The following is a 72089-nucleotide window of genomic DNA, read 5'->3' as shown; positions in this document are numbered from 1 at the left end:
AATTGGATCCATCCATTTTATGTGATGTATTTAATTTAAGTTGAAATTGATCAATCAGTTGAAAATATTTGGTTTGAAGGGTCCCACCTAGGATTCGTTTGCTTTGACTTTAGACTACTTAAAACTTTCTATCAATTAAATGAAATATAAGGAAAGAAATATAAATGTACTTCTCTGAAAATATTGCGATTGAGGCTTGAAAGATATTTGAAAATTTGAACATGATGACGTTAAATATTTAATTAATTCGTTGTTTCAATTTAAAATTTAGTGGTAAAAATTGTACATTGGTGTTCATTTTTATAAACAAAATAATGAATTGAATAAAATAAATAAAAATTTTTTGTAGCCATTGTGATGAATGTGTGGCGAAATTTTTTATTTAACTTTCTCAAATCTTAGTAAAAAATAAAATCGAAGATCAAATTCGATTTTATGTTTTATCTCTGCTTTATTATCAAAAAAGGGAAACCGATAAGATATCTGATATGCAAAAACGGCAAAATTTTAATGCTAAATTGGCGATGATGCTTTAATGATAATTCTCATATTTACTTAGAATTAGAAAACATGAACGCGCTCTACTGGGTCATTAGTTTCAATATAAAAAAATCAAGACCTTGGGCAATTTTTACCTTGTACTTTAGTGTAATTTCATATGTTTTGGTCTTGTAATGAAATAAGGCTCCGTGACTAAGCTTCAGACATGAATGTTGAAGTACCAACCTTCATTAACCCAAGGAAAAAATGTTCTATTGATTTGGTAAGATTGAAAAGGATTCTTTTTTACTATGAACTGCTTCTTTCATTGAATACACTTTCCAACTTGAATAACTGGCCAAAGCGGACTTGAAAGTTTATTGAAATGTGCTGGGAAATACCAATTACTCAAATGTAAAACTATCTAAATCAAGGGACTTCCGAGTTTTTTCTCTCTATCCATGAACTTTTTATTTCTTGTACTTTAGGCCAATAGATAAAAATAGACTTTTAATATGAAAGTAATTCTAATTTTCAGAGTCCGTTTATTAAGAGTAGAGGGCAAAGATCGCGGGATGTGGAGTGCCCTCAACATAAGTAGGTGGCGACCCGCCCAGCACGTCAAAACCAGCCACAGTAATACAAATATATGGGCTCACCACCCCCTCTTTCAAACCAGGCTAAACATCAAAGTGCCCCTACTCGTTCTGTCAAAATATAAAATTCCTTTGACTCAATTTTCCTCGGTCTATTGCAAATGGGAGAAAAAGGCTTCCTCTGTCTTGGACTTACGAACTTGTAAAACCAAAAACCAAGTTAGTAAGAACTGTAAAGCCTCGATTGGCTTTTTAATAGCTTTTTTCGATATGACTGTAAAGGGATATTTCATAGATTTAAATTTGTTTTTTCATTTGTTACAATTTAAGACTTCAGTTAGCCCAAGTACACCAAACTTTGATTTTTGGACCAAATCCCACAAATATTTAGTTACTTTTTTTACTATTTCTTGCCATCTTCTGAAATAATTTGTCTGTCAGGTACCTTTTACAATAATAAATTTTCATATGCCACAAGGTTATAATTCATTTAGTCAATGTACACCCATCTTTGTTTTTATGAAAATCTTTGAGGCAATAATAATAATAATAATAATAATAATTCGAACGCGGCCATTATATTCTCAGGATACAACTACTAAGATCCTCCTAACGCTAAAAATGCATTTAAAAGATTACAAGAAAGGCGGGCCAGATCGGCAGAGGAGCTCACAAGTATCAGGAAGTAGATAGGTCCTGACTCATAGAAGAAACGTCATTCTCATCGGATTAAGCATGGGTATGCCAGGTTGACGCATGAACGCTTACTTTAGTGCCAAAATCTATTACAATCTGTGCGTAGGAAAAGCTCGATGTGCCTCAGTTAATTGAAGCATGACATTCCTTGGTTCTATATAAAGAGCGCATAAGAATGTTACCCGATATGAGAATTGCACTTGAGCACGACAGAAATTAACCCTGTTCCGATTCTCGGATAAAACTGCGGTTGTTTTATTAGTATATAATAATGATAGTTTTGTGTCCAAGCGTGTGTTAAGATTGAATGTATTTATTGGCGTGAATGTGTATGTATACGAGTCGTATGATAATTAGGCGTTTTCCTGAATTAAATAAAACAACATACTTTTTCAAATTGCACAGTTAGGTCACTGACTGGATTTTCCAAGTCATTTAAGGCCAACCCACCTCTGCATCTTTTCCTATCCATGCTGATGTTCTGAGGGTAGCGTTCTGGCCACCAAACTATACCACGTTTGCATAGCTGGCATTCCATCACATCTTAAAATCATCAGGCTTAGATTTGCAGATGATATAATCCTATTTACTAACACCGATCTAGTCATTTTCACTCTAAACCTCGAACACATCAAACTCCTTGAATCTTGGTGTGAAAATAAAAAATAAAATGTACCACAGACAAATCCAACCACATTACCTTCCCTCTCCATAAAAATATCTCCCGCTCCAGTTTACTTAAACAATATACTCCTCCCAACTGCGGACAAGGTGCGCAAACTAGGACTATCGATAAATGCTAAGACTAAAACACCAAGAAGTTAAGACACGATACAGGGTTTTTGTCCGACTTCTTGACAAACGTTCTGTTTTACCTCGCAAAAAACAGGTGCTTTACAAAACCATGGTTAAGCCGATATGGACTTACGGACTGTAAGTGTGGGGTACATCCAAACTGCCTATGAAAAATCCTCGTTGCTCCATGTTATTTTTTGATCGAACACATACACTTAAATATTCCTTTGTCCAAGACGAAATCCGTTCGCGTTAACTAAATTTCACAAAAACATAGGCACAATTCAGCATTTTCTCATTCGGTTTTTCACAAGCAAATCACTAGCATATAAAAATTGATGTATTTTAGACAATTATTTGCAGTTTTTGTTTAAATCAGATCTTACGTCTAATTATCACATATTACCTTTAAATGATATAGTGTTGTAACAAGACCATGCCAGGTTCAATATTTCAATGTTTAATTTACCGCACCAAATCGATTGAATACGAAAATATATTTGTTGTGCTTTCTGTACTACAAGGTCTTTTTTAATATCATTAAAATCTAATAATAAAAAAAGTGGTAATGAAATGATATTTTGTAATATACAAAGATTATAATTTTGGAGTTTTGGTGGTACTAAACAAGATCGCCAGCTTTAATCCAACTTTAATATTTTATAAGCTTGCTCATTTAAGCTATAAAAGTACGAAATGGCAGCATTTATTAAATGTAAACTGTTCCATTTTTCGCCGTCCTTTCTTGAAACGGGGCGCAACTGTTGCTGGAAAGAGGAAAGGCGTTAAATTGAAAAGGGCTACCCCCTCGGGGCGTGGGACGCAAAAAATTAACAAAAATTGGAATAAAAGAGTGCCGGAGGATGCTGAGCCGTCATCATCTTTGTCCCCGGCTTTCGGTTTTCGGAACGTTACAGTTTCATAATCTTGGTTCTCTAGATAAGAGTATCGGGGGGGGGCTGGTAGATGGGGCCCTGGTTGCACAATGAGGATAGCAATCAGCGGCAGCATTGTCAACCGTTCTACATTCAGCACATCACCGACCACTCACCGTGGCATAAACCCATTACACACAGCAGACATTTCACAGGCCCCTTTATTATATCAATCAAACCGAGATGAAACACGGCTGTGGATAAATCAAATGGAAATCAAGTAGCCCACCCCGCAGATTTACGAAATTGGACTTACCATTAAAAATTATCCAAAATAATATAGATTCCGCAATACTATATAATTAAATCTAATTAGAACATATCTCATATACTAGATCTTTTTTAAAATTTGGTTCATATAAAAATAAAAAGTTAAACAGGGTGTTCGGCTACTCGTGTTACAAACTTTGCCTTTAGGTTCTACATTATAAAAGGAACCAAAATGTCCTAATTAACTATGCTTCGAATTTCAACAGTTTATACTTATTCTACTTTTTCGGACTTTTTACGATTTCACGACCCTGGTTCAAATAAACAATGATACCTCCAAAACTAAAATCCGTTGACACCATTGAAAACTACGTTAAATTTCCAGTAAGATTGATTACAACTAAATTTGTAAACTTTCGTGAAATAATCGTTTTAGTATGGAGAACATTGAAAAATATCTTTTTTTTAGTTAAAAATCATACGACTGTGATTTTAAACTACTAATTCTAAACGGAGGGACCAGAAAATTTCGTAAAAGTACTCCATTTAAAATCCTTTTTAGTGGTGTAATTGCTTTTTAATTACTTTATTCAAAGTTGAAGAAATTAATGAAGGAAAGGAAAAAACCGAGGTTGACGGATTGGTAAGGTAAAAGCATTAAAAAATAAATTAATTAAAATTAAAAAAACGTAAGGAAATCCTGAATAAATCCTAAAAACATTTCTTAATACTATTTCATTCCGGGGAAAAATAATACTATAATCTTTTTTTTTCATTTTTTTTTAACTTTCTACCTTACCAATCCATCAACCACGGTTTTTTCCTTTCCTTCATCAATTTCTTCATTTTAGAAAAAGTAATTGAAAAAGCAATTACAGCACTAAAAAGGATTTTAAATGGGGTATGTTTTTTGATATTTGCTGGTCTCTAGGTTTGGAACTACTACTTTAGAATCACCGTAGTAAGATTTAGTATTGATCACAACTTATTGAAATTTAACGTAGTTTTCAATGGTATCGACGGATTTTTTCGAAACTTGTTAGTATTGCAATTATCATTGTTTATTTGGAGCAAGGTCATGAAATCATAAAAAATCCGAAAAAGTGGAATAACAACTAAACTGTTGAGATTCAAAGCATAGTTAATAAGGACTTTTTGGTTCCTTTTAGAATGTAGAATCTACTGGCAAAGTTTGTAGCATGAGAAGCCGAACACCCTGTATAACATTGAATATAAAACTAAAGGATTCTTCTTTTAATTTGAGATTTTAATAAATATAAAATAATTCAACTTTTATTGTATATAAAATTCCACATGAAAAATTAATGATTGCTAATTGCAAAAATTAAATTAAATTTTATTTGCTAAAAAATTGCTAAAAATTTGACTGTTGTACAGATAATGTCAAACAAATTTTCACTTAAAACGCTTTCTCACGACTCTCATATGTTCAGCCAAATATATAGATTAAATACCACAACATTAAGATATGTATACTGGGTGCATAAAATTACCTTATACCTTCCGGTTTTCTGGACATAAATCTTTCAGACCATCTATCAAAAAGCCAAATAAACTCCCATATTATGATATAGATTTCCACGAAATTCAATACGTCCCCTTAAATGTAGACACCATACCGCCTATTAGATTAAGAAGAAAATTAAACTTCTTTGCGGCCAGAACGCAATATCCAGTGCATTATCATATGCAAGATCTCTACCAAGTAACATTAACATTATTACGGTAGTAACAGATAGTGAAAGTAGAACCGAATGCCTAGAAAACTTTCACTGAAAACCAACTAATGACCATCGTCTGTAAAACATGCAAAAAACAAAATGATTGATATATAATGGTAGAACAGAATTATTATATTATTGACACAAATATCAAAAAAAAATTAAAATCAACATTTTCCATCAATTTTTTTTTAAACCATATATATAAAGTTAAATATAAAGTTAAAATTGTGGAATGTTTTCAAAGTTAAAAATTAGAAAAATGAAACACATGTTGTATTAATTGGCAAGAAATGTATTCCAAAATGTGACGGCTAGAACAATGATTGTCATATGAAACTTAAATACGACGGTCGAATTCGTGTCCTTTTGTGTAACGTCTATGACAAACTTGAAATCCTCGTCCCAACTCAGAGTGACCCAGAAGATCTTATCGTTTTTGGCTGATGATACAACTCCCCATAACCTGGACTGACAAACGACCGGCGAACCCTTGGCCCTCTCCGGCATGGTATGTTCTTCTCGCTTGTACATAACGCACAAAAGGCGCAATCCCTTCACCATGGACGTCAGTTGACTGCAAGATTCTTCACCACGATCGCAGTATTCGGACAGACAAACGGAGATGTTGTTGAACATGGTTATACGCAGTACAATCGAGATTTCGTCGTTTTCTCTACTCGGTATGAAGACCGTGCAAGGCGTCGAGATCTGTGGGAAGTCGGATCTGCTTATGATATTTCCCACATGATTTGAAGTCGGTTTGTTGGTCCTCCAAACGCCGAGATTGTGGACGAATATCGAGGGGTCGAAATCGGTTGGCGAACACTTGGGGTGGACTACACCGTTTTCGATAGCGAAATGTTTGTAAGACGTGTCCACTACGTCGTACTGGTCCAAACTGTATATGGCCAGCCTTCCATTTACAAATGTTCCCACGCATGTACAGCTTGTCAATATGACTTTCCACGCCACGAATGTGCCGAGACAGTGAAAATCCGTTTTTGCCTCGTTTTTCCTGAAAATAACAGCTACACCGTCCAAGCCGGTATTTTCAATATACAAAGTACTGAGAACGACGCAAAAGTAAAAAAATCTAAGAACAGCGGTCATTTTTTTTTTTTTTAATTTTATGTTTTAACTACATTTCATTAAACAAATAACACATGATATATTTTAAAAAATGTTAAACATTCTTACCGTTTCACATGTTTTTCTTCTTTTTTATCTACAATTCGTTTTCTTCAATGTCAGCTTAAAGAGACTATTTTCTCAAAGCAACAATCAAATACCAGGAAAAAACAACAGATCGACATTTATTGATAAATAAGTGACGTTAAAAAAATTAATAACCAACAATTATTCAAAAATCGTGAGATGCGGTCTGGTATGATGTAGGTTTCAGAAAAACATTTTCTTTATCGTGCCAACGTTTCGATCTTTAGTGAGATCATCTTCAGGGCCTGGGATTTACAAACATTGTTTACATTTTGTGATGGTGGATCTTATACAATAAAAAACCTAAATATAACATAAGCTAAATAATATATTTAAAACAAAGGCCTCTTCTTGGCATGAAACAAACGAAAAATTAACAATGTTGGAGAAATACTTTTTCTAGCACAACAGTAATCTTTTAACAGGCAATGTTCAGAGATAAAAANATCAATGCTTATGATGTTTATGTTGTCTCACTTATCTCATTATTTGTAAAGTTGATAAATTCTTAGAAAGTAAGTTTTGTAAAATAAGTTATTAATTCCACAACTGTGAAAGGCAAACACATTGTGTCGTCTGGGACGCTCCCCACTAGTTAGGGAATCTAAATTAACCGCGGAGGAACAGTTTTTAGAAAAGACCATGGAATGCGCTCTATACTTTTTGCGGGGGCGGAAGGAATAAGAACCTCCAGTATGGTAGTAGTTTTTTTACAATAACATTTTGAAGCGTGCTAGTGGGGAGTGTATCCGTACCTTAATCTTTTTTTATTAAATAAAATTATAATGTGAACTAGTCGTGTTTGTTTATTATGCCCGACTTTGGGATCATTCCCCGACAGATGATTTCCCGATATATATATACATCTGTGTTTGTTGTGTATGTGAAATAATCGTTTTATTAGCGGGAACTTTGAAAAAAAAAAAATTTTTTTTCCAAGTTGAAAAACTTGCTATGGTGATTCTAAACTACTATTTCCAAACATAGAGACCAACAAATTTCAGAAAACGTAATCAATCCTTTTTAGTGGTACAATTGCTTTTTTGATTTCTTTGTTCAAATATGAAGAAAATTGATGAAGGAAAGGAAAAACAGTGGTTAACGAAGATTAAACAAAATAAAAAACCTACACACTTAACACTAAAAAAATCACTTAACTACACGCTTTGTGATAAGAAAGAAATTGTCTTACATTAAAGTGATCCCAAAGCCTCATAAAAATTTTACCTCCCCATCATCGTATCGACCTATTAGTTCCTTACCCGTTCCTTCCAAATTACTCAAAAAAATATTTCAATTGCTACTTCAAACATGTTAACAGAGCATCAATTTTGCTTTCGAACCCAACTACACATCAACTTCACAAACACAAGAATACATTACTTGATGTTTCCAGCAGGAACTGTACGCGGCTAGACTGTTTTTCATAATGTATGGCATGAAAGACATGTATTATACAAATTAATATATTATACAAATTAAAACTTTTTTTACCCCAGGCTTATTAGCTGATTATATAATCATACCTAAAGATGAGTTTTTTTGCTGTAAACTAGGGACCCGAGACTTTCGTGATGAAAGAAGTGGTTGTAGGTGTGCCACGAAGTCAATACTGGCTCTGATGTTGTACGCAATAATTGTATATATTATAATTTTTACTTCCGGGTTGCCCACAAATGACAATGCACTTACAGCCATACATGCAGATGACGCTGCCATATGATCAAGTCACCTCTATTCTAAACAAGCTTCTCTTATATTATTAAAACACGTCAACAATTGAAACATTTGAATAAAAATTTTGGAAAATAAAATATAAACCCACAGAGTCACAGTATACCGTCTTTACACTCCTAATAGCATATAGTTTTATAACGAACTTGTTCGGAAATCCGACAAGTTACTTATTTCGGACTTAGAATTGGTGGTGGAAGACTATCTTGGAATCTAAAATAAACAAATTTTTTTAAATGCTTTACTAGCTTAAGGTACTATAATAATAGACTATATAACACTGAAAGAAGACGGAAGAAAAACCCAAACCATGTAGATGACCGGACTTACCGAGCTAATTTCACCACATAGGGCGACTAATCTAAGTTCCAGTTTCATAAAAAAAATGCCTTACCCCCTACTCGGAGTTATAAAGGCGTCTTAATTTGAAGTAAACTTCCACTTTTTCCCAACACTAATCCTTCAATATTGACAGTAAAAATGACGAAATTGTGAACACCGTAAATGGAAGTTGTATTAAAAAACAGTCACAGAAGATATTTAGAAATAATTTAAAAAGATACTGCGATTTTTTAGATGAAATGGATTTATGATTACGTTTTGGGAAAGGAAGAGATGCATTGGAATGTTTAAAAATACCATATTAAAAAATAACCTGACACTGCCGCCAACACTGTCATTTACTTTTTGTAATGGCATGGGCCACTTGCTCGCTGATTATGGGCATTTTTGTAATATTTTTGTTTTGTACTACCAACACAATAGTGAATAAAATTTTTTTTAACGGATTAAAAACCCGTTTTGATGATTTACATTGTGAAGATTTTAAATCAAATTTATGAATTAACCGGTTTTCCCTCACTATCACAAAAACAAATACTTTCCGTCTAATTATAATTATTAAATTATTTTTAAAGTAGTAACACGAAAATACGGCCTAAACATTGTCAAATTAAAGAAGAAATTAAAATTTCAAAGTGCTTCACTTTTTTGTGGGTTGTGTGTGCGTGTGGGTTTTTGTTTAAAGATATATGACCATTCTGCATTTATAATTTAAGAATTTCCAATCATATTGATAATTATCCGAAATTACAAAAAAGATATGGAATTACTGACATCAATCAAGTCAATGGTATTCAAGTAGGAAGTAATATGCTGATGGTGTTACATGGTCATGATTTTAACAATGCAGAACAGGTTGCAGCCTATTTAGGATTAGTGTCTGTAGAACGCTGATCTGGTACATCTGTGAACGGTAGAGCGCATCTGTACACAATTCATTTATATACAATTTTGTATTATTTGTAAGAAATATTTAACAAAGGCTTACTTGCCGAGGAGCCGATTTTTTAAATGCGCAGATATGTTAAACGATTTTTTAATTTAGGAATCTAATTTTTTCTTTAATATACTTAATATAGATTTTTTTAATAATTTAAATTTAGTTTTGATTTTTATATTTTTTATTTTAAATTAAGGAACTTTTAGAAGTCTTTATATTATTGATTATTTGGGATCTTGAGATGCGGTCTGGTGTGGCGTAGGTTCAGAAAAACATTTTAATTTATCGTTCCAACGTTTCGATCTTTATTGAGATCATCTTCATGGCCTGGGATTTATAAACATTGTTTAAATTATACAAATACTAGTAGGATGTGAACAAAATTCATGTCATAAAATTTTTCACATCCTACATGTATTTGTATATTTTAAACATTGCTTATAAGTCCCAGCCCTACTTCACACCAGAGCGCATCTCAGGATCTCCAAATAATCATGAATTAATGGTCACTAAACACCACACACTTAATATTATTGTAAGAGTTTACTCCAAAATTTAAACTATTAGATTGCTTATATTTTTATTTATTTTATGATTTTACACGTCAATATTGCCTGTATTTGGCCCTTAAATCGCTCGATCATTTGCAAGGTCTCATTTGACATTCTCACTCATAAACCACTTTTGAGGCAATCATTTATTAACATGGTAAAACAAGAATTAGTACAAAGAGACTCAATCAGCTTTACGCTTCAAGAGTTTTATATTGGCCTAAAACGACGATTGTCGGGCATTCACTGGTACCAGATATACTCCAAGATCAGCGCTGAAGAGACCAGCTGACGACCGATTTATCAGATTTCACACTCTGAGACATCGCTTTTCCATTGCTTTTGAAACGTCTCAAACACTTCAATTGTGCAGGATGTTTCAATTAGCGCGGAAACAGTAAGAGTTACAGAAGTGAGTCTTTATCCCATAAGGACAGCTGGTACAGCTCTTACCAGAGACCATCGTCGGGACCGCTTAGAGTTTGCAACGGACACAACTCTGAATGTTGTTTTAAGACAAGGCCCAGTTTTCTCTGCATCCAACAGGTAGACATCTTTGGGTTTATCGGGCAGCTATAGAGCTCTACAGCCAATGCAACATGCTGAAAGAGGGTCGTTCGGAAGTGGTTCAAATATGATGTGGAGTGGAATTTCTTTGAAGGAAAAAACGGAGTACTCATTTTTAATAGGACTCAATGAACAATTGTACATGATATGCTTCCCATTGGGGTTCGCAATGCATTTAACAATGAGGTTCTTTAATGTGCGCACCAGGCACATAGGCTCGCGTTTTAGATTCTCAAGTTAGGAAAATCTGCTGCTTCTTAATTATGATATTCCCTGAATTTAGGACTCATAGGAACAAGTTATGTTTTCAAAAAAAAACAACCTCCCTAGTTATGTATCCATTTTTCTACATATCGCTGCTCAAATTTAACAAAATAAAGGTATTTAGAGAATTTGAAAATTATTTAAATCAATTCGACCACAAAGTTTAACATAATGAAAGGAAGAGATGGGGGCAGGGGTCGGCGCTCTTGCTCAATTCAGTAAACGGCTTAAACCTAACGGCAAATCATTTTAATATTGAAAACATCCATTGCGATAGAAAATAAATGGTCCTGATGCAGCGTTGTATAGGTATGCAAACCAAAGTAAATGTCTGTAGGGTAAATTTTGTAATATTTATGTTTTAATTAAACAATTTCCTGGAGTTTTTCGAGGAGGTAGCTGTTTGGTATGTCTGATGAAGTAAATGCTTTAATAGAAGGCATAAGTATTGATTTATATAATTTTTAAATTCAATTGAATAAATGATCAAATTTTACTTTTTTTACAGGGACAGCTGTTGGCCATCGAGACTCGTTCACACGTGGTGTAAAACGGCTTGAAAAAATTTGTTTTGTTCTGTAAGTTTCTAGCCATTTATGGCTTGGAACTTTGGAATTATTATAATTGAGAATTTTGCTTTTAAACTCTCGGGACATTCTTAGTTTCCCTGTACACTGAAATTCAAGAATGGACGAAAAACATACGAATACGATCTTATAGATGACTGGCATAAAGTTTTTGGGAGAAAGCGACCTGGTCCACAAATTTCTAACAGGGACCCAAGGAAAGTGCCGCGTATCCGAACTACTGTGAGTACTCCAATCCCTACATGCAATCGATATCAAATATTTTCCGACACTGAAACGTCTAATAAAAATAATACAGAAACAAAAGATAAACCTCCACCGATTTACATTAAAAACGTAGTGAATACTCATTACCAACAAAAATTTTAGAAAACAGGAGGCGTCAATTACTTCATCATAAAAAAACACTCATCACAAAAAAATCTTTAAAACTACTCGCAAACAAACCACATACATACAGAAATTTTATAACTATTTTGGAAAAAACTCAAACTGAATTACACACGTATCAACTATAACAAAAAAAATTACAGAATTGTATTAAAATTCTACACTTCTCCACACCCACAGGATTAACAGTTGAAGAATTAAGCAACAAACGATACAAAGTAGTTAATTGCATGAACGGTCTATCACAATTTAAACTACCACTGAACATGTTTTTTGTAGACCTAGAATGAAAAAATCTATGATATCACGACTCTATTGTTCACAAAAATAAAAATTGAAGAACTTTTTAAGCGGAGACAAATCGTGCAATGCACACGGTGTCAAGGCGTGGGACACACCAAATCCTATTGCAGATATCAGCATCGGTGCATTCGATGTGGACATCAACGCAAAAATGGATCTTGCGGAAAAAGCAGAGATACTAAAGCAAATGTGCAAACTGCGCAGGTGATCATCCTGCGAACTACAGAAGGTGCAATGCCTTCAAAGACTTACAAGCAAAACGCACAACAAGGAACAAGGACAACAAGGAAGGAAGAACAATAGTACAGCATCGAAACCACCCCACCTAGCCGATACTAATTTTCCGTCGCTTTTTAACAAGAAGAGCGAAGCCCTACCACTGCCACCATGGGTGAGGATTCAAATAAAACAAACGGATAATCAGCGGGCTGAAGAAGCCACTAGCACATCAATTGGTATGCCGCCTGTTCTCCAACATTTTCTAACACAAATGAACGCACTTATCCACACTTACTTCAGAGGCAAAGCCAGCTTATGAGTCCGGGATGCAGAGAAAGGTTGCTCGATGTGTCCCACTTATTTGAAGGGTGCGATTCTGGGCTCCATATAGAGAGTGCATTGGAACCACCCGGCAAGAGATTATGTTGTGCACGGCAGCGAGTATTTTTTTTTTTTTTTACTTTTTCCCTCTATCTTCTATACTACAAATAGCGTTATATTTGGTAGCGGTAAAATGGTAAAATGAGGCATTTCACTTGATTGGATATGGAAGAAAACGGGCCTTCAAATCTGCGTTGAGCAAAAAAAAACCTGATGATGTAATTTCATTTCTTGTCCAATGTATTCAGACTTTGTTTCCCCCGAAATTGAAGAACTTCACCTGTTTTGCGATAATTGTGAAGGACAAAACAAGAACCATGCACTGATAGGACGGTCATGGAGATAGTGGAGCTCCAACTTTTTAATAAAATAAAAGTGTATTTTTCAATACGACCTCACTCCTTTCTCCCTTGCGACCGAGATTGTGGGCTTTTTGAAAAGAAAACTGAATAAAATCGAACATATTTTCACTCCTGACAGGTTCATTAACACTATCGTTACTGCTTCCAACAATCCTAATAAGTTCAGAGTAATGTCAGTTGACTCAGCAATGGTAAAAAAAACTGCCAAAAGTGGTTTCCAAACTATTATGTTAAACAAACTACGTCCTTGGAAACACGACGATTACCTGCAAAAGATCAAAAGAAATTCGTGATTTCATCATGTAATTACTTTGAGGTATCATCCCATGCACCAGCACTATTAAAACGTGTGAGTTCAATGATGCCCTACTAGTTCCAGCTGAGGAAATACTTCATATTGCGCTACCAACTGCAGAGTTGTACTCGTCAAAGATTCCAGTCAATACTGAAAAAATTAAGGATTTGAGGATCCTAAATCTCACTTTTTGGTGGGTGCTCGGCCTACGGCTCCTTAAAAGAAACTATTGATTTAATATTGTTCTTTTGGGTCTCCTGTTTTTACTTTAATGGTGTTTGAAACTTCCTTTTACAATGTATGTTTAATTGTACTAAATATTTTCGAGGCGGTAACTTCATTTCTTGCAGAAAATGATCTTTTTTCAAAAACAAAAAAGTGTTGAGAGCAGAACAGAGACATGCCCAGACTACAAAAGTGGCTACTCTGTTCAGACGCATTGATGAAATGGAGGAAAACCTCAAACACATTTGTAGAACAGCCTAATTGTGGTCATGTAATTTATTCAAAATGTTAGAATAAATTACCTCATTAACACAGTTCTTTGCCTTTCCTGTAAAATTTATTTTTTGGGACATGTCCCCTTTCTGCAATCAGTGATTCATGATATATCATACGCGATAATACATTCGTTGCCAAAATTGTTATGATGACATTGAAACTCCATTTAATCAGATGACAAAAGTTATTATGTTTTCTTTGCGGTTCGCTGTTTCCGTGTATATAAACAGCGTGGCGCCCATTTTTAAAAAAATTTAATATTAAGTTCCATTATTCTTAATTCATTAAGTAACCCCGCCCGNAATAAAAAATAAATGGTTTTTACCTCATTAAAACAGTTTTTTGCCTCTCCTGTAAAATTTAGTTTTTGGGACATGTCCCCTTTCTGAAATCAGTGATTCATATGATATATCATACACGATAATACATTCGTTGCCAAAATTGTTATGATGACATTGAAACTCTATTTAATCAGATGACAAAAGTTATTATGTTATTGAAACAAATATCAAAAAAATTTCACATCTAATTTCCATCAATGTTTTTTTAAAACAAATATAAATTTAAAATTGTGGAATGTTTTCAAAGTGAAAAATTAAAAAATGAAACACATGTTGTATTAATTGGCAAGACATATATTCCAAAATATGACGGCTAGAACAATGATTGTCATATGAAACTTAAATACGACAGTCGAATTCGTGTCCTTTTGTGTAACGTTTATGATAAACTTGAAATCCTCGTCCCAACTCAGAGTGACCCAGAAGATCTTATCGTTTTTGGCTGAAGATACAACTCCCCATAACCTGGACTGACAAACGACCGGTGAACCCATGACACGCTCCGGCATACTTCTCTTTTCTCGCTTGTACATAACGCACAACAGGTGCAGTCCCCTCATCATCGACGTCAATTGACCGCAAGATTCTTCACCACGATCGCAGTATTCGGACAGACAAAAGGAGATGTTATTGTACTGGGTTTTACTCGGTACAATAAAGATTTTGTTCTTTTCACTCACCGGCATCGGGACCATGCAGGGCCTCGGGATCTGTGGGAAGTCGGATCTGCTTATGATATTCCCCATATGAATTGACGTCGGTTTGTTGGTCCTCCAAACGCCGAGGTTGTGGACGAATATCGAGGGGTCGAAATCGGTTGGCGAACACTTGGGGTGGACTTGACCGTTTTGGATAGCGTAATATTTATAAAACATGTCCACTACGTTGTACTGGTTCAAACTGTATACGACCAGCCTTCGATTTACAAATGTTCCCACGCACGTACAGCTAGTCAGTATGATTTTCCACGCCACGAATGTGCCGAGACAGTGAAATTTTGATGATGTACCGTTTTTCCTGAAAATAACAGCTACACCCTCCAAGTCGGTATTTTCGTCTTTGGCGTACAAAGTATTGAGAACGACACAAAAGTAAAAAAATCTAAGACCAGCGGCCATGATTTTTTGTAAATATTTTATGTTTTAACTACATTTCATTAACAAAAAATAACACATGATATATTTTAAAAAATGTTAAAAATTCTAAAATTAAAACAATTGGTATTCTTACCGTTTCACATGTTTTTCTTTTCCTTTATTCTGTTTTATCTACAATTTGTTTTCTTTAATGTCAGTTTAAAGAGATTATTTTCACAAAGCAACAATTTAATACCAGGGAAAAACAACAGATCGACATTTATTGATAAATAATTGACGTTAATAAAATTAATAACCAACGTTAATTATTTTGGAACGTGTGAAAAGCGTTTGATACTTCTATTTTCTTAATGTACCAATTTATATTAAATAATGCCAGGGAAAAGCAAAGATGTAACACCAATGTATTCAAATTTCTACGCAAAATAAAGAAAATCCTGGACACCCAGAACCAGGACAAAACCAAGTACATAGCATTAAGTATAATTAATATGTATTATATCATCATATGGTACATATTATATATTATATAATATATAGTATATAATACTATGTAAAATATGTATATGTAATTGGGTAACTTGCTATTTAATTATCATTTTTTAACTATTTTTAGAATTTTATATATCAATGCAAAACTCGGGTATTTATCGAAGACATTAATTGATACGCGTAAAATGGGTATATTCGCAAAACTGTTAAATTTACATAGGGTCAATTTAAACTAAAAATGCCCATTATATACACATAAGATATATAATATTACATTATTATATAGTATATATTATAATTAACAACTATATGTAAATGTGTAGATATGTAAATATTATAAATAATAACTATGTTTGTGCGTGAAATAAGTGTTTTAGTAGCGGGAACAAGGCTACACCATCATTTTGTGCCTGGAAACCTTGGGAAGGGTCTGTTGGAGTCTCGTAGGAGCACTCACTGCACACTCTCGGAAATCAGATTGAGAAAAAAGAACATGCCGAGGCCCAGGCTCATCTTTGCAGGATACACCCAAGCCTCTCACACGAATCCACCGCTAATTGTTACCGTGGTTATCGTTAAGGTACGGCTCCTCTGAGGGATAAATCTACATGACAGAAATTCCTGAGGATTATGGGGTCCTATAACTACAACCAATTTTTGTTTATGCAAAATAATGCAACGCCAACTGCCACAACCACTGTTATGTAGGACCGTTGAAATGTCATCTAACATCCTAAGACGCCCATTCCTTATTCCTGATTTGAACCCCATTGAGTACTTTTGGGAAGAGGTCGGATGTTGGGTAAAACGAATTAAGCCTTAGCTAAGCCAAGCTAAGCCTTAGCTGAGCTGACAGTTAGGTTAGTTGAGATTTGTGATGAAATTTCTCAAGAAGTGGTTAAATGCTTAATTATGAGAATGCTGAAAGGTTTAGAGTGTGTAATAAGAGCAAGAAGAAATATTACACACTACAACATTGTGTTCCCGAGTACTTATCGTCAACAAGACAAGAGGATCTTTAGCGTCCGCACCTAGCCTATTCGGCCTTATCGGACGTTTTGATTCTCAAGATGAGAGCTGACACACTTCCGCATACGACGGAATGGTGTTACCGCCGCAGCATTGGTGTAGAGGTTTCCCAGCCCCTAAGGGCCAGTACAGCCACGCTCTCCGCTTGTCCACTCCGAATGGTCGGGCCCGAATTTTGCATCGGGTCGTATGGCGCACGCGAGGGGCTAACAGGCAGAAATACATCGGCCCGTGCCCCTCCCCGCGTACTCCCTAGATAGAGAAGGCCACTCTATCTCTCTGAGTATAGAGGCTCCCCCAGCGTAGAAATTTCCGGGAACGCCCCGGCAGCGGTTTAGTTTAAAGCGGAATTGCTAACCACCCCCTATATGAGCACCGCCTACGGTAAAGTATCGAGCTCAGCCTACACCTCTTACGCGCATTCAAGGGACGCCATAGGCTCAGTCTAGGTGGACCGATCCTTCGCTTCCCCAAGGGTACCACGCCGGTCATACGCACAACAATTTAAAGCATACTCGAGTCTAAGACACCGACTCACTACCCGCTTCCATTCGCTTACTTACGCATTCGAGGGACTATAGCATGATCATTACATCCTCAACGCTTACATGCTGTCGACCGGTTGCAACGTCTCCCGTGAGGCCGGGGGGTTTTACGTTGGCCATACGCAAGCTTCATTGAGGTGACAGATAGAAGACAGACTCTGTCTAAGTTCCCGCCAGGGGCGTCACCACGCACCACCACGAATCCATTCCCAGTGTAACTAAGGCCCGATTTGAAAATTTTCAATTACCCCGTGGTACAGACGTAATCTTTGCAGACAGGATCTAGTGCACTGGCCCTCATGTGACTCTGCTTAGGCACCCGCCGCCCATGCCGACACTTAGGCCGACACAAATACAGCTTGTGCTTAAGAGAGGTTGCCACGCCCTCTGGGCTGCACCTTTATTTTGTGCCCGATACCCTCCTTGTAACCAAGGGTTAGGAGGGGTCACAGGATAGAATGAAGGAGCTCGGATTGAGAAAAAGGGACGTTCCTCATAAAATGGGCCACGACTCCCAGGGTGGGTGAGACAAGATGGCCGTTTAAGAGCCGAACTGCCCCAGCCAGTCGTCTCGGGGGGATGAATCCGAGTCTGCGGAAAATAAATCCCGCAGGTCGGATTGGGATCCTCAATCGTAAGCACTCACTCTTCACAATCGGTGCGCTCGTGGTGGGCGACCGGTTCCTCAGGCTTCCCAGTTTCCGTTTAGGCTCCCTGCTACTACCCGAAGGCCGAAAGTCGCTCACACCTGGGCTTGAGAGACTCTTCCTCAGCGATTCGAACCCTTGAATCGCACATGGAGGCAAGGGGGAGGTGTTCAAGTCCCCCAGCGTCAGAAACGGGAACAGCCGAACAGTCGAGCCCAGATAACGTGGGCTACGCCTTTCGCTGCCTCTCGTGAGACCCAGAGCAGTCAGATAGCCGAACCGAGCGCGGGGGCAACCGTCGATACTACCCGCCGTCATAGTCTCCCTTTCTTCGCATTAGCCCTTCAAGGGCTCGGAACCCAAACAGAGACCACCTCGTAGGCTCCCGTAGGTGCCTGTTACTACTCAAGGGTTATTCCTATACCCACTCGGAAGCTTGTAGAGTCTCTCCCACACGAGTTCGGTGACTTGAGGATTGTTAATTAGTGAACCACGGAATTAGTGAATTTAAAGAATTAATATGAAGTACACTTCACTAAAGCTCTCCATGGCCATTTCAATTGTCGTCGAGAATCCAAACCGATTACACGACGTTTGATAAATGGCAAAAAGGAGGGATAACTCATAAGGTGATAACTCAAGGAAGTTGAAGTCCGAGTGAATCGAGGTCCCGATAGCTCAAGTGGTAAAGCAGCGGCGTATCTAGCCGAAGATCGTGGGTTCGAATCCCGCTCGTGCCATTAACTTTTTTTCATCTCAACTAAAAACCTTATTTAATTGTAATATCGTTCAACGTTGGAAAAATTGACATAAAAAAATTACTTTTGTGATGAACGTAAAACAGTATAAAACAAAAAATCTTTAATTATGGGGGCGTTGGTGGCCACAACGGTTTAAGAGCTACAAGGAGCGCACCACCACAAGAACCCGGGACCGAACACAGACCACAGAAGCAAAAAGCTTAAACCGTTGTGGCCACCAACGCCCCCATAATTAAAGATTTTTTGTTTTATACTGTTTTACGTTCATCACAAAAGTAATTTTTTTATGTCAATTTTTCCAACGTTGAACGATATTTTTATTTGCCCACTAACCAAATCTTTTAATAAATACCTTAATTATAAAATATATCGGTGTTAATGTTACTTAAAAGGGAATACATAAAAAATATACTTTTTTTGTGAAGCATTATATACATAATGAAATTTTTTTAAAATATAAGGTAAGCTTTATAATAAAATGTTGTAAAAAAACTAATGACTTAAAAATTTAGATGCTAATAATAGTTGTCAATTCCTGAAAATAAATGTTTAAATATGTAATGCATTTACTTAAAAAAAAAAAAAACATGGAATTGGTTTTTAACAAAAACCAAAAATTAAATTTTTTTCGACAATAGAATTGTTAAAAAGATAAAGATAACAATTAATAACAATGTGTGGTGATTAGTGACCGTTAATCGATAATTATTCAGAAATCGTGAGATGCGGTCTCGTGTGATGTAGGTTTCAGAAAAGCATTTTCTTTATCGTGCCAACGTTTCGATCTTTATTGAGATCATCTTCAGGGCCTGGGATTTACAAACATTGTTTNTGAAGATGATCTCAATAAAGATCGAAACGTTGGCACGATAAAGAAAATGTTTTTCTGAAACCTACATCACACCAGACCGCATCTCACGATTTCTGAATATATTAATAACAATAAATCTTAGATTTTAGATTTTCTAATATACTGTAAACCATGTAATTTTATTATTTGACTAATTAATTAATTACTTTTATTTTTATTAATCCTAATAATGCACAGGTTATCAATTTTTACCTTTTACAAACGGTTTTCGTTATTTTCTGAAATTCAGAAGTGAATAAGCGCATTAAACTCGTGCTTATCCATTAAGATTTTAAAATTTCACTTATATATATGCTCATTTTTATCACTAAATTATAATCACTTTCAGCAGGAATCAGTGACACAGAATAAAAGTTTTAATGCTGATTTACTATCATTTTATTGCTATAATGTTTTACTTAGGGGGTCGAATAGGGGACATCTATAAAAAAAAATTCCATCTTCGAATAATATAAGTGTGCTCTTTAAATAACAATATAGTCAGTCACCAATGATCATTTTCAACTGGGGATCGAGCCGTGTCGGGTATACTGCATTAAGGAAACTGCGTGAGGAAGAACTGTCGTAAATATGAGTTTCCCCTTCGCCCCGCGGGTGATATTTCAGTTTTCGGTTTAAGTTAGAGGCAAAAAGTATTGAGATATAGAGCTCCTAACGGCTCCCTAAATCATATTCCACCTCTGACCAGGTTCGCTTCTATAAGATGCAATGACTATATGCTATATGCCTCGGACGCGTTTCGTTTGTAATTGCTTTTCTACCGTTTTTGCCTGATTAAAGCATAACCGCGTGGGTAGGAATCACACTGATGGTAGTGTGAATTATTAAGACGGAGTTGTTAGAGCTCGCTCGGTTCGGGTCTCTACGGACCCATTTCCCAAACTCGAGTAATGAATGTTCTGCCGGAGCAGCTGATTGTGCTAGGTACTTAAACCACAAATGCATGGCTTTATAACAAAACTACATTTTAATATCAACTCGGATTGGATTATGAAAATGAAATTTGATTTGAATAAGGAATAATTTGCGTTTTTCAACTTCCCGCTCTCAAACCGTCAACTTGTACAACATTGATTTGATTTTAAAGTTTGGGCAGAAAAGCAAAATACCACATCTACAAAGAGAAAATGTAAAATTTGTTATTATTGTTAATCAATAGGTTTTTTTTAATAACCATTATAACATGAATAATCCAAATACTTTTTCAAAGATTTATACATACACTTGTACATGACTACAACAAACAAAAGTAATGTACCATCATAACAGAACAGAAATGTTTATTTACAAATATGTACGTTAAATATAATGGTTTGGTAGTGCTACTTTCTCAGGCGTAATAATCGAAACCTGTATAATATACATATAAAATGTTTTGAGTTTTATTATCGTGTTTAAATTTCATAATAAAATTGAAAGAACAATATTTTCAATTCCATTATATCTAGTGGTCTATTGACCAAATTGCTTCTTTCAATTAATAGATCTTTTTATGTAAGGTTTTGGTTGAAATGAGAAAGCTAGTGCCACGAGCGGGATACGAACTTTCGAAATTTCGGGATTTGTCATGATAGCTGAAGTGGTAGAGCAGCGGCGGATTTAGCCGAAGGTCGTGGGTTCGAATCCCGCTCGTGGCACTAGCTTTTTCATTTCAATCAATACCTTACATAAAGATTAATTAATTGAAAAAAGCATTTCATTTCAGCATTTTCAAGGCTTAAAAGCGTGGACCTAAAGGGTGAGAGATCCAACTGAATATACGGCATATGTTGAAATTATTAGGCCCAGTTAGATCGAGAAAAATGATGACGTAGACATGTAAGAATCGGCTAGTTAACATTGCTCGATCTAATTCTCTCCATGGCGAATATTAGATGTTAGTTCGAAAATGTAGTCACATTGCTATCCGTTGGGCGTAGATAACCAACATGGCAGCCATGAATTAACAGCTGTTTTTTGTTTACACGCATTTTTATTCTGAAGTACGCATTCATTAAATCAGACCAATACATTTCTTTTGTTAATTTCTGACCTGTCCCTGTACTCTCATTCTTAATAGATACATTCGCTATCCTATAGAGTTGAACGAAGTTAGACTTTACGATACAAGTTAGGTATGTCGGCACGAATTAAACTGTTTTATTTGTTAGTACTTTCGAGGGCATAGATAGCATTTTGAATGAAAGAGTTGATTAATTTTCCTTTTTTATTAACTTCTGGCATCTTACAATTTAACACAAAATAAAACCAAAACAACAACAAGCTTCAAGGACTTACAGCTTTATTTTTGGTTCTGCCAATCGCTACGCGAAGCATTGAGGAAAAATTAACGTTTGACATGCTAAGAAAAGAAGGGGGATGTTCTGGACATTTCTCTATTCGAGTTAACATCTTACAAACATCGTGAATACCCCTATTGTCAAAAAGTATATTATGGCTACACTATTTGGTCGATAGCATGAATATGATCGTAAAGACGAAGACAGGCCTGGTAGTGCCCTTTCCTAACATAGACGCGGCATAACTTGAGTAGTTGACGAGTACGTCAGTTGATTAATCTCAAAGATCAGCCGTTGGTCGGACATATTCTGCTACCGCTGCTGCATCAGCTGGGTTTGCAATCCTGCTTACTCTGTGGCTAACATTGTAGCGGTGGCACCCTTGGCTTACTGAGTCTCGTAAAGATTCATTATGTATTAAAATCAGTTCGGTACGGGCATGGACGTTGATTCGACCCCCATAACTGGCTGCCTTTGAAAAGGCGGCCACAAACTGTCCCGGTCATATGATGGCCGTTGGCCAAAGCATCTTCCCCGTCTAGTTCTTCTAGACTTAAAATTATCTCTTAAGAAAAAATTAATAATTAATTTTTTACTAAATTTGTTTCATGAAACATAACTATTTAAAAAGCCAATAACTTACTGGACAAGTTGACTCTGGAAAAGAAATTGAACTGATTTTCTTTACTTTTAATCTAAACGGTGCAAAATATTAGTAATACTACAAAGATAGACAAGTTATTAATGTTGTATTCTTGTAGTATTAACAGCCCAATGTCGATAACTCGCAACCGAGGCTTCAATTTGTATAAATGGAAAAATAAGTTATTTTTGACGAGTTTTTTTAGACTTTTGATATCTCCTTAGTTTCATATAATGTTTGCGGATATATTGACCAAATTTCATGAAGATTGATACAGGGAATCAATTTGAAGTATCAACAGCCCAATGTCGAAAAAAAAAAAAAAAAAAAAAAAAACGAGAAATAGAAGCCCAATTGAGGCATCAATCAATGGCAATACCACAAGGATGCTTGCAAGGGAGCATATTATCACCACTTTTTTTGTTTCTTGTTGACCTGATTGTACAGCTAAATAGGCTAGGATACCTTACAGTTATGCAGATGACCTAGTAATAATAATAAAAGGCCAATATAATGAAACTGTTTCATATCGTATGCAAAATGCCCTCAATTTAGTAGAATAGTGGTATAAGAAGGTCAGGGTGTCAACTCAAATAAACCACAGTAATATCTTTAACAAATAGAAGATAGCTTAACCTCATTTGTCAAAAAATTGTTTTAGTAGTAACGAAATTGAACAAAACTATATATCAATATTAAAAAATTGAGACAGAGAAGCACAATTTGGGCATTAATCAATGACACAAGGTTGGGAATGTCTATCACCACTTTTTTAGTGGTTGATGTTATTGTAGAACTAAAGAGGCTATAATATAAGCTGGATATTCACTAATGGTTTAGTAGTAATAATAAAATAAAATAAAGGTAAACGATGAAATGGTTTCATTTAATTGCAATTTAGTAGGAAAGTGGTGTGAGAATATACCAGTGAGCCGCTGTGGTATTTTCTTAATTACTTTTAAAATTCCTGTTCAGTCGATTCTCACTGAAATGCATTGGGCCAACATAATTTCTGTGCGTGTTCGCAGTATCAGTTCAATATTATTAATTTATTTTAATATTTTTACACATTAACTTATTATGTCCTTCTAATCTCGTGGGTCAATTGGTTATCATGTGTTTATTGACATGCAGGATGTCAACCACCGCCAACTTTACATATTTTTAGGTACTAAAACTAGATTAAAAATCAGGAATTGGAAAAAGTACACATATATTTTTAAATTTTATTAATAACAATATTATATATAAACAGTCATACAAATCAATATACCAATAATATATTTCTTCATTCAACTTTTACTTATCAGTTTTAAAAGAAAACTACATCCAAACAATCAGCAGAAAAAATAATAAAACAAGATTATAATTTTTTAAAATATATATTATTGTATATCGTGATTGATAATTTACTATGTCGTACAAAAATCTTACTTTTAACTCCCTTTTAATAATTTCAAATTAAAATATTTTCACTATTTACATTTCATTTATTATACAATTTCATTTACTAAAATGAATTTTATATATGGATAAAGGCGATCAGTAAGTCTTTATTTTGCGTCTTTTTATGACCGTCCTCTTTAATCTTAAATGTTCTCCCCTGAATATATAATTATTTTAAAAGAGAGATTCAGCTTTAAAATGTGTTTAAAAGCGATATCGCATCTTTTTTTATTTTTGTTGTTTTCTCATGCCGATCAATCTCATTAACCAGCGATTTCCCACTCACATTTTTACAACCCTTGTTTTCCCAAACTCATACTGTAAAAGAAGCTAATTGACCATGAGTTGTTGGGCCGTTTGCAGCAGTATCTTCAGGCCAGTCATAAATGTTGCAATCTGTGAGAAATCTGGACCGGAGACCATTTGTGTTATTATCCCAAGGCCAGTCGTGTAGTCAACATTGTGGACAGCCTGGACCAGACGCTCCAAACTGCTCAATATATTAGACGACAACTGTAAAAAAAAGAAAACATTCAAAAACTGATTCTAAATATACTAATGAAAGTAATTACCATTCCATTTCTAAGTAGTTCATACAGTGTTTCTAGCTTCCTGGCAGCATCATCAAGTTTTCGTTTGATTAGCTGAAATAAATTTTTAACAAATTATTAATTTTTTAACAACAAAAGTTATATGAATCAACTAACAGCATTATTCTGAGATTTGATTAAACATTTATTCCTAAGTTCTTCGAAAGTTGTCTGGATGTGGAGGTAATGTTGAGGCATTGGTGGTTTCGGCTGAGATGATTCAGTCGCTGGTCTACTCATCGACATCGGTGGTTCTCCATAACTTCCAACCGACGCCGCCTAATGTCAGCCAAGTTTAATAAAAAGGTCCAAAATTATATATATTTTATAAATTAATACTTGATAGTGTTGCTGCATAGGTGGCATGCTTTGATGTGCTAACTGTTGCGAATGGTTTTGAGATGCCTGCATTTCAGGCTTCAATGGTGGTGGCTCACTTCCAAACAGAGGGTGGGTGATTGGGTTCTGAGGTGTAAATTCCTGTTTGGGCTAAAGGAAAAAATTTTGTTTTGCAAATTTAGTCAACAAATACATTCATATCAATTATAAAAATGAATATTATATAATTTTATTTATAATAAATTTTAAAAAATGGTAAATTAATTGTAAAATATGCATACACTGGACTCTTGTTATGGGGGATATGTTATATGGGGGATATGTACCAAGCATCACCGCAGACAATAAGAAACTCCTTGAATTTCAGGCTTTGAAGCATTTTCTTCCATCTGCATACCAATCACACTTTTTGTATCATTTGTGTTTAATTTTTTTTTGGTCAATATTATGTACGAACTTATGTACACATATTTCAAAATAAATAAAAACAGTCTTTTTTTAAATAAGAATTCTATTAAGCTCAGTTGTTTTTCGGGGATTCACCACATTCTCACACTCATAGATAACGAGAGTCTACTGTAATCTCAATTTTTTAAGCCATGTAAAGCTATAAATTTTTTTCTCTAACAAAAGGAAATATTGCAGTTGTAAATATATATAAAAGAGGTTTCAGTCATATTATAATTTATAATATTTTTAATGGAAAACAAACTAATAGGAGAACAGTGGGACATTTTTATACTATTAATTGTAAAACTAAGATTGTATCTTGCACTTTAGCACCATCTCAACAATAGTGAGTATAAAAATGGATTGATTTCTGAGAGGTAGTGGCTTCTTTGAGGAAATTTTAGGCCAAGTAGTTCATTCAGGCTTGAACTGAAATATGATAGATGTAAGATATCATGTAGGAACTGGTAATGATTCTCAGGAAGTAGGACAACTGTTTCACAACTGTAATTCAACCACTTTAAGAAAGTCTTCATCTTTTTCTCCTTACTAATTTAACATATGTAAAACACGAATGGACAATTACGACTGCCAATCCAATAATCATAAAGTTGACGGGATAAGAGAGAGGGGCAGTCCAGCTTAATATTTTCCAGCCTCAAGTCAGCAATAGTGGTGCTGAGACAGTTGTAACAATGTGGATATCAAGGTGATATCATTTACAAGGTGGAAGTTGACATATGCGAGCATTTTTCTTCTAGGGTGAGCGTATGTGCAAATAATTTATCTCTAGAGACTGGCATTATCAGTAATCCTAAACTTTTAATAAAATTATTTATGAATTAATTGAACTCTCTTATAACCTCACCCTAAGCAAATCAGAAGACAGGAGGAACAAAGTAGCATACTATTAAATATTATCTCACATGAAACTAAGTTATAAAAAACAATTAAAAAGGTTCCAAAATTAGTAAAATAATGAGTTTAATAATTATTTAATTAATAAAACTAGAAAAATTAAAAATAAAAACCAATTAAACTACAATAAGGAAAATATCCCACTTAATTGTTTAACTTTTTAGCCAGTTATATAATTCTTTTTTCAACCATATTCTGGACGAATATTTTATCTTAATACCATTTAAACATTTGTTGCATAATGTATGTTAATTATTAACTTCAGAAAGGCTATGAAGTAGATTAGAGTAAATCTTAACAATTTAGGTAGTTTGGTCATTCCTGAATGTCCTGATCTGTTTATCACTGTATTTTTAGATCAGTTTTAGCTCCTAATTTCACAATTAAATAATGCCAAACATTGATTTAATTAACCTTAGTAATGATTATTAGATTCACAAAAAAATGTTTCGTAGTGCGAATATTTGAGTTGTTAGATTCCTTGTAAACAGTGGTGTTTTTATTCTTTCATGCGATCACAAACACAAACAGTATGCAGAGGACAACAAATTTATTTGTTAAGGATGATTTATACGGCCTTAATTGATTTGAGGCCGAGTCAATTTGTAATTCCAGTCCCTATACTCGCCACAAAATGACTGTTTATCAAACTTCCATAGGGGTTAAACATGAGAAAAATAAATACTGGATGCTCTTTGTGTTAAAGGATGTAGTGCTGATGAAGTTTTGCTTAAATAATTTTTTATTATACCCCAAAAGAAAGCGAGCAACAATATATCAAAAGAATCTCACACTTTTTGTGGAGTATATATTCTATTTGTTTTTAAAGTATATTTTTCAAAACAGACTACATGCGACTTTCACACTGTCTACAACTTAATTATTTAAAAGGAAAAAAATGTTATTTTCAAACCCAACACTAGTGAAACCGATGTTTTTCTTTTCTACCTGAGTCTTCTTAGCCTTGTAAATCTTCAAACCAGAATGTATTGCAGACATCTCGGTTTCAGATCTCTAGCAACCATTAATTACAGTTGTTTTAGTTTACATTATTTCCAAAAATATCATGCATTAAGGACTGACAAAAGAGTTGAGGGATGGGGAAGCGAATTTTGTCAGAAATTATATAAGTAACTGGTACTTACGCTATAGTGATAACTATTCAGCATTGAAAGCTTGGAAAAAATGTGATTGTTAAATGTGATCTAAGGTTAATTTTAATGTTGAAGGATTTAATTTTAAATTTAAATACATTTTTTCCTCAAAAATATAATATAATCTTTAAGAAAAGGGTTTAAGTGGAAATTAATGTACAATTTTAACTTACTTGATTGGATCTTGGTGTAAGTACAGGGGGATCGTTCCAACCAGATGCTGGGCCATGTTGAGCTGACGGAATTTCTTGATTTGCCATTCCTGGAATGAAAAATATATTTAACAATCAGTACATCATTCGCACGTACAAGTGAAACTACCTGGCTGGTTATAATTGAAGTTCTGAGCTGGTGTAAAATGCGAAGGTTCTTGCGCTGGTAAAGCAGCAGCCGGAGGAGCCGGTTTATAATGCTGCGCCGGGGGGAAATTTGGATTAAATCTTCCATCGCCAGCTCCTCCAACATTCGGCTGGAATTGCGAAGGCGTTGCTTGCTGATACGTTGAAACTGGTGGTGGTTGGAAACTAGAGAAAGACGGTGAGTGCATCGATACTGCTGTGTTGAATGAAGAAACAGGCGGAGATTGGAAGTTGGGTACTGAACTAGGAACTTGATTTCCACTGAACATAGGCATGTGCGACCCTTGATGGTTGTACATTTGAGAAGGCCCTCGGTTATACCCACCTCCACCTACTGAAGGATCCACTACATATTTTTTCATCGTGCTTCCTAAAAATAATATTACCATGTACATTTGTTGATGATTTATTTCTTGTACTGACTGTTGACTAGGAAAAAAAAGTTGGGATGGTCGGACTTATTTTCTTTAGGTAAGAACAGACCATTATTATGTCAACACCATTATTGTGTGTGTCTGTTCTTACCTACAGAAAATAAGAAATACAGAAGAGTTATGGCAAAACATGTTTCAACCTTCAAATATAACTGTAAACTCGACTGAAAATCTTAATTAGTACTTGTCTTGAATATGTTAATAAATTTGATGAAATGTCGGCATACTTAAAATGTAGTGTTTCTTTTATTTTCCACATCTACCTGCTGACTGATCATCCTAACATTTAAAAAACGAGTTTTTTTTCTCCTACTAACCTTGTATCTGAGGGCTCGGCGAGTTTCGAGTAAATGCATTTCCAGGAGGTGGAGGGGCCGGTGTATGAGCAGGCATGGCTTTAGGCACCTGTGGAGCTGGCATTCCGTAATTGGACATTGGTACAGGGCTAGGAGGTACTGGAGGTTGACCAACATTTGAAGGTTTCCCGAATGAATTTAAATGTTGATTTTGTTGTACTGTCTATAAAAATATATATATAAAAAACACACATATAAAATAACATTTTTTATGCTAATTATAAACAAATTACTTGGAAAGGTATAGACTGCTTTCTCATATTCTGAACAATCTGTTTGCTGGGTTGCTGAGCCATTTGGGAATTTCCCATGTGCACAGGATATTGGGACTGCATCGTCTCTCCCAAAGCACATCCTAGCCTTGTTCTCAATTCAACCACTTTCTCCTGGAAATTATCCATGCAAATAAATATAACAGGCACGTTCCACAAAAACCCAGTTAAAAAAAAAATCCTTACATCCTGCGAGTCATTCAGATATTTCAATGCTGATACAAGGTCACCTTGAGCTGCAAGGATTTCACCGTAGTTGACAATTAGATTTGCCACATCGCCGACAATCGGGAGGTTATGACCATGAGAAGCCATCGCTGCTTTTGCCACCAATACAAGTTCGACCAAATCCTAAAATACAACACATAAGCATATTTTTGTTTAGCTTTAAAAATGCGCCTTACCTGTATATTTGAAGGGGTTAATGTCACTTCTGAAGTCCGTTTGTGAATAAGGGGAGCAACATTACCCGATGCAATGTAACAAATATCAGCACAAGAGGAAAATTCACCGCCTGCTTGCTCCAGTCTCTCTCCAAGAGCTCCTTTATTTAAAAGAGACATATAATTTTAAATAAAATAGTTTTAAATATTATTACAAAAGATGATAAAAAATGAAACTTTACTGCATAGTTCTGGTAATGATTCTTCACAGCTGTACGTCAGAATGGCGGTCAGGGCCTCTTTCCAACTCGTCAGCTCACAATTTTGAATAACGAAGGACCAATCTTCACTCACAAGTGCACTAATTATATTAGTCAAATAACCTTCACGCTTCTGAAAATTAAAATTATATTATATTTGTCTCCAATCATCTTAGCTATAATAATTGTTACAGGGTTTTTATTACCTGGAAATACTTCAGTTGGGTTTTGGCGAGGGTGTCAGGACCAGCGGCCATCGCCAGAATGAGTGCATCGGCCATTTTATTCTCATTTAAACATATTTCTATTGCTTCTTCGACTCCACCGACAAGCAAAGCTTTACACACTCTGCCATCCACATCTAAAATAATTTATTAATTTTTTTGGTAAATTTATGAAATATAGTACCTGAAGAATCAAATATACTATAGTAAGAGTGGTTTTACCATTTTCTGTTTGAATTTTAAAAGCGGCATTCTTTTCAGGAGTCTGTTGGGCTGATAAATTCTCAAAAACGTCTCCTCCATTTACATGTTGACTATTTACAAAATTCTGCAGAATAAGGCAACAATGAAATTTTCTTTTAATAAAGAAAATCATTTAGAATAATTGTACTCACTGATTGACCGAGCCCTTCTGCATTATCTAGACCATCCTGAAAATTAAATATAACACAATAATAAGAAATTGACTTGGTTGAAGTTTATATATATTATACTGACCTGTCCTAAAGTTGAAAACTGCCCTGATAGATGGTCAACATCGTTTTTACTCTTTGGTAGACCTAACAATTGTAATACCTAAAGAATAATAATAAAAAAATTAACTTTTTTGGAAATCAAATTTAACAAAGATCTTTGTTAGTCGTGTTGAGGTCTGCTAAGCAAAATTGTTTTGGTTGATACTAGTATACCTATTTTCACTGGTTTTATCTGGTTGAAAAAAAAGAAAAAAACGCTAATATGTTGAGATACCAAACCTTATTTCAAAAACAAAACCTGCAAAACTAGGCAGTTTAGCTGATCAAATTTGACCAAACTACAAAAATAATTCTTATATGTATGTCACACTTAAATATTATTTCATAGTGACAACCTACCTTTTAGTGATTTAGACTTCATGGTTAGTACTACAGTGCTTGAATAAAGGGATCCCCAACTTTTAAGGTGTAGAGCTGGGATTTAACTTAGGAGAGAGCAATATATATGTGGGGTCATAAAAAATAGTGCGGAGGAAAAGTTAAAGTTCACAGCAGACTGCATTAAAGTAGAGCAGTGAGTACATTGTCAATCCTTTTGGTCGGGCAAATAATTTTTAAGAGATAAAATTCCGGTTTGTTTACATAGAAAAAATTTTGATTGTTCATAGAAAAGACAAGATGATTTGGGTGAATTAATTTTTTGTTGTTAATAAATTTGTTTTGAAATTTTGATTAATTTATATTATAAAAAGGCACAGGCAGGTTTGTATTTAGGTCTTATCAAGAACTCTGGGGCTCTGTTTTCTAATAATTAGGATTCAGGGTTCGGCCAGTATTGCTTGTATCAAAACACAAGTGTATTTCTTAATGTAGTAATTTTTTAAAAGATGTTTTATCAACTTACTGATTCTCTATTATATCCAAGAAGGTCTGCAATTGCGACTCTGGGATGTGGGCTAAAACTGGCTTCGAGGAATCGCCAAACCGGGTCCTGTTTCCCTTGGCATATCTCATGAAACCTCCCTTCCGCGATTTTCTGGTCCAACTGGCTTGCCCTTTCCAAGAAGCTGCTGTCTTCATGGACTTGAAGTAGGTTTACGCCGCTATTACCTACCGTGACTAATTTCCCACCGAACTAAAATGATAAATTGTAAAATTTAAAGTTATACATTTTAAGTCATGTTTTAAAGTTGTTCATACTCCAAAACGAGCACTCGACTGCTTCTTAAGCCACTTTGGTGCATTTTTCAAGTTTACTACCGGCTGCTGGGCATGAAGCTGCGTCTCCGAATAGTCGCCCATTCCTGGGAAGGATTCTGCAATCTGAATAATTAAATGTTTAAAAGATAAGGCCTAAAAATTTATCTGATAAGATTGGAAATCTTTTGAACCTTATTATTACTAATCTGCATTTGGCCTCCGCCTCCTCCAGATAAAGAGTAAATACTTGTGTGACCGTCACAGCTCGAGCTGACTATCAATGATGGATTCCTTGGACACCAACTCACATCAAATATCCACTGCTGAGAATTTGGTATTTCACAAACAATTTCTCCATCCTATAAATATTAATTTTAAATAGACATTTCCCCATTAAATAATGTTAGACGCATCAGTCATTTATTAAATATAACAAGAATAATTCTTTTTAATCATTTAAAAACTTACTGGAGCATTAGTGTTTGGATTCCAACAAAATATTTTATTATCTTTACCACTGCTGATAAGCAAGTCTGGATCCTGACTGCACCATGCCAATGAAAGTACACCTCTAAAAACAAAACATGTCTGGGGTTAGTTTCCTCATTAAAAAATCTGTTTCATTAAATAAAAAAATTATACATGTTTACCTAGTATGCCCATGGAAGGTTTTGACGGGTGCCGTGGCAAATCTGAGATCCCAGAGTTGTATGAGGGGACTTGTGTCTTCTTCTGATGCCAAACACAACTGTGTTGCCACTTCAGGATGCCAGGACACTACTTTCCACCTGACCTAGTAGAATAATTTTATAAAATTCAATTTCATATAAATACATTTAAAATTTTTTTAAAAATTACTCTGGTCGTAGTATCGGTGAGTTTAATTATCGGCTCGTTTTTCCTCAAATCCCAAACTATCGACCTAGTAGGGAAAGTGGATGCAAGAATATGTTGGACTGAAATTAAAAAAAAGATAAATTATTGTTAAATAAAATGGAAAATCACAATTTTTCAAACCTTGACGGTTCCATGCGAGCCAGGCGACATCTTCAAAAGGCTGGGATTTGCTACCGGGCGTCATTGGTGTTGCAGTGTTATTCATGTCCCATATAAAAATTTCACTGTTAGTTGCACCAGTAGCGAGGAGATTTTTCTAAATAGTCATAATTAATTTAAAAGCATGAATTTAAAAAGAAGAGAAAAATCTAGGCAATTATCACATACTTGAAAAGGATTGAAATCTAGTGCGCGAACAGGCCCAGAGTGTCTTTCTGGATTCGCGATCAGACTGTCTTCCTGTTCAAGTAGCTTTGAGACGTTGTACATCTGTAAAACACCATTGTCGCAACCTCCGACGATAATACCAGCCCCTGTTCCACCCCATGACACTTTGTGGAATCTATCAAACAAAAATTAAAAGTCTGGTACTAAAAGCTAATAATTCAATTAATATTAATTTTATATTACTTCACAAAAATGTACATACAATTATTATGCTAAATTATGTTCTTCATTATAAAATTAAAATTTGATACAAAAATAAAATTACGGAAAAATTTATTCTTAAAAATACAAGGGATATTTGTTAAGAAAAAATATGTTTTACACAATTGAAGAACAAAAGGACTTTTATGTTTAGAATATCTCTATTTTTTCTATATTTTGTCATATTTCTCTAAACATTTAATGAAATGCTTCGACTGTAAAGGTACCATTGTATAGGTTTTATTACTTTTCATAGCTAGCTCAATCATTTAATTAAAATTATTACGGATTTAATTTATTAAAACACCTTGACTATTTAGGCGCATTCTCCTTCTTAATAGGATGTCAACCTTAGTCACATCTATTTGTGGATCTACATCTTCCTACTATTAAGCCGATGACAAGTCAATAATTTTATTACAAGTCTGAAGCATTCGTTTAGGTACCAATGATACAATAAAATAAAAGATAGAATAATGCTAACAAATTTTCAGTTTGGCCACCTATAACTTTTAATTAAGTGTGATTTATTGTTTAATATAAATGCGTGTGAATGCTCAACAACGCATATAGAAGGCAAAATAAGACACGCAATATAACAATACTTTTTTTAATCATGAACAAGAGATGCAAAAATGCAGAGGAATGACAGCAAATTTGTTGCAAAATTTTACTGTAATCTATTTAACTATAAAAATATATTGAATCATTTTTAGAAAAAAGCTGGTTAGTCAGAAATTTGCTATCATTTGCAAAATGAGTAAATACGTTAAGATCTTATAAAAAATAAGCAAGTTGGAATTCAAAACTTGCATGCGCTATTGACATTCACTTTTAAATGTTGTCATTCCCTTAAAAACCCAAAGACCAAATCATACCCTTATTTTTGTGTTTGTGTCAAATCATTGGAATGAATGAAATTTATTAGCGTGAAAGGAGTACTCCGGTTTGGTGGTTCCTGTATTGATGTCCTGCTTAGTGTCATCTTGCTGTGGCTTGGGGGCAGGTTATCAGTATTTGGTTAAATAACATTCTAGTAGAGTTGAAAAATAACAATTGAATGTTCGAAAACGTAAGCTAAGGTAAATTTGCAGGGGGGGGGGGTAGAAACTGACTTTCTACTTCTTCTGACTGCATAACTGAATTTCTACCCCCGCCTTCAAATTTACCTTAGCTCACGTTTTCGAACATTCAATTGTTATTTTTCAACTCTACTAGAACGTTTTTTAAAACCTGGATATATCAACGTAAAGCATATTAGATGAAGTTTTTGTAAAATTTGACAAGTTGTAGGTATTTTTTTGTAACCTCAGTAGAACTGCAATCATGACCAAAATTTTAAATTTTGACATGTTCCAACTGATATTGGCTAACATTTTATGTCATTCAGATTATTGCACAGAAGTATCTTACAGCAAATTTAGCGTTCTTTCAAATGGTTTAATTGGATTTGTTATAGTCTCAACATTTTGGAAGTTGTAAGCATTTTTATGTGGTAAGGTAATGAAAAGTTGAAAAAACCTAAATTGACGAATATCTTCAAAATAGAGAACTCTCCGAAAAATTTTTTCCTGAGCATTTTTTGCTCCAAACAAAGAGAAGAATCGATTCCCTGAGTTTCGAAGGAATTGGGACACCCTGTATATTGTTTTGTATGTACATTACAAGAAACAGTTTTTTTTATTATTATTATTTTTTTTTACGAGGGTTCGCAACAGCAGAGGTCATATAAACCCTCAGGGTGCCGGTGTTTTTGAAAAAAAGCCCATTTGTAAGTATGTCGGGTTCGAATGCAGGGCCGCTGGATTCGAACCCGGGACCTTTACCTTACAGAGATGAGCACCATGTCAATGACTAAACCTTGCGGCCACTGACGCCCCTCAAGAAACATTAAGGACCAAATGAAACCAATTCACTAAACCATCACAATGGTGGCAATAGCATGGATAAACAAGTCAATCAAAACCAAGCAACAAATAAAGCACGAGGATCGCATTGTCACTAGTATGACAACACTCATGTCAGCATCAGAAACGATGAAGGTAGGGCGAGTATGTAGATTCCCTTCTTGTAAATGATGGTTCTACTCATAAATTTAAGTCCTTAGATAATTCTAGGATAAACCTCTCTCCAAAAATGTTAAAAGGAAACTATGCACAATATAGGCAATTTCGGAAATCAGTGACACTACTGACCTGTCCCTGGCAATGGTCTCGAAGAGGCAATGAAAAAGTTTACATGTTGGCCAAAGAGGAGGGCCAGCATGGGCTCTCTGGGTCCTGAACCCTGTGGCTTAGAGCATCCTGCCACCAAAGAGGATATCTTACAATGGATCCTTAATGAGTCCAAAACCTGGTGGAACAATACCACTGGTATGAAGCTCACGAAGAGATTCACATAAAGACCATCTGCAAAACTTTCAAAAGAATTACTGGAAGACAATTACAACCGAATAACCTGAAGCTGGCCAGTGAATTATAAAAAAAGGGGAGCACAACAGATCTATTCAGGACAAGGTGTAGAAGACCTTATGGCCGCCTCTTTTATCTCTATGTCTATCCCTACAGGCAAAGATGATTTTTCTAAGGATTTTTTTTTTGCACAGGGTAATCAAAAAAAGAGAGGTGATAAGCTTTCTTTGCATGCTTAATGCAGGAATATTTTATTTTAAAATAAAATCTTCAGAAACCTTAGGCATGTATGCTAATATCTGTCAAACATAAGACATTCACATGATTGCACCCAATTCGATTTGAATAGAAGACAAGCAGCATGAGTGCAATCATGTTGAACCGGCACAAAGCCACTTACTGGCTCTGTCTCCTCTCATGATTTTTTTTTTAATTATTCAAACTCATTGCATCATCTTCAGTTCCTCATCATTCACTGACTCGCAGACGAAAACCCATCATCAACTATGAGAGCGATGAATTTGAACATTCAGTTCCAATATGTTTCGGAATTACAAGACTGAATTTAACATATTGGTATTGAAAAACACTGTGAACACAAATTTAGATAAAGGATCAAACAATACTCTTGTATGAAGGCAATTAACTGCAAATCAGCTGTGGCAACTGCAGACACCCAAATTCTTCTGTGGGGTAGACAACTAACAGTTAAGAAGTTCTAAATGTCAAAACTTGATAAGAATAACATTTGAGAAAGAATGACATTTTAAAACACATAGGTGAAGGAGAATGGATAGGAAAAACTCTGAATTTTGTTGTGTGTTGAACTTGAAACTCAATTAATTCTGAAATATTGGTGTCAATGAACAAAGTCCAAAATTCAATGAGGCATTTACCATCTGAAGTACGAAATGTTTTTGTTGTTTAGTATGGAAACATTTCCCACCTGGACAAGTACTAAAATTCAAACCATCATACTGAACAGCAGTATGAATCTTATAATGTACTACAAAAATTAATAAGATAAGTGAACATGAATGAATTCGGACAAATAAATGAACACTAGTGCAATGAAGGTAGCTGCCAAATGCCAGGTAGAAGTACTAATAGTAAGAGTTGACATGAATATGATTAGGAAAAAGTAAGATTTTATAATGCATAAGAAGGAAAGAAACTCGGAATTTTTAGGTTTTTTTAATGAACACGGGGTGTATAGATTTTGCAAAGGAACAATTATACATTTACTATCAGGTGGTGGAGACACTCCTGTACAGGAGGACATGTTTTCTAGGTGAATTATGTGGATGAAGCCTTTCCAATTAGGGCAATTAAATTCAAACCAATGTACTGTACATAACAGGCGACACAATATCAATCTTGCACGGTGTAACGCTGACTGAATTGTACATTCTCTTATCGAGTAATTATACGTATTGTCTGTAACATCCTTACCGATGGGCACTCGGGACAGAAGTCTTAAGCTCTAAGTCAAGACTCGGCTCGGTAAGGTTGAGAGCGTAAATCTCAAGTGCCGCAGAGGTGTTGAAGGATGCATCGAGCTGCTGCGCTGCAGTTCCAGCTGCCAAGAGGATCGGATGGTAGTCCACGGGTGACCAGGAGGTGTTGACAGTCCGTTCTATTTCCTTGACTTTCATCTCTTACCTGGAAAAACAGAAAAGACCCACAGTCAAGCCAGGAATATGTCAAGTCCATAGGTCCAATTTATATTGGTCAAAACGAAGATAAAGAGCCTACCAGTTCATCAATTCACGTTTACCAATGAAGAAAAAACGCAAAACAGCCTTTCCGTTGATTGAAAACCGCCCGGCCGACTATGTTTTTATAAATAAATATATATCCCGGTTCCAACGTGGCGTATCTGCCAACACAAAATAGTGAGGAGTCGAACCTTCGCTCGGCTGTCATATGTCGCCCAATCGCGATGGTGAACCAAAGCCGCACGCGTTGGACGAAACGTCAAATTTATTCGCTCCTTATAATAAAAAATAAAAATAGAAATAACGATTGCAAAACGACAAAGGAGGGAGAGGGGAGAGATAGAATTTTGTTGTTAATTTATTAATTTTTTTTTTCTTTTTTTGATAGTAAAAACAATAAATTAGTTAAATTCGAATCGAGACATCGATTTATATCGACACCTCACATACGTTTTCTTCAGATAAAATCGAAAAATGTACACTTCGACCATTATATTTTCATACTTAAAAAAATTTCCTAAGATAAACATACGCAATATAGGTAAATTGTCTTAAGTTTCGTAGCTAATGCCTAATAAGCTTTACAAAACCTCAAATATGAACTAATAAGAAAAAAAACATGACACGCTTGTTTACTGTCATGCTTGCACGTTATAAGTGCCTCTTTCTTTTTCTGCATTACTATCAGTTTTTAATTTACGGAAATAATTTACACTTTAGAATTTTAAAAAATCGTACAAAAGATTAATTTAATCTCTATGGTCGATTTATTCATAGTTTCGATCATGATCGATTATCCACGGTTTTCTGCTTTGTACCTCTTCACGTTCAGTTCTTCGGAGCGTTGTGTTGTCGGTTTTTATTATCCTTAGCTTTAATTGAAAATAATTGGACATTGTTACAATCCAAAACAGTCCTTTTTTGTCAAGATTATGGTCGAGGAGACGATTTACTCGAGCAAGCCGAAGGTAGTGATTTATTATTTTGGTTTTATTGATAAAAGTTTTTTGACCGATCCGCTTTTTGCCGATTCCAACTTGAGTGTAACTTTTGCTAAATTTTCCTTTGAAAATAAACCTTACGTGTGATAAGAAAAATGCAAATGCAGACCTGTTAACCCCTCAGTAGAAATTACTTACCTTTTTTGTTTTATTTGTACAAATAAAATCTTCCTTACAAACATACCAGAATGGTACATACCTAGTCAATTTTAGCAATTTAATATCTAAGGATTTGTTTCCTAGTCTTAATTGAGAAGCTGGATTTCTGTACATTGTACCTTGTTACTTGGCTGTATTTTTAAATAACGGCAGGAATTGATCAAATATCGCGTAAAATTTTATTGAAGGCAGTAGCTATGTTGTTTATAGATGTTCTTCCATATTCACATATACTTTTATTACCTTTCTATTAATTTCTTTTCACTTAAATGGCTTAAGCCCTGATAAGGGTGGAATAAACCACCGAAAGCTCGGCAGAGCCCAAAAAGTTGTTTCTCCACATGACCTCTAAACAAGATCTTATCAACCCAAACTTAACTTGCTGCAGGCCGATAAACATCCAAAACAATTCTAGCTTTGTGGTTTCTAGTTGCAGTATGTGGGGCTGCAAACTCGTAGTTTCTTTTACGAGGGTGTTTCAACTATGAGGTTATATGCACCCTCTGGGTGTCGGTGTTAAAAAATTGTATGTTGAATGCAATTGCTAGATTCGAACCTGGGATGAGTGCTGTGTTAACACCTAAACCGTTACAGTCATCGACGCCCCTAAAATACATTGCCCAACGAGGGTAATGTTGTCCTTAATGCAAAGAACGCACCTGTCAATATAGGCAGACAAACAATGATGATTTTTCTGAACATTTCAGTTTATCTGTTCATTTTTTTTTAATTTTAATGCCAGCCCACTATTTAACCCTTTCTCACCTCTCATTGATATCGCACTCTTGCTTCGGCCAATAATAGTGTGCCGTCGTGCTCACCCTCTGAGTGTGGCTATTGACTAAGTAGTAATAACTAACATAAATGCTCAGATGTAATATTGTAAAAATTACAAAAAAGAAAGAGAATTCAGCGTTGTTTAATTTTTCCATGTTCAAATATTGATATACTTTAAACATTTATCTACTCATCAGTTAAAATGAATTTAGTGATGATTTTGCTTGCTAACACTTTTCAATTTGTAATGATGTTGTTTCATTAAAATTATCTTATTTTTTACCTTTTAAATTTTTTTTCTTGGTTTCTATTGGCTTACCATTCAACAAAATGAGCTTAAGATAGATAAGATTAACAATGGAATGATCTCTAATGTTTCACTGTAGGTTTGTTATATGTAATTAGAAATACAGTCAATCAATGAAAATATAGTTTTACTTCTGGATACTAAAGCAAATATGTAGGATTCTTTAAACAATTTCATATATACAAAAAGTTCCAATGTAGAAAATTACTTGTAATATTAATGGAGATAACGTAACCAAACTTTTAGAACCAATTTTTTAGTTTAAATTGTTTTTCCCCTACTTAATAATATTTTTACTCTACATTTAATGTGTGGTGATTAGTGACCGTTAATCGATAATTATTCAGAAATCGTGGTACCAGACCGTATCTCACAATTTCTGAATAATTATCTACATTTAATTACTTCTTTAAGTCATTGGTCATGGGGATAGAGATCTGATTGACAAACTTTTATTTGATGTGTTTTAATTTGATTTTTTCTTCTGATTTATGTGTTTAGATATTTTAAGGAAGAGCTGAAAAGTTGTTTAAAGCCAACATGGAGGGTGAACATGACGAAATGAAACCACCAGAATTTTTTAATTCTGAAAACGGGTCTGAAGGGCCCTCGATGGATCCACCTGGTTTTTTCAGTATGCAAGAAGAACATAGTGACCTTGGCGACGGGCCACCAGGTGTTGGTCCGTTACCACCTCATCCGACTGCGCCGCCAAATATGTTTCCGCCTCCTCCTCCTCCACCAGGAAGTATGCCCCCGATGATGTCTGGAATGTCACAGCCACCGCCGATGCCTAACATGATGGCTCCGCCTCCTCCAGGGATGGGCCCTATGCCTCCTGGTATGGCACCTCCTGGAATGGGACCGCCAATGAGCCAAGTGCCTCCTGGAATGGGACAACCACCACCGGGTATTAATCATCTACCACCTGGAATGAACCAACCACCGCCTGGGATGAACCAACCCCCTCAACCCCCTGGCACGATGGGTCCTCCCAATATGAATATGATGGGTCCCCCTCCAGGCATGGGTCAGCCTCCTCCACAAATGCAAAACATGCAGATGATTGACAATAATGGCCCACCAGGGGAGGAGGATCAACCGTTGCCTTCACTTATGAATATTCATATTGAACCTCCCATGGGGATGCAAGATAAAGATCAAAAGCTACCTCACGCTTTAGAAAAAGTACTTACTTTTAAGACACAGAGAGCTAATGAACTTGGGGTCATGCCAGAGCATGAAGATGTAGAAGAAACACAAGAAAACAACACACCTACCATTCTTCAGTCAGCTTTTGATGATATTGAAGATTATGAGGATGATGATGAAAAAACGTCAAGGAAAGATAAGAAGGATTCTAGGAGGAAATTGAAAAATAAGAGGAAGAAAAAAAGGAATAAATCATCTAAGATCAAACTAAAAGAAGAAAATGGAAAGGTGGACGAGGAAGAAAAGTCCAAAGAAGGTGAGGAAAATCCAGAAGTAGAAGTGGAATATATTCAAGAGAAGCTTAACATTTTTGAACTAGAACCTGTCTATCGTAGTTTTGCAAGAGTTTTTGACATATTTAGAATAGCCGAGCCATCACAAACTCCAGATATCAGTAAAGAAATTGCGGCTGCGACTGTTTTAGGGACTAAACGAACAGATTTAACGAAAGTACCAAAATTGCCAGAAGATGATGATATGGAAGAAAATGCTGAAGGCAAAGAAGAGAAACCCAAATTGTCTAAGAGAAAATTAAAGAAATTGACAAGGTTGAGTATTGCTGAATTGAAGCAACTTGTTAGTCGCCCTGATGTAGTAGAAATGCATGATGTAACAGCCAGAGATCCAAAGTTACTCGTTCAGCTGAAAGCTCATAGAAACACTGTACCTGTCCCACGTCATTGGTGTTTTAAAAGAAAATATTTACAAGGAAAACGTGGTATAGAAAAACCACCTTTCGACTTGCCTGATTTTATTAAAAGAACAGGTATCATGGAGATGAGGTCCTCTCTTCAAGATAAAGAAGAACAAAGGACATTAAAAGCAAAGATGAGGGAAAGGGCAAGACCAAAAATGGGAAAAATTGATATTGATTATCAGAAATTGCATGATGCATTTTTTAAATGGCAGACAAAACCTAGACTTACAATTCATGGAGATTTGTATTATGAGGGTAAGGAATATGAGACACGTTTAAAAGAGAAAAAACCTGGAGATTTATCAGCAGAACTTAGGAACGCTTTAGGTATGCCTGTAGGGCCAAGTGCCCATAAAGTCCCACCACCATGGCTTATTGCCATGCAGAGGTACGGACCACCTCCGTCTTACCCAAATTTAAAAATACCTGGTCTAAACTGTCCTATTCCTGAAGGATGCTCATTTGGATACCATGCAGGAGGTTGGGGGAAACCACCTGTTGACGAAACTGGTAAACCTTTATATGGTGATGTATTTGCTACGCAACACAATGCAAACGATATTAAATTAGATGATGATGAAGTAGAAAAAACTACCTGGGGAGAATTAGAATCAGACAGTGAAGAAGAGAGCGAGGAAGAGGAGGAAGAAGAGGAACAGCAAAAAGATGAAACAGGCCTTATTACACCTTCTGAGGGTCTCATTACACCTTCAGGCATTGCCTCGATTCCAACTGGAATGGAAACACCTGACATAATAGAACTCAGAAAGAAGAAAATTGAAGCTGAAATGGAAGGTGGAGACACTCCGGCTCTGTATCAAGTCTTGGCTGAAAAGAGGGTAGACAGGCTTGGAAATTCGATGATGGCTTCAACACACGTCTATGATATGACGCAAACGGGTGGCGCCCCACCAATAGCAAGCAATGTGCAGGCTTCTGCTCCGAGGAGAGACACCGTAGAACTTGCTCTTGACCCCTCAGAACTTGATCTCGACACAGATGCAATGGCTGCTCGCTACGAGCAACAAATGCGAGAACAACAATCACACCTTCAGAAAGAAGATCTTTCGGATATGTTGGCTGAGCACGTCCAAAGACAGAAAAACAAAAGAAAAAAACAACAGTCGCAGGAAGGAAAACCAACAAAAAAATACAAAGAATTCAAGTTTTAAATATCCACGTTTTCTCTTCCTGGTGTACAGAATTTTTTCTAGTTTTAATTTCTAAAGGAAATTTCCAATTTTTAATATAACTATTGTATATTTTTGATTTTTTTTTTGCATTCACCGTAATAAATAATAAAGGATATAATGTTTTAAAAACTTTTTCCAGAATTTCATTCTTATTATTGCATTTCCCTTCTGCACTGTTTTAAAATGAACTAATATTTATGTACTTTATGTTTTTCAGCTCGCAAAATATATTTCGGAACATATAATTTACATTTGAGACTACCTGAAAATAATCCCAAAACATTTTTTGTTTCATCAATGTATCAATTGCAAAAACTCATTTCTTTTTCAAATATGAATTGGAAAATTTACAGTTGTAGTTGGTGTAAGAAGAACTACTTATCTTTTATTTTAGCCAACACTAAAAGAAGATTTTTTTACATACAACAATATTATTTATGAATGTAATTCATAAATAAATAAAAAATTCATATCCAGCTCTATTCATTTGTGCTTTTAACTTGGGGAAAAATATCTGAACTTTAATTTACCTGATATCTCGCATATGAAATTTATAGAATTAATAAATTACAGCTTAGAAGTTGTATTGAATAATGCGTCTGGTTGGGGGTTCTACAAGCTTATATTACATTAAATTTAAACAATGTTTATGTTGATATTACCTATCATAAAAACAAAGAAAAATTATTATTATACAGACAAGGGCGGCAAGGCCAAAAGAAATCTATCTATGGACAGTTCAGGATGTGCAGAAATGGCTGAGGCGTCATTGCAGTGAATATTATCCTCTTTATGCTGAGAAATTTCTTTCTGTAAGTACCTTGGTGAAAGGGGAAAGACGTGATATCTGGAATATTGGCTCTCCTAGAAGTAAGGAAAGTTGTTTTTTCAGCATGAGATCACCGGGAGAACGTTAATAAGGATCAGCGAGGGCACCCTTCTTAGACTTGGAATCGACAATGCTGAGCACAGGCAAGAAGTTTGGAGAGAAATAACAAAACTACGTCTCAAAAGTGATATACTTGAGATACGAGACTTAGAAAGAAAGGAATCAAGGCTTGTTTAATTCAAACAAAAGCCTTCAATTTTATTTTTATTATTTAAATCTATCTTGTGTGCTGGAATTGGTTCAGGCTTCCTTGTAATTCTAACTTCTAATTGCACTGCTGATGAGATTTTCCACCCCTTAAAAATACTTTCAAATGTTTAATATATCTGGCATTTTAAAATTCATATTTAAAATGGCTGTGTTATGATAAAAACCAAAACACATTGTTATTGCAAAAACAAATTATATTACTACAATAAAGAATTAAAACATTTAACCATTTAAATCAATAACATTCCTTGTCAAGTGTCAAAAATTTGTAATTAATTTGGGCACAGTTCATCACAGTATTTTTATTTATATGTATTTAAAAAAAATTGACAATTGAAACTTTTGTCACAAAAGTTTTGAAGTTGACTGTTTCATTTGCATATGATTTATGGTTTGGTGCTTAAATTGCTCCATAACCAGTTGAAAAAAACATTCAACTAAAAGGTATTGATGTTAGTAATTTGAACAAAAATGTAGATGAAATGGACTAGGCAAATGAAGATTAAATTGCCAAGGTAATGGATTTTTTAAAAAATATTTAATTTGTTTATAAACCTAAATAAGCTATTTTCAGAATATCATTGGACTGATAATGTTTGAAGTTTTTGATTAAATTTAGAAATAAGTTGAGAAAATTTGGCCTTAACCAGGCTGCATTGGGTGCCTACAATTCTCTTTAAATCCAGGAATGTTTTTTGTTTAAATCTTTTGTTTTGTTTGGGAACTAACCTGTTCTAAGTAACTGTATTGCTTTATATTTGTTTTCCATACATTTTTCTTTTTTGTTTTTGTTTGATTTCTACTGAAGGCTTCCTCTATCTTTTATACAATGATTGAACCATTGGTTTCTTTCTCCATTCTACAGAATGCGCCAGCCTAGTGGTATCCTATAATTTAGCAGTTTATTGGTGAGTTTTTAATGAGTTCGACATCCTTTTTAATTACATTGAACAATAAAACTCAGTTGTGGATAGATAAATTGATTTTAATTCCAACGTTTCCTCAACGTGGTCCATGTTATTCATGTTTAAGCCTGAATTTCAATTAATTATTCTAACATTTCAATAATTTTATTTTTCACATTATAAAATCATGAAAGGCTGAATGATGTTGTCTCAAAGCTTTAATTTACTTTGATGATAAAGAATCATTCAAGCATTGGTTTTAGTCCTTGCCCTTTTCCCTGCCCCTTTGTCCGGGTAAGATAAAAGTGTCAATTGATTGTCATCATTTCCTTTAGAATGGGTAAAAGACGGTTGATTCTTTTTTGTTAGGGGAAAAGAAAGAGTTGCTTTGATAACTTTAATTATTTATTTCCTCAATAAGTTTAGTATTAACAAATTTTCAATCAACCAAGTTCCTTCTGGTTTTCTTTTCACAAATTGTGATGACAGTAATGATCATTTTGAACTAATTACTGTCAATGGAACTTGTTTTTTTTTTTGGGGGGGGGGGGTAAAAATTGACAATGAGCAGTGCCATTTATGCTTTCTTTGTTCGAAGAACAACTCTGAATGTATTGCCTATCACCTATCATTTTTCTTGTAGGCGATTTTTCATGCCAATAAAAAAAAAGTAGAATTAAAAAAAAAAAATTTGGTATTGGTAAAGGTAACTTTCACCTACAACACATCGTATTCAAAAGTGAAATATCACTAATAACCACAAGAAGATAAATAAATAAATCCACTAAAACCGAAAATGGAATATTGGCCACACACATCAGTAATAAGGCCTAAGATGTTCTGTAAATGGTGGACTATAAAGCTCACCTAAACGAAGCTACCCAAAAACTAGGCAGTGAGCGAAAATTGGCAAATCTATACATCACATGGACAATGCAACTGCCTTAGAAACACCAGTAAACATCGTCCATTGGAAACATATACAATGAGAAGCTAGGAAAACCTGTATACACCGGCCAGAGAAGGATTTGCAAGGCCCTGCGCTCAGAACCTATACTTGGGATAACAAAATAAAACCTAGGCTCTTGCATCTTAGAATGGGGGTCCACAAAATACAAAAGGAGAAGTAGAAGAACGTCATAGGTGCCAGACAGAGGAAACTCATGATTTAAAAACTCTCACCAAAACTTGGCAAAAAACTTGCGTCTAAAAAAAAGAAGGAAAAAACACGATCAACAAGGGTGCCACGATAACATTTTGACGGTGTACGGTACGGATCGACTAGTTGCCCAAACAGTTTGTACAAATAGGTCATGACCGAAATTTGTCGTGTAAACACTCAGGACAACATCCGGTTTGGACGTCTTTGACAATTGACAGTGTTTGACGGAAGAAAGGCTCGTCAATGAAAGGCGTGACCATTTCTAACAGTTCGCCAAATTCCTTCGGAGAATCAGATAGTTTTTGTAGCCTACTGCTGAACTTATTTTGCGCCTGCTCCACGAGGAGTTCGTTAAAGTTACTCCTCATCCTCAACAGACCCTCTGCTTTCTCTTCCGTTTTGACTGTTTATGTCAAACAAGCGATAACTCTCACACAACTTCTCGAGAATTTTTTAAAATATATAGGTTTATATACAAAATTGCGATTTTTTTGTAGAAACAAAGTCGTTGCGGTTTTTAAATGAGCGTTTTTTCACATTTTAACTGTTTTGGGTGAAGTTTAACCATATTACATTAAAACGTAATTGAACGAATCATTAATACGTTATTAGAAAATATAACGAAAAGAGAGACGTTTCCAAAACGATGAAAATGTCCCAAAACTTTAGTTTCGAAGGTTTATGTGTGGGATTTGGTAATGAAGGAATGACTAGATTAAGCGGTTAGCTTTATGTAAGAACTTTTCCATCCCTGTTTGTATCTATAGAACGCCGCTATGGTCTTTTTTTCAGCAAGGCATGTAATTATTTGACTTAATTGAAATGAACCGGCATTGGGTCACTTGTTGGGTCCGTCTTCACTCGCGGGTTTTAGGAACTGTTCCTCACTGAAGATGGCGCAATGTCGAACCTTGAATGAGTTCACCGCCGCGCAGATCCACCTCTTGTTGAAGTGGTTGTGTTCCTTTCAAGGGTGTTTTGAAAGTGAGAAATTAGCACTACGATAATAGAGGTGTTATGATTTCCTCTGCCTCTGCAAAATCTACACGGCATTGATTGACGCCAATATTTATTAGATGCCATCAAGAGGTCTGTTAGGATAGCGTCTTACTTTTTTTGATGCATTTTCAAGTTCTTTTGTTTTCAAATCTCTCAAAGAGGTTTTATTGGAGTGAATCCCAGTGTTTCTTCGCTGTCACGTTTTATTCTTTTCTAAGATATCCTTTGATAGTAAAGATGCCATATATAAAAAAAAAGGTTTGGGTCATACCAGCGGTGTGGTAACCTATTTGCTTCTCCATTTCTTCTATTCCTGAATGTCCAGGAAGGAAGCCAATAGAGAGTGAATGTGTTTTAATCTACCTAACCAATTTAATTTGATATTGAAATTCAGCATCACGAGCTGATATAGGATTTGGTAAAAAAGTAGCACCCTGGATCGGGTTTTTCTTTGTTACAATCGTTTCCATTTAAATAAAAAATAATTTGTTCATCACCTGTTCATGACCCTTTTGCATTTCCGTCAAGTCGCCAAAAACGATCGTCCGGCCTCCGTACATTCTTTATTGTAGGGGACGGAAAGACTGGGCATTACGACCTCTTCTCGATTACAGCTTTTCCAGTTATTGACCAGAACCAAATTTTCTATTGACCACACCGACTTGGCTGACAATGAGGTTCGAGCATGAGCGCCTGTTCTCGCCGAGCCAACTTTCTGGGGAGAAAATAGAACCGTATCGGTATTATACTAAATATAGTGCAGTCTTCAACACTCGGCACCCCTGGTAGGTGAGTACACGCTTATCTACGTGAAACAATATCGATCTTTTGTATGTACAAAAAACACATTATTATTATTATTTTTTTTTTAAATTTAAAAAATCTTAAAACTCCTTTCAAAGTCATTCGTCAAAAAATTGTTAAAAATTTGTTCAATCAGCAGTCATTTGTAGTCTTGCATTAGTATTAATTATTTGTGTCGTTATTTAAATTTGATTTTATTAACTTCAATAGTCAATTAATTTGAATATCATTGTTTTAGTTATCTCATTTTTAAATATTTAGGGATAGTAGTTTTTAAATCTGATTTAAGACAAGAGAGAAAAAAAAACTGGTTTCATTTTTCCCTAATTGATAATTATTTATTAAGTTACATATTATAAGAGTTTTAGAACTTTCTATGCTAGATATGACAAGAGTTATTCATTTTGAGGATATTGCGTTAAAACACGAAGATCCGGCCCGGAGGACCAAAAGACATGGCAAAGTAAATAAGTAAATACTCAAAATATTTTTAAACATGTGAAAAATTTGCGAAGTAAAATTACTTCTGTATCCTTGGACAATCGAGTCTTTATTAATTTAATTGTTGAATGACATGCTTAAGTTCTGATATAGGCTTAAGTTCACAAATCTATAGCAACTCTCGTGATCAGAAATCATTCGAACATTTCTTTTTCTTCTTTTAAAGTGAATAAATAAGTTAAGTTCTGTCACAGGCTTACGTTCACAAAGTGAATAAGTAAAGACTTTAAAAATATTTATAAACATATGAAAAATTTGCGAATTAAAGTTACTTCTGTATCCTTGGACAATCGAGTCTTTATTAATTTAATTGTTGCATGACATGCTTAAGTTCACAAATATGTAGCAATTCTCGTGACATCAGAAATCATTCTTTTAAAGTGAATAAATAAAATGTGACAAGAACCAACTTTCTACGTCAGATAGCACCAGAGTTCATAATTTTGAAGTTTTGAGGCACATTGGGCGAAAAAACAGGCCCGGAGGGCCAAATAGTCATGTCAAAGGGAATAAGTAAAGACTTTCAAGATATTTGTAAACATATGATAATTTTGCGAATTAAAATTACTTCTGTATCGTTGGATAATCGAATCTTTATTAACTAAGATCCGGCCCGGAGGACGAAAACGTCGTGACAAAGTTAACAAGTAAAAACATAAAAAATATTTTGTGAACATATGAAATTGCGCGAGTTAAAATAGAGATCACATACTAATTATATATCTTCCCTAATATTGTCTGTATATGTATGGTGATAGATGATGAATTATTTTTTATTATTGCCATTTTCTAATTCAAAATTAAAATAAATGAAAATCTTGGGTCAGTTGGGAATAATTAAATACTATTGAAGAATTTTTTTATGAAAATCAGACAAATACTTGGGAAGATTAGTCTGATGATTTAAAAAAAACAAAAGAATAAAATTATTGATAAATAAAAATAAACAGAATATAAAAAACAATAAACGTACTGTATAGATAATTTCATTAAAAAACAAAACCGTTAATTAGTGTTTTCGTTAGAAAATAAAATAACAATCAATGCTTATTTAACTTACAGTTCGAGTATTTTCTTAAAGCTTCCTATAGGATTTTTTTCCCCAAATTGAATTCCCAAAAAATAAAGAACAACAAAAACAAGCAATAAAAATACCAGCAGATTTTTTGTGGGATACCAGTGTTTGTTTATCCTCGTTGTTCTCGAAATAGAACAAAAACCTAGGGGGGATATCAACCTTTCCACTCAGTTCCTAATTTTAGTGTCGTTTCGTAATGGATACTTCTAACTTTCGTAAATTGTAAAAAAAGGTAAGAAGTTAAATTAATAAAAAATCGATTTATTAACTTAATTTATTGTAAATAATTATGTTTATTTGGAAGTTCGAGCAGAGAGAAGTGATGTTGGTACGATGATAGTATTTTTGTTGCAATATAATATTATTTTATATATTAAAGACATCTTTATATTATACGCTTATTATTTAGGAATTGTGTGTATTTTAAATTCAAAAACATCATTATTTCTAAAAATTCTTAAAGGAGCAAAGTTTCGCTTGTTGTATTGTTGAATTTTATCGTTTGATTTTGAAATAAAGACCCTTATGGAATATTTCAAGTCAGTTTTGAACAGATTACATGATAAATTCCACGTTAATAAGGCATGCCGTCACGCACTCGCACGCATCTACACACAAACACGCACAAGCCCCGTTCGGCACTTCATCATACCGGGTGAAGTAGCGTTTCAAGAACGCCTTACCTGTTTTTCCAGGTCCTTTTAATGACAGTGAATTCTTTAAGAGGGAAATAATTCTATGCTTACACGTTTTTCCACCAATTTCTACCCGATGAGAATTTTAAATAAAATTCTTAAGCGCAAAGTGAAAAAAAAATTAAAAACATTGAACGAAGAACGTTATAACTATGTTTGGAGCCTTAAACCGAGTTAAATTTCAATGTAGGTTTTGTTGCGACCGTTCCGTTGTTGGAACATAGCCACTTCGAAATAGTACTTCTGACTGACACAATTATCTAAAATATAATAATAGTTACTTTTCAAAACTTTTTTATATTAGCCAATCATTTCAACAACTACGACTGCCCACATCCAGAAAATCTGCGGCAATACTCAGTAGGTGTTATCATACTTGTAATTAAAATGTAAATTTTAATTAACATGGGAGCAAGTACAAAATAGACTCCTCAGCCATAGGGGTTGGGGGATGAAATCTTGTAGTTCTAATACTGCTCAATGAAATGCAGGTTAATCTGCACAATACATAAATAGGGCTCATAAAATTTAAAAAGTGGCAGCACCCGGACAACACAAGATCAGCCAGAGTATTGGGCGGTGTGAGCGATGTGCCTCTCCCAGCAGAGGCATACTGTCCGCGCTGTTCACTACTTGAGCAAAGTCTCTTTGGCGAAGTTTTTAAATTTTTGTGGAGGGCGAAATGCCTAAGCGCACCTGATGGACCAACCCTGCCATGATAGACCAAAATGATCAGTAACGACCAAATTTCAGGTTCATCATCCTGCAGATAACATGGAGAAATTTCCCAACTTAAAAATGAACTGTAAGATTACGCAGATTATCGAGTTGGCTGATACTCAAACGATGGACATTTGCTCTAGGTCTGTGACATCCTCTAGTCCGCCAGGCGTCGTTGCAGCAGGTGGTTACCCGGAATATTCATTTGCCTCCTGGCCCCTGCAAAGCCAACGATGCTCAAGATTACTCACAGTACAATTATAAAAGACATGCTGTTTAACAGTTAATTTTTCACTGTTAGCTCAGTGTAGACTTTTACCTTGGCCAAAATTCCAGAAGGCTACAATTAAAAAATATCAAATTTTATACTTTTATTAGCTGTTACATGTTTATCTTTTTATACATTTTTATTTTTACATTTCTCGGGAAAAGATAAGTAAAATGTCATATATATTTTTCGTTAACTTGTTAACAAAAAATTGGGCACCGGTCCAAATATTGCAAGAGGAAAGTCATATATCATCGCCCATATACGATCACACCTCTATATTTAGTTATTCATCAACCAGGATAACTCGAGTTGCCCAGTCAATCCTGCCGCCCATCAACTGAAATAACTATAATCACTTTAGCGTTTGAGGACGATTAATGAAATTCAAGAGGATCGATAGGGAAGACGGGGATGTTTTAAAAAGGAGCAATCTTATCTCCAAGGCGGTATATTAAGAATATATTTAAAAAAAATAAATATAATTTATGCTCCCCCCATTTACCTCGTTAAGCTGCATTTTTCCTCGCTTATAAAGGCGCTAATGTTTTTTTCCTGGTAAAAAGAGATGGAAACTGAATTTCTCTGCTAGGACATTAATCCTGCTTTTGGGCTAATTCCGCTCATTAAAATTTCATAAATAGAGATTCCAACTCAGAAGACATTTCTTGTTTAGAGTTTTTAATTTTTTTAAATTTTTATTTTATTTGTAACATTTATGTACTTTCGTACATTTTAAAAATTTGTACTATATTTGTGATTATGATTAGTTTTGAACAGAAGAGTTAGGAAAAAATGAAGCGTTAGAGTGTAACCTCAGAAAAACGGATCGGATCAAGTCCTGAACAAAAGGGTTAGGGTCAAACGAAGGGCTAGAGGGCTGCCTCAGGAAAAGAGAGCGGATCGAGTCTTGAACGGAAGGGTTAGGGTCAAACGAAGGGCTAGAGGGCTCCCTCAGGAAAAGGGAATGGATCAAGTCCTGAATGGAAGGGTTAGGATAAAACGAAGGGTTAAATGCTACCTCAGGAAAAGGGAACGGATCGAGTCTTGAATGAATGAGTCTCTCTATTGAGTACATTGTGGATGTGTAATTAGAGGACTAGTAATGAGCTTAGAGATTTCTTCTTAGCACTTGTAAAGGGAATGATTGGGTGTGTGGTACTCCACAGTTCTGCTCTCTATGCCCAAATGATAGGAGGTCTAATGATTCTTTTGTAGACCGTTTGTTTGTAGCGGTCATTCTGATTTTGGTTTAAGCAGACTTTTGTTGTCCAAGTCTTCTGTTCAGATGATGGCTTGCTAGAACTCCCTCGGTATATCTAAGTGTTCGACCAATCTGCTGTCTCAGTACAGTATTAAGTATTTCACTTATACGGATGCTTGTAATTTTTGTTGTTGGCGTATAGACTGGGGGAAGTCTGTTTTTTAATGTAAAAGTGAAGTAAGTGATCCGCAAAATAATGTCAGAGAATTTTTTTAGTAAATTTAGAATTTTAGAAATATTTACACTTACAATAAAAGAAAGGCGGCGGGTGATCATTCTCAATAATAATAAAGACGTACAAACCCGTTGGAAACAACCCACCATTTCTCCCTGGATGTTAATCAGCTTTGACAAATTTATTTTAACATAGAAAGAGAATTCGTAATTGAAACTTTTTTCTTTTCAGCTTATTTTTTTAATACCTCGCGTAAGAAAGTTTATTAAGTTTGGTGTAGTCAGCCTTTTTTCTTTATGCTCGTTTAGTTTCAATTTGTTTTTTATTAACTCTGCAGTCAATAAAAACTCTCGGAGGGGGGTCCCACCTCGTGAAAAAGTGAAAAGGGGTTTGAAATATTAATCTTTAATAATTTTATAAACTCTTCTCTTTCTCGAGTAAATTTTCCTCTTTTGAAGTTCAGTAACCCCTCTATATATTTTTTTAATCGAATTTTAACTAACCTCTTTGCTAATAATTATTATTCTTCGGGGGTTATGAGATTTTGTGAATCTCTCTAGAATTTTTGCGCAGCTTTTACCTTAACACTTGAAGGAGAAAGTGTTCACTGGGTGTCTTTCACTGAATGTCAAGTATCATGTATTTGTCACAGTTTCAAGCTCTATCCTCAGTTACGCCGTACAAATTTGGGGTTGTGATCGCTAAGACGAAGAAAAAATGTTTATTAAATAATTATTTCCTTTTCCTTTTTCAATACCGAACCACATCCTAAACATTGAAACCACAATAGATCCCTTGTACCTATGTCCCCTGGAACTGCTTTTCGGTTATTGTCTTAAAGTTATTGATTACTCGGAGCACCGTCTTCCCTATAATATACCAGCAGAAATGTTTAAAACATGGATTTCGTTATCTGAATGGTATATATATTATGCAGGGTGGGCGACCAAGACCCGAGGGGTTAAGGTTAAATGCCTGGGTAGACTCGTAGTCGTACCCCATCCCTAAAAGGTCCGGGACTTGTTCGGCTCACGTGTCCTGCATAACCTCTTGACTTGTTCACAAACCCCAAGATTTTGGACCATTTAATCTCGGGGAGTGATTTGGTGATGTCCTCTCCTTCAAAAGTCTGGAATCTAGACCTAGCGTACCTATCGCACTCTGCGAGGTAGTGCCGTGCCGTTTCTTCTTTTATTTCACAACACCGGCAAAAGGGTATTATCTGGTAGAATACCCATTACGAAGAGGTGTCTTCTCAGTGGGCAATGGCCCGTCAGGATACCTATTAACCTCCTAATTCCCTTCCTTGAGTTAGAGAATAGCCATTTCGATTCTACTGGTTTGATCGCCTTAACAAACTCTTTCGATTGCTTGTGTCCTGGGGACAAATTCCTTTCCCTAAGGAATTGTTTCATACCCCAGTTTTTGATACTCTCATTCGCTGTACTTATAGAGTGAGGTAATACCGGTTGGGGCCCGACAAACGCAGTATTTGAGCCTTCTTCTTTGGCCAGGCTATCCGCCTCTTCATTGCCATAGTGCCCTTTATGTGCTGGTATCCAAATAAGGGTTACCCTATTCTCATACCTGGAAGTGATTCTATTGATAAGATCAACAGTTTCCTCCACCAGTCTAGATGTTGATAAATCTTTTTGTAATGACCTAAGACTGGCCTGATTGTCGTAAAAAAATCTAATATCTTTTCCCTTGATTTTATTAGTGTTCTACAACACATTAATGGCCCAGATTTCTGCCTGAAAAATGGAGGTGTTATTGCCAAAAGGGGAGGAGATGCTGATACCTAATTTAGGTATATCGATTCCAGCACCGCTTCCTTTACCTTTGTAAGTGAACCATCTGTATAGCAGTCTATGTTACGATGGTCTTTATCCATTACCTGAAAGTACTTTTTCCCCGAAGGGGTTTTAACCTTTTTATCGCTAACGCTTAATAGTTAGCCGTTAACCTTACTCAATAATTGTATGATTTTCGAGTGACCTACGTTATTACCCTTATGGTTCCAGCTGCCTTCGCTAATTAATCTGTAGCAGCTGGTTAGTGCTCTGACCTTAGCCTCTATGTGTAAAGGCGTGGCATTGGTTATGATCTCAAGTGCTAGGGTGGGTGTAGTTAAAAATGCTCATGTCATCTTCAAACAGCCTAGTCTTTGAAATGACCTTAATTGTTAATGTTCTCTTTATTTTCTAGCCCTTTCCACCATACTAAAGCTGCGAACAATAATCTAGGTAGAATAATTGCGGTATATAGCCATTTAGCTACCCATGGTTTGAGACCCCATGTTTTACCAACAATCCTCCTACATTGTCCCAAAGATATTGTGCCTTTCCTGTATATATTATTAATATGACCTTTCCAATCAAGTTTCCTGTCAAGCGTCACCCCAAGGAATTTGATCGAATCCACCAATTTTATTTCTATGCCCTGAAATTATTTACCTTATTATTACCTATTACCTAATGTTCTTCTTCTACTAAACATTATCAGTTTAGCTGGATTATTGATAAACCTTTATCGCAACACCACTCAGAAAGCAATCCCATGGCATCCTTCATCAGTAGTGAAAGAGTCAGGGGATCCCTACCCGTGATCATTATGGTACCGTCATCTGAAAATAATTGACTGTAGAAACCTAAATTATTCAGAAGTTCTATTAAACTGTTTACTGTAATTAACCATAAAAGAGGTGACAAGCAACCTCCCTGTGGACAGCCTCCTTGGACGTTAATTCTGAGAGTACTACTACCTAAGCACATATTGACCATCCTTCCCTCCAAGTAGGTCTTCACCCATCTAGTAAGGTGATGGTCAACATTGTAATTATTTAGTGCTGATATAATGCAAGAAGTATCAGCATTATCAAACGCCCCTTGGATATCGAAGAAGCAGACTAGTGTATATTCATTATTAAGTAATGATTTCTCAATCCTGCCTATCAGTGAATGTAAAGCAGTTTCCACTGATTTTCCTGGTAAATAGGCATGCTGGTTGGGATGTATCATGGTATTAATTCCACAATCATGTCTAATGTATTTATCTAAAATTTTTATGAAAATAGAAGATATACTTATAGGTCTATACGATTTAGGTAGAGAGACCTTACCTGGTTTGGGTAAGAAAATTACCCTTATTTCCTTCCAGTATTTTGGTATATGTCCCAGTGCCAGACTACTCCTTAGGTAGTATACTGTACCATAGGCTAGGTGTATCCTGTTGAAGGAGGGCAGGGAATATTCCATCCACCCCGGCTGCCTTGCATTTCTTGAAGCCTTGTATCAACATGCTTCTGTTCATTGGCCTTAACCTAGTTTGGTGCTGGTAGTTCATCCTCTGTTAGAATGGCTGAGGAGTCTGACCTGGGGAAATGAGTCGTAGCCATCAGGTTCAGAGTCTCCTCACTGGATATGGTGTACTCCCCATTATCATCCTGTAATAAACCTAAAGGATTAATGTAATCTTTTTCCAGAAGTTTAAAAACACGAGCACTTTCCTTAATAGTCTCTGTTTTCAGACAATAGTCCCTCCAGGCTTTACGCTTAGTTTTCCTTACTCTTTTTTATAGTCTTTTTCAAGGAGAGATATTCCCTCCAATACTGTTCGGAGTTCCACTGCAAGGCTTTTTTGTGTGATGTTCTGACCCTTTTCCTTAAACTAGCCAGATCTTTATTCCACCATTGATGACGATTCTGACGTACTATTTTTTGAGGGCATGCTTCTACATATGTAGTGTTAATGACTTTATCTGAATGGTTCTCTTTGCAGTTTAATAAGGCCGTGGGGAGAATGCAGCTTAAAAACATCCTCAGCTCAATTAGACATTAGTTAAGGGAACATTTGATGCAGCGTAAGCGAACGCATCTGAACGATTCTTGTTATAAAAAGCAAGAATGATAGGAAAAATGAATTTGGGGCGTTCTTTGGGCAGAATTCTAGGGGTGAATTAGACCATGCTAGCCGATGCGAGTTACTAAGTTTGATAGGTATTCTATGAAAAAAAAATCTTTTTTGACAATTGTGTACACTTTTACTATAAACACGTATCCTTAGTGAATGTTTTTCTCTTCTTACTGGCAAACTGTGACAGACGGCATTATTCATACCTTTATACTTTATATATTATTCAGTTTGTATGTGTATATAATGAATCGTTCAAATAAAAACTAATTGCAATTACAATTATCATTAATGGAAATCCAACACGTGGTTTGAAGCGGTTATGACCGAGAGACCACTTGACAGATTCGTTGACCTAATGAGAGGGAGACACTGCTGAGTGACTAAACTTATCCTAGTTCGTTCGTTACATTTTCATAGTGTCAATAATCACATTTGCTTCTTGCGACTAAAAAACCGCAATTATACAATTAAAAAAAATTATCAAGGAAATATCCTGAAGTGCGTAAGGTCAACCTATCAATATCTATTTCTATCTTCTATCTACCTATCTATCTATGTACAGTATTCAAGCTTGATGAAATTATAGAAAATACAAGAATTATCTGATATTTTTTCTTAAAAAATATACGTTGTAAGATTCTTCATGAATTGTAAATAATTAACATCAACGGTGTTACCTAATAAGTACAATCAAGGTAGAGTTGAAAATGTTTTAAAAAACAATATAGTGTTGTTAAAAGTTAAAGTAAATAAATACATGCTATGTAAGATTAAAATGTTTAGAATGGGCGGGAATTGTTGGGACTGCAATGTATGTGGTGAGCCAGCTTCCAGTAGGTGTTCATCCTGCCTGTCTGTAGCGTACTGTAGCAGAGAACACCAAAAATGCGACTGGACGAACCATAAACCCAACTGCCTCTCTTATGAGGTACGATTATTGAAATTTCTATACATATATATTTTTTTAAACGAATTTGAGTTCTTTTAGATCAAGAATGATGCTGTTATCGGGAGATGCATAGTTGCCAAAAGGTTAATAAAAAAAGATGAGCTGGTTCTAAAAGAAAAACCTTTAGTAATCGGACCGTCCGGTACGACCGGGCCCGTTTGCCTGGGATGCCACAACAATCTCCAGCCGGAATCGTGCCACCCTTGCCAAAACTGTGGATGGCCTCTATGTTCTGAAAGATGCATGCACTCCCCTAACCACGAACCGGAATGTAAATGGGCGGAAGAAAAACGAAAAGAAAAGGTATCCTGTTATTTGGTTTTATTTGTTTTAGTTATTATTGTAATTAGTTTTGTCATTTAAGGTTAGAATAACGCAATTTATCTGTCCGCATCCGACCTACGCTTGTATAACTCCGTTGAGACTTCTCTATAAATGCAAGAAGAACCCATCGGTCGGTGACGAGGTGTCTGCTTTAGAGTCGCACTGTAAAGACAGAATGACCGACGGTAAATACGAAGAGGACAGATTCGCCGTGGCGAAACTTCTGAAAAGGTTTTACAAGCTTGAAGAATTCAGTGAAGAAGAGATTATACGCATCTGCGGCGTACTGCAGGTAAGCAGCTTTTCGTAATAACAACCTTTACCGGTTTACAGAGTTTATACGGTTTAGATCAACGGCCACGAGGTACCTTTGAGTGAGCCAGGTCATATAGCCCTGTTCCTCAAATGTTCTATGTTCGAACATAACTGTATACCGAACTGCAGCAAGAGTTTCACAGAAGACGGGGGCGTCGTTATCAGAGCGGTGATGGACATCCGGCCAGGGGAACATCTGAATATTTCCTACACAGATCCTGTCTGGAACACGCCCAGTCGGTTGAAGCATTTACGCTTGTCGAAATACTTTTCATGTAGCTGTCAGAGATGTTCAGATCCAAGTGAATTTGGGACCAATTTTTCCGGCATCTCTTGTTCTGCTCCGTAAATAAATTACTAATTTTTTATTTTTTAACTTTTATTAAAGCATGAAACGTGTGTTTAATTATAGAAATTGTAAAGGCGTCGTTCTTCCTGAAACTTTCTTGGAGGAATGCGATAACTGGAAGTGTTCCTCCTGTCTCAAACCCGTGCCTTCTTCGACTGTGCTTTCGGTCCAAATCCAAGTCGCCGACGGAATGGGGAAAGTCAACAAAAGCAGTATTATGTCCCATATTAACTTCATAGAAAAATTCAAATCAAAAGTTCCTCAGAATTTTTGCCATTTGGTCGAGGTGAAACTCACACTGGCTCAAATTATAGGCCAAACGTCAGAGAAAGGATTGAGAGCTGTCGATAAAAACAATCTCGACCTCAAAGAGCAACTTTGCAGAGAACTTCTGGATCTCTCTGGAAAGTTGTTCCGAGGTACATTATACATTTTTATTAATGGGGTTGTATTGTTACATATATCTGTTTCAGCGGAATGCAGGATTTTGGGGGTGCTTCATTTCGAACTTCACGCCGCCATCGCTGAGAAGACCCGAAGAGCTATCGATTCAAAATCGATCAACACCAACGAAATGCAAATGAAATTAATGGTAAATATTAATAATTACTTTATTCATTTATGAACAACTGGAAGATACTAAGATAATATAAAGGAATCAGTTTACAGACATGTAATAGTGCCAGCAATTTTCATATTCTTCAGTCAAAAACACTTTCTTTACACATTTTTCTGATATTGAATAAACAATTGGTTTTGGGTGACAATTTCAGGAATCAAAGGCCCAGTTGGAAAAGGTGATCTCCTATTTGAAATATGAGCCGGAAACTTTGCCAGAAGGGAAAATCTACAAACAAGCAATGTCCAATTTAAAAGAATTGAACAATCTGTATAAATCGATGAAGACAAAAATTTTGTAAAATTAAAATATTTCAAAGGATTTCGGCTCGAACAGGGGAGGGATTTTACAGCCCAATGATATACGAGGTCATAATTACACGGAATCACACGACGAAGGGATACGTAGGACAATGTCACCTGTCAATTCAGAACGGAGAGGCGGTTAACGGGCTGATGATGTATTGACCATCCTTTTTCAAAGCCCATGCCATTATCAATCTTGCGAACTGCACATCGTTTGTAAAAAGTAATTTTGCGGAGTTTTCATCGCAAAAATCACAGAAAATGCATGCTTTAGAAAAAATTCTCTGAGATTCAATAATATTGATTAATTATCCCAAGTAAGGATTATACCCTACTTATACTGTAAGGAAAAAACAAATATAATTCTATTTTCCCAATTTACTTTTGTTTACCTTAAATGGAATAATTTATAAAATGTCAATAAAAGACTCAACCATCAACAAATCGTTCGATTATTCAACCTATCTCTATGTCGATTGATTTATCATTAAGGTTTGAGCAAAGAAATTTCATATTAACACTCAAGTGTATATTATGTTATAGCTATTAGATTTCGTGGTCCGATTGATCAAATAACTTCTTTCAATTAAATAATCTTTATGTAAGATATTGGTTGAAATAAAAAAAATCAGTGTCACGGGCGGGATTCGAACCCACGACCTTCGGCTAAATACGCCGCTGCTCTACCACTTGAACTATCGTGATTTCGATCCTCGACACCAACTTCCCATCTCAACCTTTTGAATTTTCCCTCCTTTTTGCCATTTCTTAAATGTCGTGTAATCAGGATTCGATTCTCGGCGACAAATGAAATGATCACGGAGAGCTTTATTGGAGATATACTTCATTTTACTATTAAATCCATTTGAATTCGTGGTCCGATTGACCAAATAACTTCTTTCAATTAATTAATCTTTATGTAAGGTTTTGGTCGTAAGGAATTATGTTATTGCTGAAAATTCAAGTTCAAGAAAGTTCAAAATCATGTGCTTAATAATTATTACAAAAAAATCGTCCTATTTTATTTATGAATTGACACAGAAGAAAGGAGAAGTACAACTAGAATGCACCCGATAGGATAATAAAGATTTTAAATAAGAGAAAGATAAGAGAAAAGGGGGGTGTATTTTCTTGTCTGTAACTATTATATATGTGTATATTTATATTACTTTTTAAATAAATTATATTTTGTGTGTGATTACTGTACTCAAACATATAAATATGCAGTATGCAGTGCAAAGGGCTGATGGTGGAATATCGAGTAGCCATCGGTCATTACAGTGAGCGGGGGTGTATTGACTTCACTGTTGGTGTCCCAAAAATTTTTCACCGAATTCAAAAATAAAAATATACAATCGTAACATATTTACTGACAAGTGAGGTGGTTTTCGGTGGTGATTAAAAAAAAAGAGCATTTCCATGAAGGAGATTTATTGATCCAATTTGTAATTGCTTTAGGGTGCCCGTCTGTCTCCTGTCGGCGACGCCACCTATGTCTACAAAAGTGCCGGTTGAGTTCCTTTCCATTTATCCGTCATTCCTGATGAAGGTTCTCTTGCCGCAATGACTGTTCATTATTCAACGTTAAAATTATAAATTTTTATTGTTATAATGCTGTAGCTGTTAAATTCATTTTAATAAATAGTCAAGGTGAAACGGGGTGTCAAAATGAAAAAACTAGATTTGTTTTTCTACCCCGGAAAATTTATAACAGAAGGCTAGAAGTACGAACAATTTTAGAAGAACGTCTAATGTTGACGTTGTTCATTGGATTTACATGGTTCACATATATATGGTTTTATATGGTTAATTGGGTCACAATTGACTGAACCGCTGACAACGTTTAAATTTTTAAATAAAGTTCATCGTTCTTGTCGCATGTAAATAAACGTAAACATCTATGGTAAATATTTTATGACTTGCTAACGAAGAAGGTTCTTAGTCATGAAATTAACCGACGTGAGTAACGCCTACCCACTCCAACTTTCGCATGGCTCCGAACATGAAAACGTTAGTTTCAAACTTGTGGTCGTGTGAAGAACGCAGATGGAAAGCCGTCAGTGAAGCCGAGTTTATTTATTATTTCAGAAGGTAAGGATTTCTATTTATATATATTTTTAATTTATTCTGAAAATTATTTTGTAATACCTTATAGTTATAATAATCAATAAAAGACTAATATTTTATCAAGAACATCACAAAAGAGGTAATAACACAATGCTCAAAACTGGTTTTGTTTATATTTTTAATTTGAACACAAATGCAATTTTTTAGTGCGACTGAATAAATAAGGTTTAGAAATGATTTTTCCCATTACTAATCATTCTCCTGCAGTTCACATTTTTGAAAATTTTCTTTAATTTTATTTTCCTAACTTGTTTCCTTTAAAAAAATCTCTTTTAGAACAAACGTAAAATAATTTCAAAAAGTTGTTAAGAAAATAGTGAAGCATATATTTCTGTACGGAAAGCGTTTCGAACTTCTACCTTTCTTGTGTTTAGGAAATTCTACCATAATATTCATTATACCATTTTCATTTCAACCAATACCTTTAATAAAAAGATTAATTATTTGAAAGAAGTTATTTGGTCAATCAGACCATGAAATATAATGGATTTAATTCATTATACCTTTTATTCTGTTGTTTTTGAAATTTAGTAAAAGTAAAGATGAATTTATTTTGGAATTTATAAAAAGTTATCCATATATTATAAAGATCCACGTTTGTTTATTTGCCAGGTGACTTTAAATATTGTGATTTTTAACATTTTTTTTGTGGTTAGGGAGTCAGAGTTTCTTCTCGTAGACCTTATTTAGACGAAGGCCTCTTGTAGAAATATTATATATCAAAGGTCGGGAATAAGGCACTATCTGGCAGTATAACTATAGTCATATGGTCAAATACGTCTGGTTCGCAAATTAGTATTTGTGTTTTTTAAAGATTTAGGAGCTTTATTTTTGCCCCAATTTTCCCCTTTAGGAAGGACGAATCTATATAAAAGCTAATATAAATACTTTAAAATATATTTTATTTGAACTCGTTCAAAGTTATTTTTCCAGAGACCGATCCCATAAAGTCAAACATACCCGGAGTAACGTGTCACGCAAATTGGAAGTAAGTAAACTCTTGGAAGTTTAATTGTAATTTATTATCCCTTTTCATCTTCCCTGTGCCGAATAAGTGGATGAATAAACCCTGGGATAGACCTCCGCCCTGATTAAAAGCTCATTCCTTTCCCCAAGGTTTGAAACTTTCTTAACTCATCAAAAGCTTAGCTATTTCATTTACCCCTTTCATTCCCCTCTTTCAAAATGGTTTCCTTAATGTTTTCCGCTTCTTGTCGTGACTTAAATTGTATAAAAAGGCCAGAAACGGGCTTCCATTAATCGGTTTCGTTCCCCTCTTCCTCCTTCTCGCTATTCCTGCACTAATTTTTATGAATAATATATATTAAAATTTAATTACGTAAAGTGGGTTTAAACAAAAATTATCTACATAAAATATTTAACTTTTAATTATGACAATTTTCCTGTTTGTTTTAACTGAATTGTTGATTAAACATGTTCCCATTATCTATCTCTAGCACACTCTCTGTTCTTTCTTTATTTTCTAGATCTTCTCCAACTATCGCTGTCCACACCCTAGCTCTAACTGTTGATTTCTTCTCTAACTTACACTTTTTTTTTAAATTAGAATCTTGACAACTCACCCTCTCTCATTCTTATTTTCTCTCGATTTCTCTTCTCTCCCTGTCTTTCAGTCTCTTGCTCATTCTGATTTCTCTCTTTTTTTGGTTTTCTTCTCTTTTCTATCACTCACTATCTCTCATTTTCTCTCTCTATTTTTTATCTGGTTATATGATGCTTTTTTTCTTTCTCTCTTTCCCCCTTACTCTTATTCTTTCCCTCTCGAGCATTTTATCATTTCTCCTTTCCTTCCGATCTCCAGTCTCTTGCTCATTATGATTTCTCTCTTTTTTTGGTTTTCTTCTCTTTTCTATCACTCACTATCTCTCATTTTCTTTCTATATTTTTTTATCTGTATATATGTTGCTTTTTTCTCCCTCTCTTTCCCCCTTACTCTTATTCTTTTCCTCTCGCTCATTTTATCATTTCTCCTTTCTTTTTTCTTTATCTTTCTTGGTCTTTACTATGATTTCATTCTCTTTTCTTTACCTGGATATACATTGCTTTCTCATTTTCCCTCTCACCCAGTCTCTCACTTTAATATCTCGCTGATTAGTCTTTCTTTTCTTTTCTTTCTTCCCTCTCTGTCTACCTCTATTTTTATTTTTTTTTGATTCTTTACTCTTTCTTTTTTTCATCACTCACAATCCCACGTTCTCTTATTCTCTATTCTCCTTAATTGGTATAAAATGCATTCTTTCTTTCCCTCCTCACTCTTTCGTTTCTCTCTCTTTCTCTCTCTCTCACTTCAATTGTATTCCTTTTTTCTTTATTATTTTCACCTTTCTTCTCTCTCTCTCTCACCATCTCTATTTTTTATTTCATCCTCTATCACTTTTAAAGTCTTTATATCTCTTGCTCCTTTAGTTCTCCAATTGATGAGGATTTTGAATTTGTCATTAATAATTTTTCCAAAAGTCAGGTTAGAATAAAAAAACATTGTTTCTTTACCTTCCTTATTCTGATTTTCACTTTTTTTGGTTTTCTTCTCTTTTTTTATCACTCTCTATTCCTCATTCTCTCTATATAATTCTTTTATCTGGTTATACGAGTTTTTTCTCTCTCTTTCTCTCTTCCACTCTCACTCTTATTATTTTTCTCTCACTCATTTTATCCTTTCTATTTTCTTTTTTCCTTCTCTTTCTTGGTCTTTCTGTCCCTTGCTTACTATGATTTCACTCTCTTTTCTTTACCTGGATATACATTGCTTTCTCGTTTTCCCTCTTTTTTTCTCTCTCTCTCACCCTAATATCTGGCTCATTCTTCTTTCTTTTTCTTTTCTTTCTTCTCTCTTTCTCTCTCTCTCTCTCTTTATGTATATATTTATGTACCTTTAATTCTCTCTTGCTTACTCTATTTTGCTCTTTTTTGATTTTATATTCTTTCTTTTTCATCGCTCACTCTCCCTCGTTCTCTCTCTCTCTCTCTCCTTTAATTCTCTCTTGCTTACTCTATTTTGCTCTTTTTTGATTTTATATTCTTTCTTTTTCATCGCTCACTCTCCCTCGTTCTCTCTCTCTCTCTCTCTCTCTCTCTCTCCCTCTCCCCCTCCATCTCTCTCTCTCCTTTCTTTAATTGGTATCAAATGCATTTTTGCTTTTCCTCCTCACTCTTCCGTTTCACTCTTTCTCTGTCGCTCACTTCAATTTTTTTCCTCTTCTCTTTATTATTTTCTCCTTTCTTCTCTCTCTCTCCCTCTCTATTTTTTATTTAAACCTTTATCCTCTTCTTTCCTCTTTTATACGCTCTATTCCTTTTAAAGACTTTCTATCTTTTGCTCTCTTTGTTCTCCAGTTGATGAGGATATTTTGAAATTTTCATTAATAATTTTTCCAAAATTCAGGTAAGAATAAAACATTGTTTCTCTCCCTGTTGCCATTCAATAACAGATTCATTCAACAGGTACTATTAGAGATAAAACTGATAAACACACATTAACGTTTTGTAAAGAAAGTTAATCAAAAGTGCTTTATGTTTGTCCAAGACTTTCTGCTGTATTTTTTGTGGGTTAACTTTATTGATGTTTAACGTTTACCATAGATGTATTGAGTTTCTCTTATTTAGAATAAGTTGGAAACGTTGAGAGACGTTGCCAGACATTTGTATTCTCGCCAGTTCAATATCTCCCAGTCGTTTGTTTGTCCTGTCGATGCTTCAGGCCGAGAGGAAATAGCCATTGCCACCTTGGCGTTATAATATAGCCAACAGACAGTTGAATAATGTTTAATTTTTTCAGACAGCCATGAATAAATTCTCTTGCTCAAAATTTTAATTGGTTTAGAACAAAGTTATGATGGGGATTTATCCTGTCAAGAGTTTACAGACTAACTTATTAAACTTCTATTAGAGTTAAATATAAAATATGTATTTAAAACCATTATTTATTGGTTTATTTTATAATTTATATGACTGATATCGAGTCGTTTTTTTATCGTGTATTCTTGCATTTGTTTCAGCTGAGGATGATCGAACATGTTGATTACCCTGTTTCTTTGGGGATTCCTGCACTCTTGTATTTGTTTCGAACTTCCTGGAAGTCAACCGGCTAAGCCTTTCCTAGGAGAATTCCAAATGCTATCTAAGGATATGACCACTGGGTGTAAGGTGATCTTCTTTCCGCCGAGCAGATACCATTACTACGGGGAATCGTGCATCGATGTACCGAAGGAGTTGGACTCGTCCTGCAACCAGGTCTCGATGAGGTCAACGAAAATAACAAAGTTATCCAGAGGTGATTTCGACCACTGGGATCAAATAACGAGCCTGAGCCTCGAGGTCAACACCGAACTCAGAACAATAGAGGCCGGCGTTTTTCGAAACATGTCCAAACTGAAAAACCTGACGATAAAAAACAACTGCAACCTGAAAGAGCTCAGTGATGGAGTTTTCGAAGGTCTTGTCAGCCTAAAAGCTCTCTCATATACAAACAATATGAAAGACTTAAAACAATTCTTGTACAGCACGAGACCGGCGATTCTTCCGAAGTTAGAAATGCTAGATATTTCAGAAAATTTCCTCTATTCTATTAATGCCACGGATTTCGAACATTTAAGAAATGGCGTATTGAAAATTTTATCTCTTAGGTTTTGCAGCTTGGTCTATGTAGATCCGAGAGCGTTTTCTCCCTTATACGGCCTCACCGTTTTAGATTTAGGAAACAACGACTTGAACACAACTGCCATTAACGATCTCATGATCGGCATCAACGAAACGACTCCAAATTTATCAAGCCTGTGCTTAGCTTCGAATCTCATTCATAAAGATTCGTATACAGTTTTAAAAACGATTTCTCATATGAATATTTCATACCTGGATTTGAGTGAAAATCATTTCGATCCCATGATCCCCGGTACGTTTCCCACGATGTCCAATTTAGTTCATTTGGACCTTTCGGGTATCAAAGCGGTCAGTTTTCCAAACGGTACTCTGACCGAGGAAATCGTCCCCAATTTGAAAAAATTGAACTTATCCAAAAACCGTTTCATTAGTATAATAGAAGGTTTCCTCCTTCCGAATCTAGTACACCTAGATTTATCCGAGAACACTTGCGAAACTTGTTTCTCGACTTCTCTGTTTAAAATACACGACCGTCAACTGGAAAAGATGGAGGCTTTGGAAGTACTCAATTTGTCTAAAAACAATTTATATTACATTAAAAAATACATGTTTTACAATTTACTAAGTCTCACAGATCTATCCTTGTCTAACTGCAGCATTTATAAAATAGATAATTTTTCTTTTTCCAATTTAACGAACCTTCTCCACTTAGATTTAAGCCAAAACAATTTCATAATCAGCTACGCCCTCACAAAGGATGTATTCGACGGTCTTGTAAATCTGTCTTGGCTCAATTTGGAATCTTGCGGTATTACAGAATTATCCGATAAAGATGTATTTTTCAATTTAAAAAATTTGATACATCTCAACTTAAAAAGGAACTATTTAGTGGAATTTGACCAAATTATGTTTTCTCACTTAACAAGCGTCGAAATAATAGACATGTCTCACAATGATATCTTAGAATGGGAAACTGAATTATTTTACAATAATAAGAATTTGAAAACGCTCTCACTCGTATCGAACCAAATCGGCGAAGTAACTATCAGCATGTTGAAAGATTTTTCATCCCTCACGTTTGTCGATTTGAAGGATAACCCCTTCTTTTGCACGTGTTCCGCGCTCAGTATGGTTAAAAAGTACATGAATTCTGTAGGGTTGACAATGGTAGATATAAATCTAATGCATTTGAATGATACAAAAAACGTGTGTTTTGCACCGAGGAAGTGGGCGACGACGGAATTTATCGACTACTTGAATTACAATTTAAGGACGGGCTACTGTGATTATAACATGATTGTCATAATGGGCATTACGGCTGGAATATTATTTTTAACATTTTTAATCGTCTGTACGGTTTATTATTTGAGGTGGCATATCAGGTACTGGGCGTTTCTTTTACAGCAGTCCATGGGGCACGATTATTTTCCGAAAAAGAAGCGGAACCCTCCGGACGGCAAGTACAAGTACGACGGTTTCGTCTCCTACAGCCACGAGGACAGGAACTTCGTCGTGAAACTGGTGACAATGCTCGAGTCGCAGGAGCCGTTTCTCAGCTTGTGCGTTTTCGACAGGGATTTCGACGTCGGCGGGGTCATCACAGAGAACGTGATGACCAACCTCGCAAGTTCCCGGAGGACGATACTCGTCCTCAGCGATTCCTTCGCTCGGTCGACGTGGTGCCTTTGGGAAATGCAGATGGCCCAACATAAATGGATCTTCTTCAAAGACGAGGAAAACGACCCCTTGATCATAATTAAAATCGGTGAAATCATGGACCGCCACATGACCCCCACCCTGAGATATTTGATCAAAACACGCATTTATCTACAGTGGAACCCAGATCCTAAAAAGCAGAAGATATTTTGGCAAAAACTGAGATCCGCTCTGTCCAGACCGACAATGAATTGAACCTAAATCATTGATATCTGTGATTTTATTAATAAATAAAAAATCAAAATTCACGTACCTGAGAGAGATTATTCTTTTACAAGCCCCTTCAGAATGTCTAGTCTACAAAAAATGAATTTCGAAGTCTAAAACTGATGTAAAGATTATTATAATAATATAAAGTTAAGTATTTATGACTGAAGTTATATCATATTCCTTCATATTGTTTCTTCTTTAATCCAACTATCAGTTTGTTGTCACGCCATGGAAAAGATTGACGGGTAAAACAAATTTTTAGATCATTGAGTGTGCATATAGAAAATTCAGGATCAGCTTTTCAGCTAACTTTTATTTTTGAGTATGGAAAAGATAATTAACGATTGTAATGGTAAATGACGTTTAAGTAAGACATTGTAAACGTCATTGACCATAACCGGTGATACTTCGAATGTTTCCTTTTATTTAGGGTTTTCTTACACGTCTAGAGTCGACTGCTTAGACATGACCCCTTAGAGGAGATCCTACCATGTCACTGAAGTGTTGGAAACATTGGACGTCGGACAACCGAGTGTGACCTATCCGCAGGTAGTTCAGTAACATTCTCTCTCGAATAGGTAAGTTTTCTATGTACCAAGGTCAGTCATGGTCGTTCAGCGGTTTTGCAAGTGTTTCCTTCAGATATTCTTCTTACAATATTTGACGTCCGCTGGAGTGACCGGGAGTTCGGGGCCATGTCCACCGCTCTCTTTGTAACTTGATCTAATACCTCATTTCCTTGTAGGCTAACATGCCCCTGAATCTATTCTGTATGACTTCGCAGTTGTCGTACAGGAAGTTTGTAATATAGCCAAAAAGTGGTAAGCAATGTGTGAAAACCAAGAAAACGAAAATATTCATAAAATGTTAGTGAATGACGATTAAGTATGGCAAAATATGGTAAATGTAAGTGTGATTAAGAAAAGTTATTGAAGGTCAATGATAATTATTGCTGCATGGATGCCGGTTAGGAATGTTTAGAAGATGGATGTAGCAACATATCCATAAATTAGTGATCACCATATGAAAATCCAGAAATTGGCAAACAAACTGCCTAAGAGGTTAGTGCCAGCTATCGATGGTTAAATAGTATTAGGGGTAATATTTCGGAAGATGGTGGATATGTATGGTTATGGTTAGTTACAATAATAATGCTTAGTGATGGTTAAGGATGGTAAATCCTTCATTTAATTATGGATATATATACTATGGACTATACTATGGATAAAACCTAGAAAATTAATAAAATTAAAAGCTTTTAGTAAGGGATGGGTTAGAGATGATTAATGATTTTAAATAATGATAGTTAAATGTAGTGAGATATACGGTTATTGGTGTTGGGTGTTGTTTAGGTATCGAAAATTATAGCTAACTATTGATGGCGATAATTAGGGACTAATATAGATGGTTAGATAAGGTTACAATGTTTTTAGGTCCAGAAAACTGTTGTTACCAATAGTTAACCTTAGTTGGTGATAATTGGGGACTGATTTCTGTTTCACTGTCAAGAACCTTGGTATTGTACTTGACCAGACATTCTTTTTGAAGCATCATATTTCCCACATCTCCCGCCGCTGCTTTTCCACTCTCCATCAGTCCCATCGGGCCAGTGACCTATTTCTCATTAGTTCCCGTAAACTCCTAATAGGTATTTTCTCTTATTCTGCCATACTTTGACTGTGGATGTGTTGTATATGGGGGAGACTCACTGATGAGCTGGATGATAAACTTAAGCTCTTAATGAATTGTTTTGTCTGCATTTTTTTTGGCTCTCTAACGAGGTACCACGTGACAGGCTATACCTCCTTGGCTCTTTCCTTTAACCAACAGTTCCTCCCCCTCCCCCATATATATATATATATATATANTATATATATATGTATATATTTCTTGTCCTTCTGAATTCTATCCCCCTAAACTCAGTCTGAATCGTGTACCCAAACAGTGCTGACGTATTCTACGACTAGGCGTTAGCCGATAAGTAGACTTTTGATTTCAGCCTTTTATAGACAAACATTCTTTTAATATATAATTTAGTACATTATTATCATTTAGGAAGAAAAAGCGAAAAAAATTAAAATTTCAGAGTTTTATGGGTCATTAGAAAAATTAACAGCATTATTTTAATTGGATCTATTATTGTTAAAACCGATTAGCCCTGAAGTGTTTGAATACAATTGGAAACAAGTTGTTGTGCTACTTCATTCTTTCTTTTCCCTATTGGCCTCGCCTTCAAAGGGTCCTCCTGGTAAAAGCCCCCCGGGCGTCACGAGGGGTGGGGAAACAATGGAAATCGAATCCCGAGCAAATCTCGCATTATTACACTCAGGAGTGGAGGTGATTTTTTTCCCTTAGTGACCTAAAGTCCCGGCATACCTAAATAGGGTGAGCTCCAAGGGCGGAATGCCAAGCAAACCTGTCTCTCATAGTTTAGTCTGGGGTCAATTTAAGATTCAATTTCCACTAAAAAACATCGTATAAGAACTCTAATCGTCTACATTCGAACAATTGCTTATGCGTTGTCGGCCTACCAACATATTATGATAAACAGCATATGTGCTGATGTAATGAATAGTTTCAATTAGGTACATTACACCTCAATAAGTTACGATTATACAATTCTAAAACAAATACATTTTTGTTTAAATTATTTGGTCTAAACTGCTCGTAGCGCAATTATTAGTTTTTTAAGAAGACTTAAGGTAGAAAATGGAAAAACCGTACTGCGATTAGTTTTTCAAGAATGGCCAAAATGCGACCGCGTAGGTGCCCGTTATTTATGAATAAAATAACGGTTGAAAATGTTGAGCTCACCTAAATGCCCCCTTCTACTAATCGCATGAAACCATCCACAAAGTCCTTAATTTACCTTCCGTACGAGACACTATCCTACATATCCAAGTTGTACAAATCATTCCCAATCAACATTAACCCACTCATCCAACAGCTCTCATCCCGCCGAATCCCTTCAAACCTTCCACTTAGACTAAAGAGGCGGTGGCTAAGAGAACTCCTATAGAGTAAAGATAATGATAGTGAAATGTGATGGAATGTACCTATTTTGGAATTATACTAATAGGTAACCTTTCCAGTCTAATTTTTGTTTTTTAAAATTAAATTAAATTTTGCTTCCAAACGACTGAAGGTAGGGAAGCATTGTATTATGAGGGTTGTCAAAAAACCTTTTGAATTCCAAAATTAAAATTTCCACTTGCATTTTTTGTTAAGTCCTTTCTGTACACATTCGGTTCCATGTCTGTCTGTCTGAGGTCAATTCCTTCTAACCGGCAAAACCCCAAAATCACCAATTTTTAGCAAATTTTCAGAGATTGTGCGGGTTAGTTTCTAGATGGTTTCCTTGAATTTCATCCCAATCGTATAAACGGAATCGCTTGCGCATGAAAAAACGTACGATCGCCTTATACGAATTCTTATGCGATTTTCAGGGATTATGCGCGTTCCTTTCTAGATGTTCCTGTATGAATTTTATTCCAATCGGATTAACGTTTGCACAAAATATGAGGAAGCTTTACTGCCTATTTGGCGGACGTTATTGTTGTATTTTGTTTTGGTGTTTATTGTTGTTCAATATTATTCGTGGTAAAAATTGAATTATAACATTCAACTTGTTTAAATTGTAGAAAGTTTAACTTTTATAGGTAATATTTTAATATATCGTCCGACCTATGCATCGTCTTGGGGCACATATCTTTCCTTTTCTCAGAGCTAATGGAATTTTTAAATGTATATGGTGTAATCGTTGTTTGTGTGTCATGTTTATGTTAATTTATTGAAATGATAATAAATTATTAGTGAGAAAGAAAGAGGTTGTTTTACCCGGCCCCGAAGAATAAGAGTACTCTGGGTGAAGTCTGGGGAGTAAAAGTTATTAACGAGAATTAAGTAGGCTTGACCACACTTCAAGAAATATCGTGTGCTCTGGGGGCTGAATGTAACCAGATTTCTATGTTTGTATAGGGTGAGTGATGTATGTATATGAATTGTATATTTTGTGTCTATTCTGTGGTTGGCACAAGCGAGACTAGCATCGATGTAGTATCCATATAAAAGCAACGTGTCAGTAACCAGATCGAAATGCTCAAATGACAGTAATTTAATTTTAAAAAAGGCGATAAGTGTTGAAAATTTCAGGAGGTGTTTCTACTCACCATATGCAACAAAAAACCTCCTATAAATCCCTGTCCAAATCTCAACGGTAAAGAAGTAATTTCAGGTTTGGGGTGTTTTTAATTTTTCGACTAAATTGCTTATAAACTTCAGAATTACTGACTGTAGAAAAATCTGGCTTGTGCCACCTGAAAGAACGTTAAATTTGCTG

General features: G+C 35.3%; 4 protein-coding genes across 10 annotated transcripts; 3 read left to right on the top strand and 1 right to left on the bottom strand.

Annotated features, from left to right (window-relative positions):
- Positions 1-24458: 24458 nt before the first annotated feature.
- Positions 24459-37627, bottom strand: LOC106660768 (protein transport protein Sec31A). Of its 3 annotated transcripts, XM_014383669.2 has the most exons (26): positions 37326-37624; positions 37023-37232; positions 32899-33073; positions 32692-32827; positions 32533-32630; positions 32325-32467; positions 32143-32245; positions 31866-32033; positions 31675-31797; positions 31379-31609; positions 30497-30574; positions 30394-30429; positions 30221-30326; positions 29981-30135; positions 29757-29907; positions 29536-29675; positions 29318-29482; positions 29093-29245; positions 28821-29022; positions 28032-28439; positions 27884-27972; positions 27505-27570; positions 25189-25338; positions 24967-25128; positions 24832-24903; positions 24459-24772 (listed from the first exon to the last, which is right to left on the bottom strand). In XM_014383669.2, exons 2-26 carry the CDS (start codon positions 37223-37225, stop codon positions 24590-24592), a joined length of 3696 nt encoding a protein of 1231 aa, XP_014239155.1. In that variant the 5' UTR covers positions 37226-37232; positions 37326-37624; the 3' UTR covers positions 24459-24589. The 3 variants fall into 3 exon arrangements, 2 of the variants coding, with proteins under 2 accessions (XP_014239155.1, XP_014239156.1); XM_014383670.2 differs by lacking the exon at positions 27505-27570 and having other exon boundaries at positions 37326-37622; XR_002910476.1 differs by lacking the exon at positions 24459-24772 and having other exon boundaries at positions 27470-27570; positions 37326-37627.
- On the top strand, positions 31924-42645 carry LOC106660769 (splicing factor 3B subunit 2). Of its 2 annotated transcripts, none has more exons than XM_014383671.1 (2): positions 31924-32008; positions 40034-42645. In XM_014383671.1, the coding sequence occupies exon 2, from the start codon at positions 40073-40075 to the stop codon at positions 42611-42613; it is 2541 nt and encodes an 846-aa protein (XP_014239157.1). In that variant the 5' UTR covers positions 31924-32008; positions 40034-40072; the 3' UTR covers positions 42614-42645. The 2 variants fall into 2 exon arrangements, with proteins under 2 accessions (XP_014239157.1, XP_024083631.1); XM_024227863.1 differs by lacking the exon at positions 31924-32008 and adding an exon at positions 38090-38256.
- A 1467-nt stretch (positions 42646-44112) lies between these two features.
- LOC106660914 (protein msta-like) lies at positions 44113-59461 on the top strand. 3 transcript variants are annotated; one of them, XM_014383950.2, is made up of 8 exons: positions 44113-44248; positions 57003-57147; positions 57208-57471; positions 57533-57784; positions 57842-58152; positions 58220-58575; positions 58630-58748; positions 58930-59461. In XM_014383950.2, exons 1-8 carry the CDS (start codon positions 44211-44213, stop codon positions 59074-59076), a joined length of 1632 nt encoding a protein of 543 aa, XP_014239436.1. In that variant the 5' UTR covers positions 44113-44210; the 3' UTR covers positions 59077-59461. The 3 variants fall into 3 exon arrangements, with proteins under 3 accessions (XP_014239436.1, XP_014239438.1, XP_014239440.1); XM_014383952.2 differs by lacking the exon at positions 44113-44248 and adding an exon at positions 47497-47588; XM_014383954.2 differs by lacking the exon at positions 44113-44248 and adding an exon at positions 47564-47584.
- Positions 59462-60994: 1533 nt separating this feature from the next.
- Positions 60995-67908, top strand: LOC106660945 (toll-like receptor 4). 2 transcript variants are annotated; one of them, XM_014384021.2, is made up of 2 exons: positions 60995-61171; positions 65224-67908. In XM_014384021.2, the coding sequence occupies exon 2, from the start codon at positions 65240-65242 to the stop codon at positions 67733-67735; it is 2496 nt and encodes an 831-aa protein (XP_014239507.1). In that variant the 5' UTR covers positions 60995-61171; positions 65224-65239; the 3' UTR covers positions 67736-67908. The 2 variants fall into 2 exon arrangements, with proteins under 2 accessions (XP_014239507.1, XP_014239508.1); XM_014384022.2 differs by lacking the exon at positions 60995-61171 and adding an exon at positions 62119-62195.
- Positions 67909-72089: the final 4181 nt, after the last annotated feature.

Source organism: Cimex lectularius, unplaced genomic scaffold (genome assembly GCF_000648675.2).
Source record: "Cimex lectularius strain Harlan isolate CLEC.00 unplaced genomic scaffold, Clec_2.1 scaffold177, whole genome shotgun sequence".
NCBI classification, from domain to species: domain Eukaryota; kingdom Metazoa; phylum Arthropoda; class Insecta; order Hemiptera; family Cimicidae; genus Cimex; species Cimex lectularius.
The sequence above is the reverse complement of the archived record's forward strand: the minus strand, read 5'-3'. Positions and strand labels throughout refer to the sequence as shown.

Coding starts and splice junctions, on each gene's coding strand:
- LOC106660945 (XM_014384021.2), top strand. CDS start 65,240: ATGTTGATTACCCTGTTTCTTTGGGGATTCCTGCACTCTTGTATTTGT.
- LOC106660769 (XM_014383671.1), top strand. CDS start 40,073: ATGGAGGGTGAACATGACGAAATGAAACCACCAGAATTTTTTAATTCT.
- LOC106660914 (XM_014383950.2), top strand. CDS start 44,211: ATGAAATGGACTAGGCAAATGAAGATTAAATTGCCAAG. Junction 58,153..58,219: donor GGCATCTCTTGTTCTGCTCC/GTAAATAAATTA, acceptor GTTTAATTATAG/AAATTGTAAAGGCGTCGTTC. Junction 58,576..58,629: donor CTCTGGAAAGTTGTTCCGAG/GTACATTATACA, acceptor TATCTGTTTCAG/CGGAATGCAGGATTTTGGGG.
- LOC106660768 (XM_014383669.2), bottom strand. CDS start 37,225: ATGAAAGTCAAGGAAATAGAACGGACTGTCAACACCTCCTGGTCACCC. Junction 30,327..30,393: donor CAGAAGGGCTCGGTCAATCA/GTGAGTACAATT, acceptor CTTATTCTGCAG/AATTTTGTAAATAGTCAACA. Junction 27,571..27,883: donor TTACACCAAGATCCAATCAA/GTAAGTTAAAAT, acceptor AATGGTTGCTAG/AGATCTGAAACCGAGATGTC.